Source organism: Callospermophilus lateralis, chromosome 15 (genome assembly GCF_048772815.1).
Source record: "Callospermophilus lateralis isolate mCalLat2 chromosome 15, mCalLat2.hap1, whole genome shotgun sequence".
Taxonomy (NCBI): domain Eukaryota; kingdom Metazoa; phylum Chordata; class Mammalia; order Rodentia; family Sciuridae; genus Callospermophilus; species Callospermophilus lateralis.
Window position 1 is genome coordinate 76794603 of NC_135319.1, and position 72089 is coordinate 76866691.

The window sequence follows — 72089 nt, forward strand, 5'->3', positions numbered from 1 at the left end:
ACGTAACTGTGCTGTCACCTTTATCTTTCATGACTGAAATGAAAAGTTCCTTTCCGATGGGACATTGATGTGGTATAAAAGGGCATGGCATCTTTCCAACACAATCCAGCACTCAGAGCCATACATTAATTTTGATCCTAACAGAGCCCTCAGTTTCCCTATAATTTCCAGCTCTCCAGTGACTTACCTCCTATGTAATTGATCTATACTTTTTTCCCTTTCAAAAGGAAGAACAAAGAAAAAAATCTAATCCAAGGCTTTAAGAAAAGGGAGAAAGACATTCTTCCCTGCTTCCTAGGTGTGCCCTCCTGCTGGAAAAAATAACATCTTGTGCTCAGGCAAGATGCTTGGAGGATAAAAAAAAATTTTAGAAAGCAAATGTGAAAATAAGTGAAGCCCATTTATTTTTGATCATGCCAGATGGAAAGGAAGAGTTGAAAATAAAAATTTCTAAACTTTAGCTTTCTTAATTTCACTTTTATTTCCTTTAATGAGACCAACACCTCCCAGAAGACTCAGATTCATTGTTAATGATCTGTGGCTATGTGTGCTGTGTGTGTGTGTACACACACATATCTTAATTCCCATCTGCTGTGTATGAGAATTCCAGTTACTCCACATCTCTACAAATGTTGCTATTGTCTTTTTAATTTTAGAGAGTCTAAGATACTTTAACAATGTAATGTTCATTTCCTAAATACCTAACTATACTGAGATTGAGTGTATTTGTACATCTTTTTAATGTTCTAATATGAAACATCTGTTCAAAACTTTTGTATTTTCTTAATTAGTTTATTTGTTTTCTTCTTATTGAGGTCTGAGAATTATTTATATATTCCTGATATAACTTCTTTAAAAATGTGGGATTTTGGAACATTTTCTCCATGCCAACAGTAACTTTCAAAGAACAGAAATTCCTAATTTTGATAAAGTCCAAATTATGTTTTTCTTTTATAGACCACTCTGTTGGTGATATAGATCCTTGTCTAACCTAATATTACAAAGAATCTTTACTACATTTTCTTCAAGAATTTTCATAGTTTTAGGTTTTGACCTCTAGATTCTGACAGGGTGTTGTTGTTCACTGATTCATTTGCCAAGTATTTGTTAAGCAGCTGCAGGCACTGGGAGAAAAGTGTCAGGAGAGTATATTAGTGAACAAAGTAACAATATTCTTGAGTTTAGAAAAGTGCCTCATGCATGTAACTACTCGAAATAAGTGCTTCTTATATATTAACTACAATCCATATTAAGCAGCAACTCAAGCAAAGAAAGTTTCAGTAATTCAGTCAAGAAAACCATTATTTTAACTAGGAGGGAGCTAGAGCTGGGATTCAATTCAAGTAGCTTACCTCCAGAATCTTTGCCCTGAACCACAGTGTGGCATTGCCTTTACACACATCAACAGACCAGTGTGCTAGAGCACATACATCCGCTTCATCCAAGTTAGGCAGAGTGAGGAGATAATGCTAGACTGTGCTTTCTTACAGAGTGGCCCATGTGATGTGTGTCTTAGGAGGTAACATTTGAGGCAGAGAGCTGAACAAAACCAGGAAGAAAGATGTACAGCAAACTGGGAATAGGCATTTCAGCATTTCTGGGAAAGCCATTGAGATGCTTGCTCTCCTCAAGGAGTAGCAAGGAAGCCCATTGATGGAGCAGTATGGGAAGAAGGCTGATCGAGGGCAAGAATTATCATGACTTATGTAAAATGCCTACCACAATGCTTGGCACATAGTACATGCTCCCCAAAGGGTGGATAACACTATTATCATCATCATCATTGTTAGCATAGGAGAGTTCTGAGAGAAAAATGACTTGAGAGAAAGGAGGTACCTGCATTGCTTGGGTTGATCAGGAAAAAATGCTTGCAATCAGGACTTAAGCTGAGGTTTCAAGAACAAGACCTTGCACCCCCTTCCAGGTGACATATGAGACCTCTTTTGTTTAGGGATGGATGGGCCCTGTGACTTGGAGATGAACCAAAGTTGCCAGACACTTAAATGTCAGCAGGCTCATGAAGATAAACTAAAGATAAACTAAAGGTCTTCTTTGGCTGGATCTGAACCACTTCTTTTTGGCTCTTGGATCTCAGAATCCCTCAGACCCTCCCCTACACACACACACACACACACACACACACACACACACACACACTTTAGATCTTTAAAGGAACTATACAGTGAAGATGCTCATCAGGGCTCTAAGCTAAACGGAGCAAATTAAGTCAGACTCAGGAAAAACCTGAGTTGGCCTCTGCACAGAGAAGTTTTCATGTGCACTACTTTAACCCAACAGGGACAGCTTTTCTGGAAGTCCAAATGGCACTGAGTAGACAGAGAAGCCGAGAGTTATCTCCCATCAATCAGGGCTCTTTGCACTTCCATGTCATACATTGGCAGCTCATCACACAGAGACTAGCAGCCCATTGAAGTCCCTAGGTTGAAAGAATAGGGAGAAAGCGATGAGCAGAATTCTTTCGAAATGCCACACAGGCTTTCAGAAATAAACATCTAGACTGCTTTTCAGGCAATGCTCAACTCATAATTAACCCCGACTGTCCTTATTTGTGACATGGATGGCTTACCTTTCTTTCCAATCTGTAAGAAACAAGGGAAGGAGGCGAGCATCCAGCAAGTTGCCCACTCTACTGCCCAGGTCAAAACCTCCTGGGGAGTTTGTAAAAAATGTGACCTCAGCTCCACCCCAGACCCACTTAAACAGAATCTCTTAAGACTAGCTGCCCAAGGTCAAAGTCACCAGGTGATTTTTAGACAATGCAGTTGCAAATGAGTCCTCAGGTACCTGAGATCCTGTCTTGGGGCAGCTTCTGGAATGTTCATTGGGTGGAGAAGAACCAGTGGTTTTCAAGGGTCAGCTGGAGAGCTTCCTGGGCCCTACTCCTGAGGTTCCTCGACAACCTTCTATGGTAATTCGTGTCTTGTTTTTTCTTTCTTTTCCTTTCACTTTTCTTCTCTTCCAAGGTCATTCTACTATGCATCCAAGCTTGAGAACTACCAGGTCAGAGAGCAGGGACAGCAGTACCAACAGCCAGAGGGCCAGAGGCAATGAGTGAAGCCAACTGACCAGGATGGTGACATAGAGGGGACCTCTCCTCAGCTAGCAACTCCTGCCACGTGGAAACCAAAAGCCATTCTTGCTAACCACTCTGAGTTTGAATTTTCAAGGGAAGTCAGAAATAAGGCTTTTAAGATGACATCTTCTGGTTTCTAAAAGTCTAAAAGTGAAAGAAAATGTGTAAATCACCGTCTGCACAGGACAGAATGCACCTGTGGGAGGCTGTGGCACAGAGATTGCCAGTTTGTGACTTCTGCTTGCAATTTCCCAGCCTGCAGATAACACTAGGTGGTCCCTTCACAGTGACCTCTCCTTGGAGACTTGCTCCAGAAAGCTCATGGGCTTGTGCGTAGACCCACCTGCTGTTATAGAATTTATCTTCTTTGATGTGGGTTTGCCAGATTTCCTGACTGTTTGAGGCCAGAGAAACCAGTCTTGTAATAATATTTAAGAAAGCATATTTTGAACATTTTTCTCTCTGCAGTAGCCTTCCATCTTAAACAGGTGATATTTGTAAGAATACAGTGTTTATAAATGACATCTAGAGTGCTTTTGTTCCTATCAAATTCGCTATTACTAATACTCCTATCTCATCCAATCTACCTACCACAGTTAGAATAGTGCTTCTCCAACTTTAATATGCAGAAGAATTACCAGAGGCATGTGTTAAAATGCAATCTCAGGCTTACAGTTTTTTTGTTAACATCAGAACAATTTTGAGAATGAAAGTAACTACATTAGTGACTTTAAGATGGTTCATGCAGTCAGCTCACCCTTGACCTCCCTCGCATAAAATATGATTTGGTGGTCTGCTGCAGATGGGAACCCCTACTTTTAACAGTGTACCCCAAGTAACTCAGATGCAGATGGTTTGTGGACTGCACTTTAAATGCTGTCTTAGGAGTGCAAAGGGAACACCGTAGAAAACACCCACCCTGGGAATGCATGTCCTCTATGGAGAGGACTCACTGAGACCCAGCTCTTTTGTGCTGCTGGATGCATTATAAGTTGAGCAGCCAGCCAGCAAGGAAAGTTGGCGCAAATACTAATTGCTAATCTCACACTTTCCTTTTCCCAGATTCTTCACAAAATAATTTGTTAGCTCTATGTGATTACATAGTACTTGACTGTCTTCAAGTAAATGTCTAAAGGCAACTGGTAATTAATGAGGTGCATATAAGCATTGTGATGGGTGATAAACATAGGCTGCAGACATGCATTTTTATGGAGATATGTTAATGAATCTTAACACCCCAAAACCAAAAGCATCACTCTGGAGCGGTTTCCTTTTTATACATTTCTTTTAGCCAACAACCAAGTGATAAGAAATGAGTTCACTTGGGGCTAGATTTCCAGGCCATGGGCACTGGGGGTCCTCTGCAGCAGAATCCCAGTAAGTTCTATGAGATCATGTTTCCAGGAGCACAGAATTGGAAAACAGGATTTGCATTTTATTTCTGTTAGCCAGAATCATATATTTGTACAACGTGAACTGGCCAAGAAGAAGCTTCCTTCAAAATAAGCCAATCCCCAAAGAACCAAAGGGTGAATGTTTTCTCTGATATGTGGATATTATTCACAATAAGGTGGTGGGGAGAAAAGAGCTATTTTGTACTAGACAGTCGGGAGTAAACGGAGGGGAGGGAGCACGGGAGTAGAAATGACAGTAAAATGAATTAGACATTATTACTCTATATGCATGTATGATTATATGGCCTGTGTAACTCTACATTATGTACAATCAGACAAATGAGAAGTTATACTTCATTTATGCATGATAGATCAAAATGCATTCTATTGGCATGTATAACTAATCAGAACAAATAAAAAATATATTTAAAATAAAGAAATAGCTTCCTTATTTAATTTGATTTTAATTGGCCAACTCTCACCTGATAAATTCAAGTCAGAGAAGCCCAGGATGTATGGGTCTGCTTTCTGTCACTGTGACAAAACACCCGAGAAAAGCCAGCTTAAGGGAGGAAAGGTTTATTCTGGCCCCTAGTTTCAGAGATTTCAGTTGGAGGTCACTTAGTTCTGTTGTTTCTGGACCTGTGGTGAAGCAGAACATCAAGTGGAGAGGGTGGTAGAGCAAATCTGCTCATTTCATGGTGGCCAGGAGGTGAAAAGAGAAAGAGAAAGAGTGAGGAGAAGGGGGTAAGGACAAAAATATACCCTTCAAATATACCCAGTGACCTACTTCCTCTAACCAGAGCCCACCCCCTAAATTTCCAACTGCCTCTTAATAACCCATTAAACTATGAATCCATCAGTACATAAATCCATTGATGAGGTCAGAGCCCTCATGATCAATCATTTCTCAAAGGCCCCACCTGTGAACATTGCTACATTGTGGACCAAGCCTTGAACACGTGAGCTTTTGGGGAAATTTCATATCCAAACCATGATGCTGGGGGTGGGAGGTTCTTGGACTTCCAAGGGTAACGTGAGCATTCTATGCCTTTTCCAGGCAGGGTGGTAGAGTTCAGTGTTCAGAGCCTGGTCTGGAATCCTGCTGCCTGTGTTTGAATCCTGGCTCTGCTATTTTTCTCTGTGTTCTCGAGTTTAACTTGTCTGGGCTTTGGCTTCCCCATTTATCAAACGGGATAATAATAGTACCTATTTCAAAGGGTTTTATGAATAATAAAGTGAGCTAATACTTGTGAAGCACTCAGGAGGGTACTTCACTTGCAGCAGGAGCTATGAATGTGCACACTGTAGTTCAGAAGACTGCGCTCCCCTTGGAACAGAGTTCCCAGAGAGAAAGTTGGGGTAAGGAACTGTGGGGTTGGCCTTGACCTCTCTGACTTTATCTGTGAATCACTTGCTGTGTCCCCACTTTGCATCAAAACTGCATTTCAGTTTCCTCATTTCCTTATGACAATATAATTTTCAGCACAATCCATCCTATGGTTGGTTGGTTGGATACAGCTGTCAGGCAAAAAGAAGTTTCAGAGTGCAGCCATAGATCGTCCCAGGACCCTGGAGCCTTCCTGTTCCCTCTAGGACATGCTAGGCAGCTGGGTATGTGCCCAGTGATGGTGCCCTGGCCTTCCTGGGGTCCATGAGCTGTCCTTCCAAAAGTGAAGTTTGACCTTTCCACCTCTTACCCCAGACACAGTCCACACACCCTTCCCCCAGTCCTTCACTGTTTTCAGGAGAGACTCAAAGTCTGTGCAAGCTTCTGTCCCCAACCCCGCTGCAGACATTCTGTGTTTAGAATCATAGGCACCTTTATTTTCAGCTTCAAGCAGCTGTTCCAGGCAGAAAATGCCTGCCAAGAGTTCCGGGTTGCATTCAGGCGGTTTGAGCACACACTTTGGGGAACAAAAGTCTGTGCTGACATTCTAAAAACAGTAACACTTTAGGGCAGCGGGGAGGCTCCCCTCCTCTGTGTGGAGAGGGTTTTCCTGGGAGAGGTTTGAAGCTGCAGAGGCATAATTACAGTGCCTTTTACTTGACATAACTTTACTAAGTTCTCACACATCCATGATTTCATTAGCATCTTTTAACAACACTGAGAAGTAGTCATGACAAGGATCAGACCATTATTTTATAGGTGACAAGGCTGGAGATAAGAGAGATGCAAGCCTTTCCTAAGTTCGTGCCAGAACTTAGTCTCTTGACTTTCAAACCTGCGTGCTTTCCACAAATGACAAGAGACATTTACACATTGCTTTGATATACAATTTACTGTTACAGGGCTGGGGCTTCCCAGGAAACTGAGGCAGTACAAAGCCCACCTCCCATTCAAACCCCGAATCTTGAGATCAAGTCAGAAAAATTTTAAATAAGTTGCTCAGAGTAACAGGATAGGAAAGACGAAAGGGGACATTTTTAAGGGAGAGAGAGGATCCTCTCAAGAGGAGAGGGACAGAGTGCCTCTCCTACATTCCAGTTTTATTAGGTATCCCAGAGAAGTTTCCAGAAAGTCTCACCCAGGTCTACCTCTTGACTTTTGACTGACAGAAGGATGACATCAGACTTGCAAGTCCCCACTGCCATGAGGACTCCATATCACGTTGGCCCATGCTGACCAGTTCTAACAAGATTTTATGGTTAGAAGGAATTATCCATATCTCCCTGAGTTTCAGGATCTGGTCTATGAAGAGAGTCACAAAATTCTCCCCCTTAAGGGTAATTTGAGTTCCTTCTTTTTTTTTTTCATTTTTTTATTTGTTCTTCTTATATATACATGACAGTAGAGTGTATTTTGACATATTATACATACATAGAGTATATCTTCTTCTAATTAGGATCCCGTTCTTTTGGTTTACATGATGTGGCATTTCACTGTGGTATATTTATATATGAACATAGGAAAGTTGTGTCATTTCACTGTCTTTCCTATTCCTATTCCTCTCCCTTCCCTTCATTCCCCTTTGTCTAAAAAGTTCAGTGGGTTCCTCTTATCAACATTATTTTGAGCCTGCATTTCTCCTGCAGATAACAGGTAGCTTGCTAAGAAATGCGACATATGCTGTCCACTTAAGTCAGGCAGGGCTGCAGGTAAATTGCTTCTTAAAAAGAAAGCATGTGGGGGTCAGCACAGTGGGTCCATTTTATAAAATTATTCCCTTAACCTATGTTCCCACCACTCAGTCCATCTGTCCCTTATCATTACCACAAACTAACATGATCACAGTATCATTTTTTTTTCTCACGAAAGTCCCATAAGTTAGGCAAAGAAATGTTTTCGTCAGCACTGAATAGGTTATGCTATGTGTTTCAGTTGGCTTTTTCACTGCTGTGACTAAAAGACCCGACCAGAAAAATTGTGGAGAAGGAAAAGTTTATTTGGAGGCTTACAGTTACAGAGGTCTCAGTCCATAGAAGGCTGGCTCTATTCCTTGGGATTCTAGGTGAGGCAGAACATCATAGTGGAAGAGTGTGGCATAGGGAAGCAGCTCCCATGATGATCGGGAAATAGAGAGAGCCTCCACTCGCAAATACAAAATATATACCCCAAAGCCATGCTCCCAGTATCCACCTCCTCCAGCCACACCCTACCACTTCAGTTACCACTCAGAAAGTCCCTATTGGAGGATTAATTCACTGATTGGTTTAAGACTCTTACAACCCAATCATTTCTTCTCTGAATCTTCTTGCATTGTCTAACACATGAGCTTTTGGGGGATGCTTCACATCCAAACAATAACACTACAGTAACAAATAAACCCTGATATCTCAGAAGCTTAGCCATAGGTTGGTTTCTTACTCATTTCATAATCTTGTGAAGGTCCAGGTAATTCCCTCTGATTTTCCTCCATATAATAACTCAGGTAGCCTGGTGTTCTGTACATTATCATTTTTAAATGGAATAATGGTATATTATAGTATTAACATATTCACTGGGAAATGGGAACAGAATGTCATCAATTTACCAAAAGATACTACGACTAGGTCTCAAAAGAGAGCATGCCACTTCCTCTCATATGTGATTGGTCTAAACCCAGAAATGACCTCAATATAGCTGCAAGGAAAAGGTGGTCTTCTTGTGTGCTCAGGAAGAATAAACAGAATGCATTTTGGCAAATACAAAGCATTCTTTCTGCCATTTTAAATTACACCAGCACTTATACTAGGCTGCCCACGGAGGGTTGGAGGATAAAACATCACAGTTATAATCTTTTGACACCATGCCAACTACATGTTATCAATAAAATACCTCAAGGGCAAATTGAACTGTTTCCAAGATAATGCTTCCTACAAGCCAGAACATGTCATTGCATGTCACAACAGGCTCCCAGGTCAGAGGGAAGGATAGCACAAGAGGATGCACAACACAGACTAAAGTCGAAATATTGCGATTTATTCGTTCACTTTTTTGTATACCCATCTGTATTTACAAATGATTTGAGTGAATGTCTAATTTTAAAGCATGCTCAAAAAGAATAGCAGTTAGAGCAGAGAATCATCTCTACTAAATACTTGGGACTGATTAATTATTACAACTGAGCTCTGTGCATGTTATGAGCTCTGTGCATGTTGGAAGCTAAAGTAGAAAGGAGAATAAGGAAATAACAATTTTTAATACCTTAATTTTCTCAGTTACTATTTGAACTGAGGTGATGTGGGGATCAAATAAGCTGATAGGTGCAAAATATTTTACATTAACTAATCATATGATAGTGATAGTTGCCATTAATATCGGATGTTTTGTGTAGACCAAGCCGATGGTTAAACACTTATATACATACCACCATGTCTTCCCAGGATGAGCCCACAAGACATTTGATAAAAAGGATAATCAAAAGAGAGAGTTGACCAACAAAGAGGAAAATGCAGCAAAGAAACAAAATTAAAATACTGAAAGTGAGATTCAAATCCAATCTTAAGGGTGTATAATAGCTGTCATGGGGAATGGCCACTCAGCTGCTATGTGAGAGACCAGACATACACAGGAACTTGGAGAAGGTATATTTTCATTATTTGTAAAGAAAGTGCTTGGTATGAAAAGGAGAGAAATATCCTAGGAAAAAACTGGCACCATCAAAAAACTTCACATTAAAGACCTCTTGAAACTATTTCACAGCATTTTAAGTACAAAGAACAAAATGTTGGAAGCCAAGTCAAACTTAGAAAGAAGCTTGAGTATCCACCCAGGTACAGAAAAGATGGCCACTCGTATTATAACTTATACAAACACAAGAAAGAAGTCACCAAACAGATCCTTACAACATTTGCATAAAAGAAATAAAGCCTTTTCATTCTCAATATTTTTATAACACTGTACTAAATAAATACTAGTTTAATTATTTATATTACATTTCCTATACATTTATAAGTGACAGTAAGAGAGCTTTAATTTTTTTTGATGGAAATTTGTAAAGGTCACAGAACAATTGTAAATTTTCTCATTGAGTATTAATATTATTTTTTGTGGTTTCAGTTTGTATGGTCATTTTGTCCCATAATACATGCAAACCAAAGACCTCCTGTATATGCAGGCTCTTCAGTGAGGATTTCTACTCACATACAGCATCATACGAAAATAATGACCCTTAACAGAGGCCCATGGCATGCACCAGAGAATGAAGAATGTTGACCTGACACTGTTCATTTGATTGACCTCTGGTGATGGTTCCAAAAACATGAACACAGTGCTATAAATGACGGGAAAGATGGATACTGCTTGTGAGTTTTTTTTTTTTTTTTTAGGAAAGAGCTTATGGATGGTTTACGTGATATATAACTGGTGGAATACCAGTTATCCAAAAGGAAGATTCATGTATCTAAATGGAATAGTCAAGCAGATATTTAGAGTTTCTCATCTGAGTCTCAAAAGGAATCTGGACCAAAGATACATGATTGAGATGTGCTTCCCTGTGCGTGGCAATACTGGGAGTCAATGTAGGAGATACTGAGGCAGGCATCACGCAACCCATCTCCATTTCTAGTTTGGGGAGTAAAAGCCAGATTTTGGTTTAGCTCCCCGCTACACATGGCTATGTGTCTGCGGCGGGCCTCTCCTTGGCTGTGAGGCATGAGTCATGATCAGCCTGATGTTGTGAAGGTCATTCCATGCCTTGTGCAAGGTTTAGGAAAAAGCTGGGCAGCTCTGGCCATTGAGAAGTGGAGAGCAGAGGCTTCCAGCAGAGTGTCTCTCACAGATGAAGAGTCAGGCACCAAAGTGTCCATCTCTGTTAGCCAGTTTATATGGTGTGGTCGTTTTTCACGAGACCTAAACTCTGGTTACTATCTAAGAGGATAAGCCTAAAGAACACGTAAAGAGAGAGCAGGACAAAAGAAAGAAAAACCTGAGTTGTTGAATGAACCAACCTGCAACTGACCCATGTGGCGAATTCCTGTCATGTGGGGCAAAAGTCCTTGTATTTGAAGCTCTCTCCCTTGCAGAAGAAATATCCTCATATTTCTAGTAAGAGCTTGAGAAATGACAGAGGCTAATGGAGCTGAGGAAGGAAACTAGAAGGAGGCAGGAGGAGGGAAGAAATTGTGAAGCCCCCAAAAAAGAGACCTGGGACAGAGACTCCTGGCTCCTAACGAACTCTCTGACCCAAAGACTTTAAAACTAACAAGCCTTGTGATCCCTCTTTCCAAACCTACATATACATCAGTGAAAAATCAAGATTCTAGTACATAGAGGGACAAAAATCCCAATCACCACCAGAGGGAATTTTTACATTTTTTTTCCCTTAAAAATCACGTTGCCTCTTTCAAGACTCTCAAGGCTTTCAATATGAAATGAAGATGAGCATCTTGGCAGGTGGTAGAAAGGGAACAAGCACAGGCAACCAGCAACAACAGAAATGAGATAACCTGCAGCTTTGGTGATGCTGAAATTATCCACATCCCAGGAGCAGATGATTAGTAAGAAAAAGTCACCAATAAAGGACCAAAGAGAGGGCTGAAAACTAGCCCAATCTTGTGTCTGCCTTTCAAATTAAGTAGGATGTGACATGTGTATTTGAGAAGAAATGTCTGTGGAGATTTTGTTATATGTGATTGGATTGGGATGTCAAGACAGCATCCTCTGCTAACAGACTGAACAATTAAATAAGGGGTCTTTGTGTAACAAATGCTTCATAATTCTGATGAGACAATGCTTGAAAGCCAGGGTAGCATGAATTACTGCTCTGGAGTTGGAACTGGAGTTGGGTCAAGAATGATATGTCCCTCTTCTCATCTCCTAACTACCAGAAATGGAAGAAATTAAATAGGAGTCCAGAACTCAGGCTGTGGAGTCAGACAAGCCTGGTGATACCAATCCCACCAATCAATGCAGTTTGCTCTCACACACAAGTCACAAAATCTCTGGGCTTCGGTTTCCTTGTGTGGTAATAGGAACAGTTATAATTTTAGGCTGTATAATTATTCAGTGAGACTTTATTGTCATCATTTAAATGACAGAAATACTAATATTCATTAAACATTTATTATATGACAGACACAGTAGGAGGCATGCCAAAGAGAGGGACGAGAAGGGAGCTCATCAGCAATGCCAAGGTAGTGGTGAGTGCACACTTGCATTGAAAAGGTAGGACTGTGGCTTTCCTCTGACTGGGGTGGGCTCATCATTTCAATATGCAAGAAAGCCAAATTCTTTGAAAGATAAGGTGTTACCAATATATTGAGTAATATGAGTGACCTTGATAAGTCCTGCCCCAGCACTTGCTCCTTATCTGTGTTTGAAACTCTGTGGTTAGTCCTTCTGTTAGACTTTGCTCTCTCCCAGCACTGTGCTGTAATGCACATTTGTTTTGTTGACCCATTTCTTCCTTCCTGAATTTTTAATAGCTTCTTGCTTCCTTTGAGCAATGCCACATTACCCAACTCCAGGTAGTTCTGATAAGGCTTCCGATCCTCCCTCCCCAGTATCTTAGCCATTAGAATGAGCAGGGAGATGGGATGGGTAGCGGATCACATGACACAGACTGATCATTAATATTGACTGCTCTGGTCCCAGTGTTTTTGTTTCCCCAAAATTCATGTTGAAACCAATCCTCACTGCAATCATATTAAGATGTGGGTCTTTAGGAGGTGATTAGGTAATGAGAGCACAGCTTTCAAGAATCAGATTAGTTCCCTTAGATAAGAGACCCAAAGAGCTTATTTGCCTCTTCTGCCATCTGAGGACACAGTGAGAAGGCACCATTTATAAACCAGAGGGTCCTCATGGAACACTGAAACTTCCAGTGTTCACACTTCTCAGTCTCCAGAATAAGCAATAAATTTCTGTTACCAGTCTAAAGTATTTTATTACAGCAACCAGGTGGGCTAAGGCATTCACTGCTCTGATCCAAGATGGGCAGGTGACTCTAGGATTTTATAATTGGATGCTCAGAGACAGATGCTCTCTATTCCGTGTGTGTGGATTTCAGGCTATAAGGATAGGACTCAAGCTATCGGCAGCCAGATTACAGCTACTGGGAGGAAAGATATCGGCAAGAAGAGAAAATGAAATTAACAAAGAGAAGCAGAAGAAAAAGTAGAGCCAAGGGACAGGAGCCCTGAGGACATTGCTTGGATCACAGATTCAGTCACACCTCTAATTAGCATCTATCTTCTCCATCCCTCCAAGCTATGGAAATAAACAAATTCCCTCCTTTGCTTATACTACTTTGGCTTAATCAAAAGAGTTCTGATTATTATATATCTAATCTAAAAGAGAAATACGCAACCCTATGCAAAGTTGTCGGATAGAAATGTTTATAAGTTGCTGGTTTAGAGCACAGATCTATCTCTACATATCTTCCAGTGACCCCCTGGAGATTTCATGTGTCTCTCTGTCCCCAAGAACTTAAAAGTCCCTGAAAAGAACTTTCTTCTTACTCCAGGTCAGTTGGTCCTTAAAATATTATTGAACTGGAATCCTATTGCCCAAAGTCCTCTTTAGATGCTCAGAGTACTTGCAACTAAAGTAAAGGGCTCTTGCTGCCAGATTGTAGGTAATGATTCAAGAAGATACAACAGGGAATTTGAGGGAAGGGCGCCTGCAGCCAAAGGAAACCCAAAGACACAATGGGTCATGCTCAAGAAAGGCAGGCCAGGGAATGGATGTAAGGTGCCATGGAGAGTCCTGAGTGTACTCACGCCAGGAGAGCTAGTCCCAGGACAAAATCTGCCTTCAGACTTTCTATATATTTATGGAACACAGTGTTTGATGGCTTTGGAGATTGAAAAATAAATGAACCCTTGCCTGAAGAGTCAGAAATTGGGCATATGTGTCGGATGAATTCCTCTGTCACCTAGGAGCACAATTATCTTAATAAACGTATTTGACCATGGAACACTTTGTTTCTTGAATACGAGTCATTGTTTTAGATAATAGTGTTAACATCCTATGGAACTATTAGGATTGGCTCATCTCGACTAATAATAGCTTTCTTTTTTATTGAGTGCCTGCTCTGTACCAGGCATCATACAAAGCCTGTGGCCAGCCATATCTCACTGCATCATCACAGCAGTCTTATGATAGTGGGAATCATGATCCCTGCTTTACAGAGGAGGAAACTAAACCTCTGATGGTTAAGTGATTTACTCTAGATCAATGCTACTCAAAGAGCTCAGTGAGCTCTTGTCTCAGAGAGGGAATCAGAAGCTTACCGCTAGTGTCTAAGAAAGGAGGGTAGTTTGTTTTAGTTCAGCTTGTTCACACCTCCATTATTTCACTTAAACATGTATTAAGTCTTATTCTGTGTCAGGCACTGTATTGAGTATGAAGAAAGAATAAAAACATGACCCATTGTGTCTTACTGCTTCCTTCATTGAGAAAGTCATATCATAGAAATAAAAGTCAGCAGAACAAAGAGCCTCCTTAGGGACATGGCTGATATACATTCTGCGGCAAGCTCCTCCTCTCCTTGTTGCCTAGAAACGCATAGTTTGTGGACTGGCAGCTGTCTTTGAACTACATCTTTTATTACCTTGCTCCAGATTACAGAACTGCACGAGAAGGGGAACTGGGATTCCAAACCCAAGCAAAGATAGCTTCAAAGTCTCCTCTCCTAAAACCACTGTGATCTATGGTCTCCTGGAATTGAATCCTATTGCTATCACTATATACAGTTTCCAACCATAAGAGTTAGATTTCTCAAGTCCCTGAGGAAAGGTACCACAAAAGGTTAATATTTCCTTTCAGAGGTGCATGAAACCATTAGTCTGAGCAGAACCTATGTGGTATGAAAGGCAAGAAGTTATGGCCGGTGGCCTGGAAGCGAAGCTGATGCTCCATGGAGCAGGCAGTGTCTGAGCCATGTGCTGACATAAGACTGCTCAGGCAGTGGGAGACCTTGCTGTGGAGTCCCTTTTGAGATTTGATCCACTGTAGCTTATAATTAGGACTGTCGCTTTGATAACCCAATGGGTTACAGTGAGGATGACATTAGGGAGGATGACAAAAGCTGAAATGGGTAAGTTTTACAAAAAATTAATAGCCTGGAAAAAATTAATCTGAAACAGTCAGGCTTCTGGGAAGCCGGTGTCAGAAGTTTCACAAGGCATGACTGTGATGACTTAAACAATAAAGTGCTGGGGCTGCTGCTTTTCTTCCCACCCCTGATTCCTGTCTGTACTGGAATCACCTTTGAAGTACATCCTTTCCCTCCTCTAATTCTTACATGGAAAACCGCTAGTGTCTAAGAAAGGAGGGTAGTTTGTTTTAGTTCAGCTTGTTCACGCCTCCATTATTTCACTTAAACATGTATTAAGTCTTATTCTGTGTCAGGCACTGTATTGAGTATGAAGAAAGAATAAAAACATGCTCAAACATCACAGCATTTGAGATAAAAACCACTCTGCTGTTATTGACCCAGTCCTGGAAACTGAGAAGTCAAGAAAGATCTTAGAATCACACCAGCTAAGGACGTATGTCTATAGTTATACTTTGAGGAAGGGTACAAGAAGTCTCCAAGGAGAAATATACTAACAGGAATCATTTGCAGACATATCAATTACTGGGTTAATATGTCATGCGTATTGCTGCATTTAATCCTCATGATTACTTCAAGAGGTAAGTCTTATTATTAGCTTCCTTTTACACAGGGGGAAACTGAGGATCAGAGAGCTAAGTAACTTGTCCAAATTTACATCGTCTATGTTAGATCTTGACCACAAACCAGTGTAATCTGGCTTCAGAGCCCTTGTTCTTAGCTTTAATCCTTTTCTAAATAGCTTGTTAGCATGTCCCTTTTACCAGCTGAAACCTATTTTCTCTTTCATTTAGTTCATCAGGAACAAACAACTGCCGAGTTCAAACCGCATACCTTTCTAGACTTGGGAATGGGGAAGACAACAAGGCCTCCGCCGCGGTCAGTTCTCTTGGCACTTAGATTCTTCCTGTCACACATGGCAACAAAACTTTTGACAGACAGTTGGCCTTTGATAGTACAAAACCGTCTCATGCTACGATGCCAAACTGCATGGTTCACTCCACGTGTTAGTCAACTTTCCATGAAAATACCTAGGATGATCAACTTTCAAGAAGGGAAGGTTTGTTTTGGCTCACAGTTTTGGAGTTTTCATTCTATGGTCGATTGGCTCCATTGTTTTGTGGTGCGGCAGTGCGTTGCAGAGGAAGCTGCTCATCCATCTCGTGGAGCCCTGGAAGCAAAAGGAGAAAGGAAGGAGCTGGGGTTCCAATTTCCCCTTCAAGGGAACACCCCCCAGAGTGAACTAACTTTCTTTCCATATGCCCCACCTCCTAGGGGGTTCCATTACCTTACAAAAGCATCCCAGAATGAGCGCCAAACTTTAAACACGCGAGGGAGATTTTATATTCAAATACAGTGCTCCATTTACAAAGAGACTAGAAAGAAATCTAGAGTGATGTTTCCTAAACTTGGTAGCACCTGGTGCGTTTTAAAAATAATCACATCTACCCAGTGATTTGAATTTAATTGGCCATAAGGATTTCGAATCAGTCTTAACATCTGCCCTAGTGATCTGAACGTGTAGCAAGGGTGTGTTGACTGATCTATGGTTCATTGTGCAGCACGTTAGGATGAAAAGCCAAAGGTATCACTTTAGGCTATGTATTTTATACACAGCTGCTGGCTTGCTTCCTACATTCACATAAACGTCCTTTTACATAACGCATTAACTTGTCAGTGAGGAGCTATTACCATGTCCATTTTACAGATGAGATAGCAAGAAAACAATCTTCCTGGGGCATAAGTCACGACTTCCACTCAGGACTGCCTGCCTCTGAAGACTATTCACTTAACCAAGAGGAAGAAGAACTCTTGGAGGAGATAAATCAGAGCTAGGTCCTAAACAACGGATAAAAGGCCAAGCAGAGAGGGTGCAGGTCATACCAGGGTGGGAGGCTGTTAATGGACAGTCATCAGAGCCTGGAAGCCTCTCAGCAATCAGGGTGACAGACCAGAGGGTTCTCAGAGTGAAACCTGGGCTTTACTGCATCAAGAGGACTGAAAAAGAAAAGTTTTTTTTTTTTTTTTTTCAGTCTTGAGTAGGTGTTCAGAGTCATCTGGAGAGCTTGTTAAAACAGATCCCTGGACCCCACACTCAGAGCTCCTGATTCACTAGGTCTGGATGACGGCTAAGTTTAAGTGCTGTGTCAGTAAGAGAGGCTTTTTAGTAAAGTTAATCAGAAGCAGGAAAGGCTTTAACCCCTAAAGCCTAATGTTTGATGAGCTTCTTAGATGTTAAGAAATCCTTTAATGAGGAGTTGAGCCAAAGTTTTGTTCTAGATGAATTTATAATTAGATTTAGAAATATGTATAAATATGTGCATATACATATATATGGAGCCTTAAAGACAGTTCATAAATATTTCTTCCTTTAGGGGTTTAACCAGAATAAAAATTGTATATACATACAAATATTAGCATAACTTGAGGTTAGTCGATAGAAGGAGTTTGTGGAGTTAATTGGTAAAAGAGATTGTGTGTGTGTGTGTGTGTGTGTGTGTGTGTGTGTGTGTGTGTCTTGCCTTTATTTTTACTGAATATGTAACTCCTTACTGATTTAATGTGAGAAAACACTAAATTTAAGTCAGCTGTAGTTTCCTTCACTGTGTCAAGGTCTTGATGGATAGTAGCATCCCCCTACATTTTTGTTCGGTGTATTTTGGAGGATGTAATACAAAGGCTGGGCCCATCCTTAAGGATAATTAGTGAAGGAAATCACAGTGGACAGGAGAGGCAATTTTGAAGCAGCCATTATATCACCTGCCAACAAGCCAAAAACAGGACTTGACTAGGGTTTGGGGAATCAGTAATATGGGCTGGGAAACCATGGGAGGGTTTGATGAGGATATCATTGCTGGTTATCATGGCCTCAGTATTATAGATGAAGTGCTATTCTGAGGTCTAGAGAACTTAGACACATTCATTCATTCATTCATTCAACAAATTTTTATTAATCTCTTCTATGGCTCAGGCACTATTCTAAGAAATTGGGATCATCTGGGAACTGAGGAGACAAAGGGTATGCATCTTAGAGAATTACATGTGCTTTTAAATGAGCAACTTCTTGATGGCAAAGCCCAGGTGAAAGATCTCTACCATTGGGATGATGGAAAAAAGGTCAAGAGACCTTTCTAATGCTCCCCCCATTGAAGCTTGCCATTATTCATGATTTTGGCCTCAGTTTTATCTTCTATAAGTTGGAGCTTATTCCTCCTTTACCCATCTAGTGGCAATAGAAGAAGCAAATAGATAAGAAAGAACACTGTATTTATCAACAGCATACTCTCCCTTTGCTTTAAACCTATTTTCCCTGAAAACTTTTATATAATTGCCAATAACACGTTGCTCAAGAGAGCGGGTGAGGACATGCTGTCTGTTATTCTTCATTTCAGCTCCCGGACTCCTGCTCTCCAGAGGGGCTGGCAGATGATTAACAAGTCATCTGATGAATATGCAACACGATTCAAGCTTAATAAGTCCCGCAGCTGTTGGGAACTTGACAAGGAAAACAAAGCCATAGAAATATGTGATATCGAAAAATCTCCTGCCAACTTCACAGATTCCCCAAAGTGGGGTCTCCCAGACACAAACGTCCTGGGCTATTCCTGAAACACTAAACATGCTGGTGGCGGGCCATACTGACCCAGTCAGTGGTGCTCCCTCGGAAGACATCCTCTTTCCCCTTGTAGTTTGACTTCTCATTCATCTATTTCTCCATTCTGAGCATTTGCACTCACACTTGTTTTGTTCTATCAAGTCAGAAGTAGGAAATGCTCACTGAGAGAGGCACAATGGGAAAAGCTAGGATCCCAGGATAGACCTGAGTTAAAACCCTGCTTGCCCTCTTGAGAGATATGCAGCCTCAGTGATTCACTTGACTTTTTAGAGTTCCAGTTTTATCTTTAGTAAAATAGGCATAAGAACATCTAACCTCTGGTGTTGTGATAAGGATTGTCAGTAGAGTGCTTAGAATATACCAGATGCTGAATAAGCAGTCATGATTATGCTAATTAATATTATCATCTCTTCATCATTTCACACAGGAAGAGATCAAAGTCTCCTTCTGAATTTTTGTAGACATTTATTGATTTTCTTGTCCTGCATTATTATTGTTCTCTTTTCTGGTATTAGAATCATAATTTTCCTCTTCCCCAATGCATTCGGTGCAGATAAAACAGACTCTACTTTCAGCCCAGAGATGGGCCACAAAAATTGGTTCTTGGGAAGTCCTGACACCCAGTCTAAGCCCAGACATGCTTTGGTTGGAATGCTTTAAATAAAGGAAATGTTAGGGATGTACCTCACGTGGTAGAGCACTTGCCAGCGTGTGCCAGACCCTGGGTTTAATCCCCAGCACTGCAAAAAGAAAAAGTGTCCTAATTTTGTCTGGACTTCAGCTTAGGAAAATATGAAATGGAATTAGTAGGGGTACAAGGAGAAAGGAGCAGAGCTGTTCTGAGGACATTTGTCTCAAGTCCCTGAATCCAGCAGTCTTGAAAGCCCTAGAACTTTTAGCCACACAAGGAAGAAACTTATGGTGTTTAAGGCACTTTGACTTAAAGTTTTGTCAGGTTTGGTCACACTCAAACTAAATGCCGCTGACTTCATGCATTTTACTATATGTAAATTATAACAATAAAAATATAATTTCATATCAACATTTTTTTCCCCGAGTTTCATGTAGATCAATATATCTTCTGAGGAACAATTCTCATTGCCACTTCCACAAGACATTTCTGTGTAACTCATTCTTGGCCCATAAATGTGGACCGAGTGCTAAAAGCAGCTTGTTCGCACCACCTCCTACACAGTAGCTGTGACTTGACACAGTCTTGCATATTCAGTGATGCTAGTGGATGCATTTCCCGCTAACCAAGCTGGGTGGTTTTTAAATGTCTAAAAGACACACAGATTACAGCATTTGTAGGCACTGATGTTTGGATTCTCTTTTCAAGATTATTATTTTAAAATGTGGGGATTTTCCAGGAAACACTATGGTTTCGTTTAAGCACAAACTACAGTTTAATTCTGCAAATCAAATGGGACTCTTTGAGGGGAACGCACAGGACACCAACCTCAGTCAGCTTCTTCCAGTGAAGCTTGCTGACATATGGCCACATCTACATCCTTGTTATTCTTTCAGTAGAGTGTCATTTGTGCTCTGCATTTCTCATTAACAATCTGATTGATTTCCAGATCCTTCAAGCCTGGGCAAAGCCAATGGAAAGAGTAAATTTTCTAAAAAATATCTCCATACAGGAGATGTGACAGATCAGTGTAGACAGAGAAGAACCAGGAAGGCTGTGAACTAGCACAGGGGTCCTTGCCCACTCCCACAGCCCAGTTCCAGGAGGAGCAACTGCTGGGAGCCTCCTTTTCCCTACGTTCTCAGTTTGGGGTTCCAATGACAGCCCACATTATTCTGGGTGCATAGTAATGAATCTCCATTATAGCTATTTAAAGTCTTTACCTCGTCCTATTCTCTATAGGAGCTTCCTTACATTTTGACTTCTTCACAAGGAGGAAGGATGTTACAATTTTGACATGCATACACTTTTGAGTTGGACAGGCCTCAATTCTAATCCTGGCCAGGTCACCTTCAATCTGAGCCTTAATTTTCTCATCTTTAAAATGAGGTCAGGGCTATCATGGGGATTCAGTGACCTAACGCTGGCCTGGGCTCTGGTGCCTAGGAGGTACTCTACAGATGTTCACCTCCCGGCTTACCTGCTCCTGGTAACATCCTCAAGGGCTGTACCCATGCAGATCTCCCCTTTGTATCCCTCCATCTGTTAAGAGAATAGCATATCCTAAATATGTTTGGAATGAACACATGAATAAAGGTAAGTTTCTTTAATAAAATGATTTGACTAATATTTGTCGGTTCCACTAGACTGAACAAAAATTAACTCATACTGCTTTCTAATAGCATAGTCCTGGCACATAGTGCATATTAAATAAGCATTTGTTGAGTGAAAGAATGAATGAATGAATGGCCAAAAGACATCATTTTTAAAAACAACACTAAGGGGCTGGGGATGTGGCTCAAGCAGTAGTGCGCTTGCCTGGCATGCGCACAGCCCGGGTTCGATCCTCAGCACCACATACAAACAAAGATGTTGTGTCCGCCAAAAAAAAAAACTAAAAAAAAATAAACATTAAAAATCTCTCTCTCTCTCTCTCTCTCTCTCTCTCTCTCACACACACACACACACACACACACACACACACACACACTCTTAAAAAAAAACAACACGAAGAAGCAGAGTTTCATGAGTAGGAATGGAGTGTAGTAATGGGAGTGTCTATTTACACTTAATAATAAGACAAGACCATTGTATTAGTATTTGCATACAGTTCCATTCCACTGTGTTAGTATTCTTGGAGCCGTGGGGGAAAGGGGACACTGAATGAAAAGACAGTGGAGAAAAAAGAAAATTGGGGAAAAGTTGGAGAATAGATGAAAGAAGAGCATCAAAGCCTGGCTTGGAGTTCATTCCACAAAAGCCATCTTCAAAAGACCAAGGCAATTTGGTTCCCAAGCCCAAAACCTGATCATGTTAATAAAAGTATATATTGTTTTATAGATACCTCTCAACACTAATTTCAGTTGCAGGTGTCAAATCTATGGTTTCTTTTATTATGACCTGTTACCCAGGTGCATTTCCTCCATTGCCAGGACAGGTGCCTGGGCCAGTCTGGCTGCCATTTTGGTTCATTGACCACTTAGATTGCTCTTTTATTATCTACCAGCCCAGCCTGAGGAGGATCTAGAACTCAGGGGATCTGCCATCTTGCCAGCCCATCTTTCCCTGTGAGTTGCCCTTGGAACTTACCTGCCTCTGGATCCCGAGTCTGGCTCCAACTTCCCCTGTGTGACTATGAAATCCCTAGTTCTTTGTTTGCTCAGTTTACCTGAGCATTATTATTAACATAATGTAGTACTTATCGTTTCTCTTTTCTGATTATAAAATGTAAGGATTTGGGAGGAAAACAAACATAGAGAAGAAAATTAAGACCACCTATAATCTTTTTTTTCAACACCTTTATTTCACTTATTTATTCTTTTATGTGGTGCTGAGGATCAAACCCAGAGTCTCACATGTGCCAGGTGAGTACTCTGCCACTGAGCCACAACCCCAGCCCCCCACCTATAATCTTATACCCAAGAATTAATGACTATATAAGCATGCACACACATACACACACACACACACACACACACACACATACACACACACAAATACCCTTTTCCCCTCCACAAAATTGAAGTTTTATTCTTCATATATTTGTAATAGTTCTGATTTGGTTTTCTTTTTACTGAGAGTACACTGTGAGCATATTTACTCCAACATAAATATTCTCTGAGTTTTTATTTTAGAAGCTAAAAAATATTCCATGATATGGTGTATCATAATTGAGTTAATAAATCTCATATTGTTGAGCACAGGGCAGTTTCCCATATTTCACTATTATAAATCAGATTGTCTTCATAAGAAATTCTTAGAATGAAATTACTTGGTGAAAGGCTGTGTGTTTTTTAAGAGTTTTGACACATGGTAACAAATTGTCTTGCAAAAAAACAGCAGATTCATTTCCCAGTACAAATATACCAATACTGAGTACCATACATTTTTTAATGATTTTGTAATTTAAAAATATCCAATGCTATTTTCTGAAAGGATTTGCCACTCTTTATGTTTGGGAATATAAGAATTCCTTATATAGTAACTATAATTTATTAATGTGTTGTTGTCTGTGTGCCCTACAACTATTTTCCTATGTTTTTAATTTTAGATACATACATGAAATTCATTTTTTGATACCCAGAAGATATAGTAATCTCTTCCTGAACTACAGCAGTCATTTAAACACATTTCTCTGCTTAAACTTCTGTTATTACTTTTCTTTTTACATTTAACTTTAAAAACTTTATGATGTGGCTTGTTTTGTTTTGTGTTGGTTTTGGATTTTGGTTCTGTTTTTGTTGTTGTTTATTAGGTAAAACAGGAAATTGTTATATATACTTTTCCCAGTGGTTAACCGGCTGCTTGATCATTATTTACAGAGCAGTCCATTTGATAATTGATTTGCAATGCTATACATATTATGTACTAAATACTATTTTATCTTTGTATCTGTTCATTTATTGTTACTTGATAAGCCTTATTTAATATCTTGTAGAGCAACACATCCCCTGGCCAATTATGTTTATAGTTTCTTTCTTTAAACAAAATGTATTTGTTTATATTCTTTTTTAAATTTTTAAATTTTTTTTTCTAGAGGAATTTTGTCATCTTATTTTACATTTTAAAAAGTTCAATTGGAATTTTGATATTATAACTTTAAAGTTGTGTAGAATAGTATTCAAAATCTTGAAACTTCCCATCTCATAAAGGTTTTATTCGCTTAATCTTTTGAATTATGTTTCTATGTCTTTTAGAAGTTTTAAAAATGTTCCTTCATATGGTTTGTAAATATGTGTTTGGTAGGGTTATTTGTGGATATTTTTCTGTTTTTAGTGACCATTGGGCATGAAATCTTTAATTTTGTGTAATTCACATGAGTTTTGCAATTTTTAGTGTAAAGTGACTTCTGTATATTTAATTTATAACCAATTAACTTTCTGTACTCATATTAATTTCATTTTTACTTCAGTTTGATTCCTTTTGTGTTTTCTAGGAAGAATATTTCCATTTACAAATAAAGGTAATAATATCCACCTTATATGTTGATTTTTAAATTATTCTTATCACATTAATAGAATTTCTAGGATCATATTTTTTGTTTGTTTTTAAGTTCAGAGACTTCATTTTGAAGAGCATTTTTAGATTCCTAGAAAAATTGAATGGAAAATAAAGAGAACTCCCAAGAAACACACGCATATACACACGTGCGCGTGCGTGCATACACACACACACACACACACACACACAGTCAGCTCTTGAATCAATGTGGAACATTTTTTACAATCAATGAACCAACATTGGCTTAGCCATATCAATCAAAGTCTATAGTTTACAAAAAGGTTCACTGTGTTTAAATTCTATGGGTTTTTTTTAAATATATAACATCATGTAATATCCAGTACAGTATTTTATAGAATGGTTTCTCTGTCCCATAATTCTTCTGTGTTCTCTCTACTCATCCTTCCTTCTCCAGAACCCTAGGCAATCTCTGATATTTTTTTGCTATCTCCATAATTTTGCCTTTTCTGGAATTTCATTTATTTGGAATCTTTCAGCATGTACCTTTTCAGATTGGCTTCTTTCCCTTAGCAATTTACCTTCAAAGTCATTGCATGAATTTTTGTGACTTGTTAGCTCATTTCTTCTGAGTGCTAATAATATTCCCTTGAATATCACAGCTTATTTATCCATTCACCCATTGAAGGATATGATGGTTGATCCAGAGTTTGGGCAATTATGAATAAAGCTGCTATAATCATCAGTGTACAAGGTTTGCATGGAGATGACTCTTTAACTCATTTCAGTTTAAATATCAGGAGTACAAATTGCTGGAATATACACTAAGATTATGTCCAGTTTTGTAAGAAATGGCTAAAATGTCTTCCAAACTTCTCTTTCATCCTCAAAAATTGTCCCGGTTTGGGATATAAATTGTGTAATTTCTACATGAATGATCTGTTTGAAGCTGCTTGCATGGTGGCTATGTAAAGAGAGGGCTGATTTTCTCTGAAGGGGACATAGAGTAACAAACCTTTCCACATGGAGGTGGGAGTTCAGTGTGTCTGTGAGAGCACGTGCCAAGCACTGCCTTCAGGTGAGCCCACGGTCTTCCTTCCATTTGTTGAGAGCTCCTTTCTCAGAATCCACCCACCCCTTTGGAAGTCATATCCGAGTCCACACTTGGAAAGCAACTTTCGAATACATCAGACTTCATAATCAGAGGTCATTGCTCCGCTCTGCCTCACTCATCTCCTGTTCATTATTAATCTCTTCAGTCCTAGGAAGCCACATCAGACACACATCTTTAGGTGACAGAAGAGGCTGATGCGACCATAATAAGTTGTCAGCCTGCTCAACCCTGAGCAGTGGGAGGCTACAACAATAATTAGGTTCAGAATAAATGTGAACGCCGAAAGGTAATGAAGTATTCCACGTTCCGTTCCGTTTCTAGGCGGTCAGGGCGACTGAAGCACTCCTTCTGCAGCCCATTTTTAGCCAGGCTGACAAATGAGAGGTGGGAGGCATCTTGCTCACCAAATAAAGAGCAGGCATCCTTGGCAACAAAGTGGCTCAGTTACTCCCCAGATAGATCCCCTAGTTCCATCAAGTCCCCAAGCTCCAGCAGAGGCAGGCTAGAGCCTTAACATGAGACCCTCATTGGGTATTTGGAGGCCCCTCCTAGGAGCCATGTAGGCAATGGAAAGGAAGTTTAGGCTTTGTATGATGCTGAGGGCCAGGGATACTCACTGGGGCACAGGACGCTCTTGCTCCTACCTTTAAATTCATCAGTGGGAACCCTTGGCTTTATGCTACAGAGTTGAGTAAAGGGGGTGACTTCTGACTTCAGTGTTATGCTTCTCCATCTGATTCTGCCCTCACCTCTCCTTGTAAGGACAGTGTTCAAGAACAGGAGGCTCAAATCCAGATAGACTGGTTCACATCCTTGCTCTGCTCTTACTCACTGATGCTCTTAGAGAAGGTGCTCACTCTTTCTGTACCTCACATGTCTCAACTGCAAAAATGAGGATGATAGGACACTCCCCTTAGTGCCATCATGAGGCATTTGATAAAGGCCTTTGACAAAGTGCTTAGCTGGGACCTCACAAATTTTGAGGATTAATTCATGCATGATTAATACATGTTGAATGAGGGAATAAGTGAACAGATGAAAGGAGACTGCATTTGAGGATAGGAAAGTGAATGGTAATCAAGTGACTACTCTGAGTCAGGCAAGAGCTAGGTTTGGGGAAAAAAACAGGGAACAGAATTCAGATGTCATTCCTGCTGTCGTGAACCCTATGTGGTGCTGGAGCCAGATCTTGATTTTAAAAGGAAATACAGCACAGATAACTGTACATTGTAAAGTGGAGTTAAGCACTACTAAGGACTCAAGAAAGGAACCTGATTTCAGGAGGGCTTCTCTGAGGATGCACCATTTCTCGAGTCATGATCTCTGAAAGATGAGAGAGGATCTATCTATACCATTCAAGGAGAGCAGAGGAGCATTCAAGGAGAGCAGGGAGCATGCATGAAGCTCTGAGGTGGAAGGGAACATGGGTGTATGTAGTCAAGGAACTAGAAGAAGGGTAGAGTTGTGCCTTTGCCATATCTAAATGGGCAACTGGATTCATGGAATTAGAAGTCCATGTGAAAGCACCCATATCCTCAGGACACCACTGGGCTGCCCACAAAGGGCATGGGTACGCCAACCTAGGAAACTAAAAGTGGAGTGAGATGTAGGAGGCAAACCAGGAGAATTTGTTACATCAACTGTGTTCAGCTACTAGTGCAGCATAACAAATAGCCCCCCAAATGTAGCAGCTTAAAATAATCATTTACTTTGCTCATGACTTTGTGGGTTGTGAATTTGCCAAGCAAGGGCTTAGCTCAGCAGTCGTCACTTGAGGTTTCTCAGGCTGTTACAGTCAGATATTAGCTGGGGCTACAGTTATTTGAAGGCTGCACTGAGTTGGACACTCAAGATGGCTCACTCCCAGGGCTGACAGGTACCATTGGTTGCAGCTGGGGGCTCAATTTGGGGCTATCGACTGGAATGTCTGTGTTGGGCCTCTCCACATGTTGCCAATTGGGTTTGACAGCCTAGAGCACTGCTCAAAAACTATGGTTGAAGTGAGAAGGAGCAGAGGGGATTGTAGCTACAGCAGGGATAGGGAGACAATTTTCTTCCTCTCTCCTTCTTTTTTTTTTTTTTTCTTTCCTAGTGGGGTAGCTTTATTTATCTATATTTTGTGTGTGTGTGTGTGTGTGTGTGTGTGTGTACTGGGCATTGAACTCAGGGGCACTTTATCATTAAGCCACATTCCCAGCCCCATTTTGTATTTTATTTAGAGACAGGGTCTCACTGAGTTGCTTAGTGCCTCAATATTGCTGAGGCTGGCTTTGAACTCGCAATCCTTCTGCCTAGCCTCCTGAGTCACTGGGATTATAGGTGTGTTCCACCACACCTGGCCTGGGGTAGCTTTTAAGTATGTTTTAAGTATTGACGGGAAAAATCCAAGGTGGAAGGAAGCAAATATCCAGGAGTGAGAAGACATAACTGACAGTCTGAGGTTCCTAAGAAGGCAGGAATAAGGGTATTCAAATCAAAGGTAGAACCATTAGTCTTACAAAGAAGGAAGGCTGTCTTCCAAAGCCCTTCCCTGACTCATTGTCTATACCGTAGTGCATCCTCAACTCCCCCGCCCTGAAGTTCTCCAGCAATCAAGCTGGCCTCACTCACCACACAAAAATACATCAGCAATAGATCAGCCCTCGTTCTTCATGTGGATATGTTTTATAGCCTTGGAAAACTGTAAGTACTTGCTCCCTGCTGTAGTTCTCACAGTGCCTAGTGCAACAAAACTGAGCTCAGGTGAAGTCTCAATCAAGGTGCTACAACAAGTTATCAGTGCATTTGGATCACAGACTCAGCAAACCTCAAGGGCAGAGGCACATCATCACCTATGTCTCCCAGTGAGACAGTTCAGAGGCAACATGGGGGCTCCACAGCTACTTAACAAACCAAACCAAAGACCAATATGCTCCAACTGAATGTTTGTTGAGATAATGGATCAACAAGACCACAACCATCTTATATGCTATCACGTGAGAACTTCTCAGATATATCCCCTGAGATTCTTCCAGAGATGAGGATCAAACCCAGTTTTGTCCATATTGATTGAGGATCTACTGGTACATGCCAGACACTTTGACTTGGGAAAAATTCATTCCTAAGACTCAACACTTTCCCAAGGCAGTAGATGTTGGCTTCTGTATTATGCATCCTAAATGCCAATTTTCCAGGTGCCTTGTAGCAGGCTGCTTTATTTAGACAGCAAACAAAACTTTTGGTTAGAGGTTTTGAAAATAATGCAATCTATTTTTCCTTCCTCCTAGCTATTTTCCATTCTTATGTAATGTGTGTTCCACAAGGTTTGAGCCAAGCAGGAAGCAGAAAGCAGCAGGCACTGTACCTCTAATGTGCTCAGAAGCAGGAGGCCAAGGCTCCATGCCAGGTGGCGCTGGACTTGCCAGTTGACCTTGGACATGCTGGATCCCTTGGTTCAACAAGTTCATGGAAAAACAAGAAGGGCAGGTCAGCTCAAACCCCACCAGAGGGATCGACAGAGTTTAGGGGAGGCCTGAGCCAGGAATAATGTTGGTTCTTTGAACAATGCATTTCATTGACTCTTCCTAGAAGAAGGGATATTTGGGTCAAGGAGACCTGCTTTCGATTGAGTTTTAGGTCCCCTCTTCCAGATCTCTCCTTTGGCATATCGTTTTCTTCTTGAAACAAGTATTGGCAGGTGATTTTCTAGATGAATAAAAAAATAGATATCCTCTGAAAAGTTCATTAACTATCTTAGGAAAATATTAGATCTTCAGAGGGCTTCTTCTCTGATAAGAAGTCACTTTCTTACTAGGAAATGGGGAGATCACAAGCCAGATCCACTTGACAGAACCACCTCCTGACGTTTTTGTCTCTCCCTGTACCTTCCTCACCCAACTCCACATGAAATACAGGAGGCCACAAAAGTCAGATTTATTGGACCCATTCTAATTGAAAGGACTTTTGCTTATACTCCTAACTTTTAGAGATAGATATATATTTCTGTTTAATTGAATAATACATTTTAATAATTGTTCTTTTTAGAGTCTTGAAACACACAGTCCAATTGTCTTTAATTCAATATAAAGTGTCTCTTGATACTTCATGAGTCTGCCAATACAAAGAGATACTTTCATTAGCATAAATGGCTGGAGAATTCACAGTAAGCTTGGTCTTTTACACAACACCAATGTGAATATTAATCACTATAGCTAAGATGAGAAAGAATAAATGGCAGTGTTTAATACTGAAGTGTGATTAGAAACAAAATTATTTTCTTTCATTGATTTATTTGCAAAGAATTAGAAAACCTTGCCTAAAATTGTCCTCTATGAAGAAAAAAAAAAGGCAAGTGAATATTGTCCAGCCTGTGTCTTCTAGAAGCACAGAAACTTTTTTTTTTTTAGTTCTTTTTGGTTATATATGACAGTAGAGTCCATTTTGATATAACTATACATGAATGGAATATATCTTATTCTCTTTAGGGCCCCAGTCTCTATGTACACATAGTAGGATTAACAGTGGTGTATTTATATATGTATGTAGAAAAGTAAAATCTGATTCTTTCCACTGTCTTTCCTATTCCTGTCCCCACTTCCCTTCATTCCCCTTTGTCTAATTCTCTGAACTTCTATTCTTCCTCTCTCTCCCCCTTATTGTGGGTTTGCTTCAAAACTTTAAGGGGTGCCTCCTGTAACCTGAGAGTGAAAGGAGAAGGGAAGGAACCCCTTTAATCTCCATCTGCATAGTGGGTATCAGGTAAGCAGTGGAGAAGGGAATGAGTAGAACATTTGCTTTAACAATAGCCAAGGCTGTTACGACACCTCAACCCTGCTGTTCTGTGTGCCTCTCCATTAAAGTCAGACGTCTTCAGACCCACAGGCTTTCAATCATTAGTTGAGTCACGTGTTTCCTAAAAGGATCAATCACACATCTCTCAATGCCCATTAGAATAGACGATATCATGAAATGGGCGGCAATACCTTATTGTAGCCCTTGACCCTCTTATTTCTCCATCAGCCATCTGTACCAAGTAACATTGGTGTTACTTTATCAGCCGTCCTCTGCCTTCCTTCAAGTTCATCTCTATCTTCACCAGCCATTCAAACTCTCAGTACTTCCCTCTGCATGGCCCCTTTATGCCCTGAATACTCTTATTCCAACCACATATCAGTGTTGAATTCACTACTTTGAACATGATAGCTTGGGCTAAAAGGAAAGATGAGTTTGAAAATCAGACAGATTTGAATGGAAGACTCTTTTCTTTCTAGCTGTGTGAACTCAAGACAAGTCACCCCACTTCTCAGAGCCCCTTTCTACTTACCTGAAACACAATAATAGCAACACTTACTTTATGGAATTGGTGTAAGAATTTAACAGAAAAATGTATGTGAATCCCCAGTCAAATACTATTGCAACTAGTGGTTCATGCATGCCCATGTAGTCTGGAATAATGTTCTAGTCTTACTTCAAGTTTTATCTTTTAAATATTTTAAAGTCTAAAAACAAACAAAAATGTGGTCTTAGGAGTCGTTTCTCCTCTTTGTTCAACTCATCACTAGTTCTGTACTAGAGCTGGAACTTCAGTCTCCCTTTCGGAGGCCATTCTAAGTGGACACTCCCTCACAAACACTGAAGAGCAACAACCTTCTCAGAACATTTCTTAATTTTTTTTTCTTCCTGTGGGTACTCTGTCTCTTTAGTTCCCCTTCTTCCCTCATTTCCAATCATCAGTTCCTCAGTTAGTCAAGGGCTTGGTGTCCCTTAAAACACTGGAGTTGAGATGTGTCTCTGTACTAGTTTCTCATTGCTGCAACAAATCAACATAGGCTAGTAGCTCAAAAGAACTCACACTATCATTCAGTTTGGTAGGTAAGAATTTAAACATGGTTCCCACTGGGCTAAAACCAAGGTGTTGACAGGGCTTCATTCCTTTCTAGAACCTCTTGGGGTGATATACTCGATGCCCCTTTATAACTCCTAACTCCTAGAGGCCAACCACACAATCCATGACTCCTTTACTCCAACTTCTATATCAGCAATGTGTCTCTCAGACTGTTCTTCCTACCACATCTGCCTCTGATCCTCCTCTTTAGCCTCCCTCTTCCACTTTTAAGGACCCTAGTGATTTCACTGGACCCACCTGGATAATCTCCTTATTTTCAAGTGAGCTCATTAGCAAACTTAACATCCTCTGCCACCACAGTTTCTCTTTCCCTTATAAACTAATGTTCCACAGTCACATAGATTAGGACAGGGACATCTTTCGGAGGCTTTTATTTGGCATTCTTCTACTTTGAATGGCATTCCCAAATAGCCTCTTTCATTAATCTTAATTCAATCAATTCCACATCCCATTAAAAGAGATTAATCTTTGACTTCCTAGGAAAAGGGGTAGAGACAAAAACATCCTTTTATGTATCTAAAGAATTTACTAGTTTGCCTTATACAATGACTAATAAATGGTAGTCTCCTCCCCTTTTATTGGAAAAGCAGCATCCTAGACACTACTAGATGGGGGCTAAATTTCCTGGTCCAACATTCTTGGTGATCTATAGTCTGGTTAAATCTGTCCATACATGCTATCATTCCCTGGCATATTCATTGTCTCCAAATGACACCAGAGCAAATGAAATCCTTTGAGAACCCAACCTTTACACCAGACATGGTCCACATGCAGATTAAGTATATTTAGCCCAACCTTTTCAAAGGTCTTATATTTAAGAGTTTGAGTGGAGTAGATTTGCCATCATTTTCTGCCTAGCACTCTGCAATGCTGCTATTGGCTCCTGGCATCTTCTCAAGCCATTTTCTTCTCCCAGCATATTGGTCAGTTTCAACTCTTTTGTGAAATCTTCTGTCAAAAAGCTATTCTTTCCCAGCTTAAAGGGAAATCAACCTTCTGAGAATTAAATGCATAAATTAAGACATATTCATCATTTGGTGAAGTTTTTAAATAGCCTTGGGATATCTCCTGGGTCCATGCATGATTATCTCATTTTCCCGAAATAAAATGCAGGTCCCTCAAGGGCAGAAACTGTCTTCCATATTTTTCTATTGCACAAGTCAAAGAGTGGGTGTGGAGTTGAGGAGTGGGGTATTGAATCTTTATTTGCAATAAGGAGAAATTACAGAATTGCTTTGGAAAAAAACATGCAAAAATTTGGGGTCTTTCATGCTGGTCACAAATATGTCTACTTTGCCTAAGAATATGAGGATTTGTACTTCCCAGTACCCTTGAAGTTAGGTGTAGTAAATATGACTCATTTTGCCCAATGGAAATGGTTGCAAAAGTAACCCTCATTTTTTTAGGAAGTTTTTAAGTATATATTGTGTCTTGTCCCCTTTTCATGGTGACTAGCTAAAGTTGGGTGTGGAAGTTCCAAGAGCCCGTGTCCCTGAATGAAGCTTCAATTGAATTGAGATGGACCTGGAGCAGAAGTAAAAATTAGACCTGATGTGATGCATTTGTTACATTTAGTGAGCCCATGTTGACATACCATTATTAACTAAAGTCAATATTTTTCATAATCCCTTGGTTTTCACATTATGCCTCTTTTCTTTCTGTTCCACAATCTCATTCAGGATACCACATTACATTTAATTGCCCTGACCCTTCTGGGCTCCTCTTGGTTAAGACATTTTCTTTGTGTTTCCTTGCTTTTGATGACTTCAATAATGTTGGGTGACACTGGTCAGCAATATTGAAGGATGCCTCTCTACTGAATTTGTCTGATGTTTTCTCATGATTGGATTGGGGTTATATGTTTTGAGAGGGAAGAACACAGAGATAAAAGTGCTGTTTTATCATATCATATCATATCAAAGATATATATTATCAATATGACATGCTAATTGATGTTGACCTTGATCACTTAGCTAAAGTGCCATTTTTTTTTGTTTTCTCCATTGTGAAGTTGCTCTACATTCAGCCCTTTTTATATTCTGTACTCTTGGAAAGAAAGTTACTATGTACAGCTTTTATTTAAAGAGGGGAAACTTTGGCTCCCCCTCTTTAGGATGGAGTATGCATAAGTTATTGATTGTTTCCTGCATAGAGATTTGACTTCTTCCCATTTATCAATTTATTTGAAAGTTGATTTCTATCAAAATAGACTCATGGATATTCATTATATTTTTGGTGTTATAGTCCAATACTACTTATTTTATTTTATTACTTACATTTTTCTAGCTTTGTGAATTGGGTGATCTTTCAATTGGTTACTGTAATCCTTTGATATACATTGATTTTTTTAAAAAAGCACTTCCTTCCTTTCTGAAACTATAAGATGTTCCAGAATCACCTTGCCTATTTCCTGCCCCATAATTAGAATTAGTTATTTCTCCAAGAATCCCTGGTTCTCTTTATTAAAGTATAAACCAAGATCTGGGTGATAGTTATGTTCATTGCTACTGGGGTATCATTTCTTATAGGCCCTTTCATCTGATACTACAATAAATATGCATGTATATATATCAATCCATACACATACATATATCTAAAAGTATTTCTACATGCGACTCTCTATATCTGTATCAAGCTAAGTAAGAGTCCTCACTGATATGTCCAACTGTCACCATTACCATGTGGATCATTCTAGCCCCCTCACCCTTACTTATCTGTAAATTACCACACCAACAGTGAAATGCTTGACTCTCATGACACACCATCTATTTACTTAATTCTTCAAGTATACAAGTAGAGCAGTACCAGAATTCATAATCCATATTCCCATGAGAAACAGCTTTATCAAGCCAAGTACAGTACCTGTGCACATCTCCTTTTACTTTTAATGTTACAGACACTGCTCATTTCCAAAGCTACTTGGGACAGCAGCATTCCCACCCAGCCATTCAGTGAATTTGTTTTATACATTTATGTTTACTGAGATTCTCTTGTCAGAGTTGTTGGGAGTTGTTTTTAGTCATACTGTTACTATATTCTAGTCTCTCTTTTGATGTGCCAAGTCATGAAAGGGTTTACTATATATGTCCATTTAAAAAAATAGAGTTGAGAACTTCCTTAGAAGGCATGACTTTTTCTACCTCATTCATCACTCTGAGGTCAAAGTAAAATCCAAGTTAACACAAAGAATGTTCTCTCTATTCTATTCTCAATCCACTTCCTTCAAAGTGTGGAAGATATCTTGGACCTCAAGAGTTAGTGCTCATTATAACTAGATAATTGTGCTTTTAGGGCCCCACAGTAGATGAAACCTACCCTCACCATTTCCCCTCTTGCCCACAAACCACTTTTTGGAGACTAGAGAGGATCCTGGTCTTGACCATACCCTTGAGATTTGAGGATAGACAAATTCGAACTCATTAAGGTACCAGAGAGTGCAACGTGAGCCAAAGACAGCCATATTGCTAGTCTTGTGCTGTGCCTATATCCTAACCCAGACTGCCCCTTAGCTGCCAAGCCGACCTCATAATCATGCCCTTAGAAACTCTAAAATTCATTTTCAATCTCACTTTTCCTATAGAATAGGATCTTAATAGCATTCTGACTGTGACCTTTGAGAGTCCAAGAAAACACAAAAGAACTATAGAAAACTGACTCCTCAAACAGGTAATAGGGTTCAATTATTAAATACAGAGCTTGAGCAAACACCAGATTGAATGACTCTGGGTTGTTTCAGAAGCATAACTTCAGGAACATAATGTTGTAACTTAGCCTTAGTTCCTCAGTGTTGAACTTGGCTTTATATTGAATGCCACAGTCAGGTATAGTGGTCCTACCTGCTTGAACTAATCTCTATGGTGCACACTTGGAAGCCTCCAGTCTGCTTGTTCAGTGGTGGTACAGAATTATGTTTCTAAGTAGCAGCAAATCCCTTGTCAAAGAGGATTGTTTTTAAACCTCAGAGACTTGTTAGCACTGTGTAACTAATAATAAGAAAATGCTTGCAGATTAAGAGGACTATACCAATGCTCAGATCGACAGACATAAAACTGGCAGGAATGTGTCTCTGTGTGTGTGCGCCACCCCCTTCCTCCCACACACAAGGACTTGCACACCATAAAGATATAAGGAGGGCTTTCTCTCAAGGCAACCTGTCTTATTTTGCCTGCCCATTTAGAAGTATTCCTAAATATTAGAAGCATTTAAATACCATACTTTAGTGCTCATAAAAATTCATGTTTAGGAAGTTTCAAAAAACACAAACTGTTGTTAAAATGTCCAACTTGCACTGTTTGTTTATTTCTCAAACTATGTTTGCTCAAAAACCCATCACCTGCATGCACCCTCTGCTTAAGACAACTATCACCCAGAGTTCTAACCAATAAGTGTGTGCTTCCAACAGCCAAGCATTGAGAGCTTTCTAGTCTGAGACCGAGAAAGCCAGATGCCTCTGTCAAAGCACTGATCTACATCCCAAGCTAGAGACAATAAGTCAAATACAATTTTGTAAATGTAATGTGTCAATTTAAAACTGCTGTTCACAGAGGGATAGAAAACCAATTTTCAGAGGAGCAGGTCAGAAGTGGTAAACAAATTCCCACGGCTAAGCAGTTGCTGATGCAAATTGTCTGAAATGAAAGATGTTTATTCATGACCACAGTGGGTTCAAAAAATTAATTCAGAGAAGTTTTTTTTTCACCTTCCCTGGAGTATGCAATTCTTAAATAAATGATCAATAGCTGACTTGAGCCAAATAGAAGGACTTGTCCAGGATCAGGCAGGTAATTACTTACAGTGATGAGCCTAGGAAGTAAGACAGCCAGGGACACAGTAGCATTAATCACGGCTTTAAACTATCTCTCCCCTTCTAGCTGCATCATCTGAAAAATCACCGAACAACTTAGTCCACTAGGAAATTCATAGATCAGAGTGTGTATTTCAGATACCTCCATCTTCAGAACAACTCCCAGAGCAGGCAGAAAGGATTATTAATGGGAGGCAATATCATTTTGTACCTTTTAAGAGACATTGGAGCTCCTGGTTAGCTGAGGGAGCCCCAGTAAATGGGGGTTGGGGGAGGTGAATAAGACATGAGCAATTTGGGTCTGTAAATATCTGTTTAGTTCCCTGGTGGGAATCGAGAAGAGAACATTTGCTTCATTTAGTCCTCAGAACAAAATACCCACAGCTGGAACCCAAACTTTCTGCCTCTATAAGCTGGGCCAAGATGAAAAAGCTAATGTGGAATCAGTCTGGCATTTCAGTCCTTTATTTGTCCCCAAGAGTGACTCACTGACAGGTCTATGGAAGAAAATGGCAGTGCAGTGCGTCAAAGCAGGAGGAAAGGAACCCTGGATGTGCAGATATAGTGACCCCACAAATGCCACTTCTATGAATCCAGGAATAGTTACTCAAGTATGTACGCATAGCTGAAGTTAGAACAGTAAACAAAAACTAATGTCTATCTCTAGGGAGAAGGCTAAAAAGTGAATATTTTATAACTACAAAAACAAAGTAGGGGGCTGGGTATTTGGCTCAGAGGTAGAGCGCTCGCCTAGCATGCTTGAGGCACTGGGTTCAATCCCCAGCACCACATAAAAATAAAATAAAGATAATGCGTCCACCTAAAACTAAAATATAAATATTTACAAACAAGGTAGATGTGTATGTGTGTTGATATACGTATATGTGTGTATATGTGTGTATGTATATATATAAACATATACATATATATAAACACATACATATATGTATATATATACATATATATACATACATACACATACATCTATATACACACACGTATATATTTTTTATAGAATTATTTTCAATATGAATTATTAAATGAAAAAAGCAAGAAACAGAACAAGATGTATAGCTTGTTTGCACTCATAGAAAAATATGTATGTATCAATATTTTATATTGTTATCATTACACATCCATAGACAATTTCTGCCAAACATCCAAAAACTATTGACTTTGAAAACTTGGGAATGAATGAAAGTCTTAAAAAATTAGGAGAGGGATTTATGTTTTCCTCCATATTTAATATTTTTCTTACTGCAAATGTAAATTAATTATAAAATTAAAACACACTTAACAAAAAGCTTCCCTTTCCTAAGAGGAACATGAATCAAGTAGTCTGTAGCCCTCAGTGACTTATTCTTTAGTCACTTACAACCAATGAGAAATTACTGAAATCCAAGGTGTTTCAGGTGGACTGAAACTCTAGTTCTGTGATCTTGGATAAGTGCCTTACAGATTTTTTTCAGTAAATTAATAGGCCAGACTAGATTTGGGATATTCACAGAAGAGGACACATCTGCTGCTTTGGGTGTGGAAGACTAGGGAGAAGTGGCAGGATTCCAGATTCTGTTTTCCATATCTCTGCTTCAAGAGTGGATTTAACCTCATCTAATTTACTTACATGATGCTTCCGGGTAGGTTATAGTTAAAGTAATGGTCTTAAGGCTAAAATACACTGAAAAATAAAAACTCCTGAGAATGCAAGAAATGCATTTCTAACATTGGTTAGCACTTATTGAGTGCCGGTGATATGTTGAGCACCAAACCAACAACTTTATATGCAGCATTTCTATTAATCCTTACCATAATTCTATGAAGTAGGTATTATTGTCATTTCCATTTGAGAGTTAAAGAAGCAACAATGACCTCTCTTGCCCTAGCCAATATCCCACAAAAGGAAAGAATTGAAGACAAGAGAACAAACTCAGGAACTCCCAAGTCCACTTACTCAATGACTATGAGATACCTTGTCAGGCATCAGAACAGGGAAAGTGTGTTCCCATCTTACCTAGCCCACCAGGAGGCCAACAGGATGATAAGATGGTAAGGTAGGTGCTTGGTCAGTGCTGCTCACAGAAATTTGCATTTATATAGACTGGGGACTGAGCAGCATCACCTGGGAGCTTTCAAGAAAGACAAAATCATAGGCTCCACCCAGGATGATAGAGTCAGTGACTCTAGGGGTAAAGGCCTGCCATCTAAATTTTAATAAGGTCCCCAGGGAATTCATAGATTCCTTCAGGTCTGAGAAGTGGTCTGAACACCACTACTGAGTTTTCAGTTCAAGTACAGTGGCCATCACCTCTCTGAATATTAGAATCACCTGGAAAGTTCTTTAAGACTATTGATGCTCAAGCCCCAATTAATTAAATCTTAGGGGACACATGGAAGTGTTTATTTTTTGTAGCTGCCTGGATTATTCCAATGTGCAGCCAAAGTTAAAAAAAAAAAAGACATTATTCTAAACCTAAAACTTCAAAGACCAGTGAGTCTCTTTGCCTGCATAAAATCGCTTGGGGAGCATTAAAAATACTGATGTCTGAACTCCTAGGGATTTTGTTTCTGTTGTTCTGGAGAGTGGCCTGAACTTGGGACTTATTAACGTTCCCTAAACAATCTGAATGTACAACCAGTCAAGAACCACCTTAGGAGGAGGGAGGGCCCAGAGCAAACCTGGCTTCTATTCCACATGGTTCATCCACTCATATAGACGCAACAGAAGCCTAAGGCTAATGACAAAGAGATTCCAGTGGATTTCCACCAGGACTTGGGCACCCTGAGCAAATTCCTAGACCAGGAACTCTAAGACACTTATTTGTCAACATTGCCACAATGTAAAAGTTCTGCTGTGTTTTCACTTCCTCTTGACTCCTCCAAACCCTCAGACCAGTAAAAATGAGTACAGATACTGCAGTTTGTGAGCTTGACACTTATTTAGCTGTAAGCTCAGAAATCTGAATCATCGTTCCCAGGAAACATCTAAAATTGCAGCCTGTTGAGAAGGAGATGCTCAAAGGAAATAAACTCAGACCCAGCCTACTCCTGAGAAAATTATGCCTTTCAGGGAAGAACAAAGCATCATACCTTTTAATGAACAGGATATATTTGCTTGGGTCTCATGTTAATTTAGAACTCAGGCTAATCCCAGTGGAGGAGTCAAAATTTGCATTTATATAGAGGCTAAATATTCTATCAAAAGATATCTGTCCTGAAATTTTATTTTTCCACAGGAAACAGTGAGGTCAAAATGATAGCATCATTGGGTAAGGGTATTGGACAAAGCATAAGCATTTAACACAGAGAGATTCAAGTTCAAGTCTGGCCTCTCCTTTTTACACTTAGAAAAGTTATTCCATCTCTCTAAGGTACTATTTCCTCATCTATAAAATAGGGGTAATATCCTTTCATGAGTAGATTGATAATAATCAAATGGAATGCTAAGCATAAGGCTTCTGACACAATTGGTATAGGCACCAAATTAATATTTGCCTCCATCTCATTTCTTGCCTGTATTTTCTCAACAAACAGGAGATGAAATACATTTATTTCCATTAATTGAAACCCATTCTGGTTCCATATAGGGCAGCTATCAGGCATCATTCACACTGATCAAAGCCAACATCCCACTTTTGGGGAAGCTTACGGAATTCTCTGGGCTCTCCATCCAGCAAAGAGACTACCATGATTTATACTGGAGCAACGGAAATTAAAGAGCAACAAGAGATTGAAAGGCACTGAAGGAGGAAATAAGACTAAGAAATCAGAAACTAAAAAAGTGGAATAAATGTGGTCCATTTACCTACAAATTTAACCAATCCAGGCTTTCAGAAAAATATGCAGACTAATGTTTATTTCTCTGCCCCAGGCTCCCAGTCTTCACGTGTCCTGCTCTCTGCCTAAGCAATATGCTTTCAGAAATAACTGAAGACTCACTTTAAACAGAGTAGTAAGTTTGTGTAGGTAAAGATGAAAAATAAATCAGTCCTTTGAGGAAGACTTCTGTTGATCCAGAGCCAGGAATTCACATTTGCCACCCTCTTGCTGGACTCTGCCTAGGGTAGCAGTCTCCCCACCTAGAAACTGTTTGCTGCCTTCTGCTCTAAAGAACTCCTTCCTTGACTGTGCTGAGGTCACTCATATGGGGACTTCCTCAGGCTTTCTCAGTCTTTGTCTCATGTTCTTCTCCCTCTGGCCATCCTTTGTGTGCTGTGTTCTCCCAGAAAGAAAAGAACTCAGCCCAAGTCATCAATCTAGCACCTCATCCTCACCCATGATTTCAAGGACAACATTTGTAGGATTACCCACAAGGCCATTCTTCCTTCTCTGCTCCTCTCCTGTGCAACAAACTTTAATACCCAACTGCCACCCAAACCTGAATCCAACATGTCTAAAACCTAACTAGTATTTTCTCCCAAATTTGTTCTGTTTTCTATCATTTGCACCTCATGAAAGAAGCCCCCGGTAACACAGTTACAAGTCAATCTGTCCTTGATCTTCATTCTCTAATGTATCTAATCATCAGTACATCTGACAATTTGATTCTTGTTTCATGAATCCACTGGACAGCTTCAGAATCTGCCTACTTACTCTTTGGAAGGCCAGATACCTACATATGAAAAACTATAGTATTGGTATGATGCAGTCTCAATCGCCTGTCCAATAAATGTTGGCTAAAATTTTATTTCTTTGTAGACAAAGGTTCTTGGAGAGAGAGGAAAATGAGAATCTCTTTCCTTGAGAAGCTCATAGACTAATATAGGAATGAGGAAAGAACTTATATATCAATACCTAAATCCAAAGTTGGCAATGATGACTATGATAAAGTGTCTCAACTTTGAACATTTTAAGGAGGATTCTTCAGTAGACAGAATTTGGGCAGAAAACACAAAGATAAGAAGATACTACTGCTGTTACCACTGCCTTCATGGACTAATGTTTATTGACTACTTTACAAACATACAAGGCTCTGTGTGCATTTTTCTATGTACATGTCTCATTCAATCTTCACAAAGCCCAGCATGATAGAAATTGCATAAAAATATTTCTATCTTGCTAATGCAGAAATTGAAGTTTCCAGAGATTGATTATTGTCTAAGGTCACACAACTAGTAAAGATGCAGATCCATTCTTTAAATCACCACGTCACATAAAGAACACCATGTCTAGCAGAATGTAAGATAAATTCCATGGGAATGCCACAGAAGGTCAGAATCAAGCTGTTTTCTCCAGTATGATGGCCCCTAAGCACATGAAGCTTCTGAACACTTTGTGAATCATCCAAATTGAAAAATGTACTGAAAATATCTAGTCCATATTTTGAAGATTTCATATAAACAAATAATGCAAAATATCTTAATAATAACTTTTCAATGATTATATATGGAAATAATATTTTATATATATATATTGGGTTAAGCAAAATATATTATTAGAATCTATGCCACATGTTTTTCTTTTTTAGAGCATTCTGTTTATATATAGAAGTTTTGTTCATTTTGACAAAATTGCACATGCTTGGAATTTGATTTACTACATTTCAGACCTCATTCCCCCTGACTTTTCTTCCTCTCTTCTCTCCCCTATTCTTCTTCCTCTAATCTACTGACCTTCCTTTCACTTATTTATTTATTTATTTATTTATTTATTTTTGATTGGTGCTTTCAAAATACACATAAAGGTGAAATTCCCTGTGGTATGTCTATATAGGCATATAACATAATGTTGTTAAATTGATTTCACACCCCCACCCCTTCCCATCCCTCTTTGCTCCCTCTTGATCTCCTTCTTCTATTTATTCCACAATCTTCCCTAAACATTTATGATATCCTATCTTCATTCCTTGTTATCTTCTTTTCCTTATTTTGTTCTAGTTTCCACATATCAGAGAAAACATTTGACCTTTGATTTTCTGAGTCTGGTCTATTTCACTTAACATGATATTCTCCATTTTCATCCAATTTATCAGCAAATGCCATAATTTCATTCTTCTTTATGGCTAAGGAAAACTCATACTGTGTATACGTAACACATTTTCTTGATCCAGTCATCTATTGATGGGCATGTAGGCCGATTCCATAATTTTGGCTATTATGAATTGTGTTGCTATAAACATTGAAGTGGCTGTATCATCATAGTATACTGATTTTAGTTCTTTTGGATAAATATCAAGAAGCAGCACAGCTGAGTCATATGGTTGTCCTACTCCTAGTTTTTTGAGGTGTCTCCATACTTCTTTCCAGAAAGGCTAAACTAATTTACAGTCCCACCAACAATATGTCAGTCTTCCTTTCCTCCCACATTCTTGCTGGCATTTATTATTGTTTGTATTTGTATTTTTTGTTGTTGTTGTTGTTTTTGGTATCCAGGGTTACTTTAACCCTTACCTACATCCCCAGCTCTTTTTATTTATTTATTTTTTGAGACAGTTTATGGCTCAATTATTTAGGACCTTGTTAAGTTGCTGAGGCCGGGCTTGATTGCAATCCTCCTGCCTCAGCCTCCTGAGTCACTGCAATTACAGGTGTGTGCCATCAGACCCACCTAGTATTTGTATTCTTGATAATTGCCATTCTGTCCAAAGTGACATGAAATCGCAATGTAGTTTTCATTTTGCATTACTCTGTAGAGAAGTTGAACATTGTTTTCATATGTTAGATGGTCATTTATGTTTCTTCTTTTGATAAGTGGCTGGTTAGTTCTTTTGCCCATTTATTGATTGGTGGGGGTTTTTTTGGTGTTTATTCAGTTCTTTGTATATTTGGGATATTAATCCCCTATCAAAGGAGCAACCACCAAAGATTTTCTCCTATTCTGTAGGGAGAATCTCTCTTCAGTTATAATCATTTCCTTTGCTGTGCAGAAGCTTTATGATTTGATGCTTTTATGCTTATTGATTCATTCTTGGTTTTATTTCTTGAGTTTTAGGGGTCTTGATAAGAAAGCCAGTGCCCACACCGATATGTTGAAATATTTTCTTCTAGAAGTTGCAAGGTTTCTCACCTAATTCCCAAGTCTTTTATCCATTTTGATTTGACTTTTGTTCAGGGTGAGAGGGATCTAGTTTCATTCTTCTACATATAGATGTCCAGTTTTCCCAGTCCTAGCCCTATTTGTTTAAAAGGCTATCTTTTCTACAACATATATTTTTGGCATATCTGTCAAGTATCAGATGGCTGTTACATATGTGGATTTGTCTCTGTGTCTTATATTTAGTCCACTGGTCTTGATGTCAGTTTTGATGCCAATACCATACTGTTTTGGTACAACAGCTTTGTAGTATTATTTCAGATCAGGTATGGTGATGTCTCCTGCATCTTGCATCTTGCATCTTGCTCAGGATTGCTTTGGCTATTTTGGGTCTCTTATTTTTCCAAATGTATTTTAGGACATTTTCTTTTCTCATTCTGTGAAGAATGCCATTAGTAAACATGTTATATTTATGATGGGGATTGCATTGAATCTGTATATTGCTTTTGCAGTATGGACATTTTAACAATATTAATTCTGCCTATGCAAGAACATGGGAGGTCTTTACATCTTCTAAGGTCTTCAATTTCTTTCTTCAGTGTTCTATATTTTTTGTTATAGATCTGCTTCACCTCCTTGGTTAGCATTAATTAATTAATACTAATTACCAAGTATATTATAATGTTATTGTGAATGGAATGGATTTTCTTCTTTCTCAGTAGAATCAGTGCTGAAATACAGAAAAGCTAGTGATTTATGAGTGTTGATCTTGTGTCCTGCTACTTTGGTAAATTCATTATTAAGCTTTAAAGGTCTTTTGGTGAAGTTTTTTGGGCCTTCTAGATATAGGATCATGTCATCAACAGAGATAGTTTGACCTTTTTTCCCCTATTTGTATCCCTATAATTTCCTTCTCTTGCTTGAATGCTCTGGCTACAGTTTTGAGACCTTTATTGAATAGAAATGGTTAGTGTGAACATCCATTCCTTGCTCCTGACTTGAGAGGAAATGCTTTCAGTTTTTTTCTATTTGGTATGATGTTGGCTTAGGGTTGTATGGTCTTTTTTTGTGTGTTGAGATAAGTTCTTTCTGTCCCTAGTTTCTCCAGCATTTAATATGAATGTCACTGGTTTCTTTTTACCTTTCTGTGTGACTACTACAAAATGCTAAGTTACATTCGTGGTACACATTTGTAGCACACATTTGTGGCTTATGTTATATTTCTGTTGGACAGTAATGAGCTGGGGTGTTGAAAGGGATATAAGATGACTATAAGTGGATCAAGAACATAGGTATTAGACCAGAAACCTGCACAAACTAGAAGAAAAAGTAGGACCAACACTGCAACATATCAGCTCAGTAACTGATTTCCTCATAAGACTCCTAAAGTACAAGAAGTAAAATCAATTATCAATAAATGGGATGGCATCAAACTGAAAATCTTCTTCACAGCAAAGGAAATAATCAAGAGTGTAAAGAGAGAGCCTGCAGCATAGGAGAAATTTTAGCCACCTGAACCTCAGATAGAGCATTAATTTCCAAGATATATAAAAAAATCAAAAACTTAACACCCCAAATCAAATAACTCAATAAATGAATGGGCAAAGAACCTGAACAGGCATTTCACAGAAGAAATACAAATGGTCAACAAATATATGAAAAAATATTAAACATCTCTAGCAATTAGAAAAATGCAAATTAAAGCTACACTGAGATTCCATCTCACTCCAGTCAGAATGGCAATTATCAAGAATACAAGTAACAATAAATGTTGGTGAGGATGTGGAGAAAAAGGTACCTTCATACATTGCTGGTGGGACTGAAAATTGGTTCAACCACTCTGGAAAGCAGTATGGAGATTCCTCAGAAAACTTGAAATGGGACCACCATTTGACCTAGTTTTCCCACTCCTCAATATATAATCAAAGAATTTAAATCAAAATACTACAGTGATGCAGCTACATCAATGTTTATAGCAGCTCAATTAATAATAGGTAAACTGTGGAACCAACCCAGGTGCCCTTCAATAGATGAATAGATAAAGAAAATGTGATACACACACACACACACACACACACACACACACACACATACACATACAATTACTCAGCCATAAAGAAGAATGACTTTATGGTATTTGCAGGTAAATGGTTGGATCTGGAGACGATCATGCTAAGTCATATAAGACAGCATGCAAAAGCCATAGGTTGAATGTTTTCTTTGGTATGTGGAAGCTAACCCACAAGAATAGGGGAGGTGAGGGGAAGAATAGAAGTTCAGTTAGACAATGGGAAATGGAGTGAAGAGAGAGGAGATAGGAAAAGGAAAGGCAGTGGAATGAATCTGACATAATTTTCCCACAAACATATATGAAAACAACACAGTGAATCTTATTATCATGTACATCCACAAGAATTGGATCCTAACTAGAATAATATGTATTCCATGCTTGTATAGTCATTATATAAAACTGAATTCAACTGTCATAGATAATTAGAACCAATAAATAATAAAAAGGGGGGAGGGGCAGAGACGCCAAACAGTTGAACCATGTTAGAAGGTATCACAGAACTCAAGACCTGCGTTAAGGGCTCTGAAAGACCACTCAGCTTTGAATGGGTAGTGAGATCTGGGGTAGATTTTTTAAGTGGAACAACTAATGAGAAATGACAGTCTGTTATCTTTTGGGGAATAGAAGAGAGGGCAGCCAAACCTGAACCATAGAGTTTGTTCCAGGTACCTCTACATAAATTGAAACTCTCATTTAGACTGAGGTCTGTGAACAGGAAATAGCTTTTATCAAATTCTTCACTAGGGACCTATTGTAATTCTATTGCAAAAGGAAGTAAACTGTAAGTTTAAATAACTGTGCCATTTGGAGAACTATTATTCTGTGAAAATATTAGGTAAGGCAGGTCCTCAGAAATTTGAGACTGTAAATTGTTCATCCTTGAAATTTTCAAGTACATTATCTCTGAATTAAAGGTGGCACTCTAATAAATTAAAGCTATTTTACCTTAGATGAAAGATTATACTTCTGACTGTAAATTCTGGTCCTAAATACTGGGCCTAAATTTGTGTTAAAATTCCCTTTTTGAAAATATTCATCCAATGTTGTCTGCAGTGGAGATATCACATTTGTGTATAAATATGAAGTCAAGGTGACACTTTATGGGAAAGTTCACAGTTTGGGTGTCAAATAGATCTGAGTTGCCATTCTGGTTCTCCCAATTAATGGTTGGTGGCTTAGTTGCTCTGTACCTAAATAATCTCATCTGTAAAATGGGGCCAAAGATACCTTCTGACTCCCTACACACAGAGAGGCTATAAGGGTTAAGTGAATAGAGGCAGACAGTACCTTTGGTACAGCACTGGAATGTTTTGAAAGCTCAGAGAATGGTAGACCCACAAATGTGTGAACCCGGTGTGAGAACTGCAGAACTGGTTTTTAATATCCTGACTGGGAAAGCATATGCAAAGCTGTCCCTGAGACTTCCTAGAGCCTAAAACAACTCTGCTCTTGGCTGTCTTAAGCAGTCTTTGGAATGTTCTATTAGTGACAAATGAACTGAGAATATACCATTTGTATAATAAGCAGAGATTTCCTTTTCAAACTTCCTTAAACAAGATGGGGAGACTGTCTTTTAGACCAAAAGGAATATCTCAAGAGACTGAGCATATGTTGATTTGATCTCAAGCCTAGACTTGGAGAGCAATGCAAAACAGTAAGAAATAGAATCTGGTCATCCTATCACCCATAATGAATCATTTGCTTTCAGCTCTTTACACAAATACAAACAAAGCTAATTTTGGTTAATCACATAGCCATCTATGAAAGAGTAGACTGGATACTCCTTTTATTTTACAGTACTGATTCTCAAGATACACATGAGGGCTTTAAATTCTGTTTGAGCCTTGGGAGTGAGGACCATCTTATCCATACCCGAATCCCCCCAAATTATTAGCTCAAATGCCAAAAAAAAAATACTTAACTGAATGAATGAATGAATCAATCAATCAATGAATAATCTGGTGAGAAAATTAATACATTTTTACATGCTTTAATGGGGAACGATGCCACTTTAGCACAGAGGAGAAGTGTCATACTGTCAAAGTTTCCTTGGGACAGTGGTACTCAAACCCGGTTATGAGCCAGGCATGGTGGTACATTCCTGTCATCCCAGCTACTCCAGAGGCTGAGGCAAGGAGAATCACAAGTTCAAGGCCATCCTGGACAACTAAGCCATTACCTTGTCTCAAAATAAAAATAAAAAGGGCTGGGGATGTAGCTCAGTGGTAAAGCATCTCTGGGTTCAGTCCCTTAAAGAGAGAGACCTCGTGACCAACTGACCTGGTTATGATTGAAAAACCTAGAGAAGGCATTTTTAAATTATACATCCTCTTGCCCCTAATTCTAACATTGTATTTCTAATATGGGGAGCAAAACTATTCCTCTCAGGCATTTCAGAAAATCAAACAGACTTGGGAGAACACAAAGCCTGAAGCCAGTGAGCTTCACTGAAGCCCCATCAGAATTCTGTAAATCTTCTGTCGGGGTCAAGACAGCTGTGGGCACTTCAAGAAAGAAACCGGATTTCAAATATTTGGAAGTCGTGATCACAATGAGTCCCCACCCCAGGAGAATGGATATGAGTTCTTTCAATTTGTTAGTGATGTCAGGTTTATTAGATGAATGCTCTTAAAACAAAAAGGCAATGATGAATGACGTCAGCTGAGTCATAGGTGGGGCAGGCTTTTCTCTGGTGACTTTTGTTGCCAAGTTAATAAATGGAAAGTGAGACTCATTCTGGTAATTAGAAGTCAAATTGACAACCAAGATGATTCTTTCCCAAATTTGCTTAACCAGGAAGAAAGGGAAAGTGCCAATATGGCAGGACACCAGGGAAGTCAGGGCCTCCAGATATCATGTGTTTACTGTGCAGCAGGGTGACTTGTGAAAGGGTAGAATTATGAGTACATCTATGTGGGTGTGTTATTCCATAAAGCAGGAGGCAAGGTGGGCGGTCAGCCTTCACGTGTACATCCCAGAGACTAGTGGGGTAGATGTACGGGTGCACCTTCTTCCCATACATGAGATCCATGGTGGATTCTAGCTACCCTCCCTCACCTCAGGCTGCTGGTGTTGTGCTTATCAGAAACCCAGCCAGTCCCAGTTACTATGAAAGAACCCAAATGAAGGAGGAAAGAGATTCAACATCCACCCGAGAAGGGCTTACTCAAAACTGATGTGGCTTAGTTTGGCGGTCTTACTTCTAAAGGTCTTTTAGGTGACGACAGCTTGAAAATGGCCAGGGAGAGTTGTCTGGTTTTTAACAATGATGCCTTTATGTTTCTAAGGTTGGGAGCAATGGAAATATCCAATGCATATCCAATGCACACAGAATGGGAAGATGACAGTCTGCATAGGGAGAGTAGCCAGGGTGGTCAGCTGTAGTCAGACGAACCAGGATTTAGGATTTTAACTCCTGCTCTTCCCTTTGTTGGTGGTATGAACTTGGACAAGTTAGTTAACCTTTGAGCCTGTTCCCTACCTTACCTAACTCATAAGATTGTCATGAAGGTTAAATGAGGTGGTTATGGTAAATCTCATAGCTGAGTGACTCAGGCCTCTCTGCTCAGATCAAGGATGTCCACCATCTGAAAACATGCCTTAATTGCAAGGTATGTTTTGGATAGGCAAATGAACCACACTTTCTCCAAAGATTGAGTTGCCACCTAAGATAGGGTAATGGAGCTTCTTCAAAGGATGAGATGAAGACCATGACTTCATTGAAACTAGCTGATCCCTTTTTTGACCCAAGTTTGGTCACTCATTCTCAAGGGTGTGCACTATGTAGAAGCCAGTCATCTGTGGCACCATAAATCAATATCTAATTTGCGTCAAATATGTCAACAAGTTAACAAAAAGGCAGCAAGACTGGTACTCTAAGTTCTTGTAGTCTCTCTGGCAGCTAATTTAAAAGCTAAATTAAATCATCAGCACCCAATTAAATTCCTCCTGCATCATGGCCCAAAATACTCATTTTTATTTTCTTGATGAAGGAGGGGAAATAGGGAAGAATGTGAGAGCCATATCGTTCTCATCCATATATTTCTTTGAACTAGAGTATATTTCACTCTTGAATTCCTCTGGTTTCCCAAGTCTAGTGAAGTAAAGAAATGTTATAATTATATTTCCTTGTTGCCTACATATCTATCTCCTTTGCTATAATCTTGGTTACTCATTAAACTCCCACTGACTCTATCAAGGTTAAAAAATTTATCTGCACAGATCTCAATATCCGCTGCAGTCCCCAAGCACCCATGAGCTAGCAGCTTTTGTATGGAATCTCATCCAGAGAAGGGGTTCATCATTTCTGAATGGAACCTGCCAATGAAATATTAAAGTCCTTATTGTCTCAACCACCACCACTAGAAACCAACTGTTCTGTCTAGCTGGGACAAAAGGGACAGTTATTCCCCCTGGAAGGAAGGGTGCCAAGAAAGAAGCCATACCACCCAGCTGCACTTTCCAAACTCCTACTGCCAGCACTACTGGTTGCCTTTCTCATCCCAGGTTGATAGCTCCATATACCAGTCAGGCAATAAAGACAAGTTGAAATTACCTCCACCTGCACCAGATCCAATCTCATTTCTGTCTAGAGTCTGATTCATGTCCACATCTCCTGTGTACAGCCCCAACCTTGCTGCTTTAGATGTGAAGTTTAGATGAGTAGGCTCCAAATGCAAGTAAACCCCTTTCTTGAGTAAAGTTCCAAATTGCTCCTCCAGCTTCCCCAGTTTGGTCTACCTTAGGGAAGGTTTCAGGTTGAATTCCTTCAAATCAGATCCTGATTCAAGGATTTGGGTACAAGATCATGTCAGAAAGCACTTTGAGGGAAGGGAAGAAATCCAATGAGAAAGAGTATGTTAATAAATAGGTTTCCTTGAACTCAATCCTACTAGGCATTGTCCAAGAGATGGTGAGGACAACTCAGAGTTGTCATATGGATGAGTGAAGAAGGTGGGGGACTTTATCCACAAACTTCCGACACTTCTTACTGGTTGAGGGTTGCTGGCTATCTGGCTTGCCCTATAGGCAGGGTATATTCCACACCCAAAGAAATCTATAGGCAAAAAACCTCAGGAGCCATGGAGTATCTGTGCTGTTTACACAGAATGCTGAAGGGATGCAGCCAGGTACCAACAGTCTGCAAGGAAGACATTATCCCAACTCAAGACGAGCAAACCTGATGGGTCACCTGCCAAAAGATCAAATTCCAATCAAAAACAGTGTTGTGGTGCTTTGCATTCCCTTCCAAGAATATCTTACATAAAAGTAGTATAGATGAACACACTGAACCAAATGCCTGGGCCACCAAGTCTCAGTTGTGGGTTGGAGTTTGTCTATCATGCAGATAGAAACTGATGATGGCACAGCTCCTATTAAATGCTGGCAGGGCACAGAAATTTCCAAAGGCTTAGTTCTCATAATTATATGGTATAGACATTTCTATTCTCAGGTTTTTTGTGAGACTGCTGAAATTTGGAGAAACTAACTAATTCACCAAAAGTTCACAGTAAGTCATGAAACTGCAGCTCTCCGTAGCTCTCCTCCTTTTGCTGGTCCACAGGCTTCTTGGACCTCCTAATGCAGGACAGGCCTGCTGGAGGGGCAGACCAGGTCATCTGCTGTCTGCAGGGGCTTGGGGGATTTGGGAAGAACAGCTTCCCCCTCCCCTCACACCCTACTCCAGACATGCTAAATGTCTCCATTCCTGTACCATAACTGACATCTAACATTCTACAGTCCCACAGTCATCAATCCATTCTCTAGGGCTAGCAGAAAAAGACCATAAAATAGAGCAAATAAATCCATTAAACTCTGAGCTCATCTGGGGCAAGGACCTTGTGAATCATCACTTTATCTCCAGTACCTAGAGCTTGGTGTATTAAAAGGCTCTTAGTATTCAGCTGCTGAATAAATGAATAAATATTAGTGTGAATAAATTTAGCAAATATATGAAGGATAGAATGGCTAAATATAAGAAAAGAATAAATAATGCAGGCAAAGAGAACTTAGGACTTTTCCTATTTCCTATTAATCCTATTAACCTGGAGAGAAACTTGCCTTTTGTTTCCTTAATCATTATAATATCTAGAGTCCCCTGATTCTTTTCCAAAATTTTCTTGCAATGTTTACCTTTTCAGGCCCTAAAGGTGCTCTGGATTCCCCTCTATACTCAATACTCAAAGGGAATTGACTTTTTCCATTTTAAATTCCACCATGTACTTCATACCTACTTACAATTTTTTATTTAAATTTTTTATTGATTGGTTCCTTCTGTTATATATGGCAGCAGAATCCATTTTGACATAATTATAAAAGCATAGACTATATCTCGTTCTAACTTAGTCCCCAGTACCTCTCCTTCCCCTCCCCTATTCTTACTCTTTGTCCTAACATGAAATGAGATACACAAGATCTTCAAAATTGGGTAGCTGATCTTTGCTCCCAAGAAAGTCTGAGATGATCAGAAAAAGGTCAGAGTTGGTGTTTACTACAGAGAGAGTAAAGAATGTTATGACACTCAAGAAAAACAGACATCAATTCTATTCTCTCTCTCTACATCAAAGGAAACAGGTTCTATATCTCCCAACCCTAAGTGAAAATATTCTCCTTCACTATGAACTTGAGGGCTGTATGGCTCTTTCCCATGGAGGATTCAGATGACACTATGGGGATATTAAAATGCTCCAAGTTCCTACTTACTGGATTTGTCTCTGTGTCTTCTAGACTTACCCCAAACCTCAGCAGCCCAACGCTGCCAGGGGGTGAATTGCAAACTATGACAAATGTATCAGTTTATTTCATTCAAATCAGCAAGACCCTGTGAGTCCTTTCTGAGTCATAGCCTCATGAGCAGTAAAATAAAATAATTTTTTATTTGAACCAACAAATGGCCAAGTAGGGATTTTTTTAAAAAAAATTTAGTTGTAGATAGACACAATGTCTTTATTTATTTATTGTTATGTGGTGCTGAGGATCAAATCCAATTCCTCACACGTGCAAGGCAGGCACTCTACTACTGAGCTACAGCCCTAGCCCAGCAAAGTAGAGATTTTAACCTGGTCATTGGGACTCTGAATTAAGTGCTTTTCTACTGCACCAAAATGATAGGGTATGAGAGTGCTCAAAGGTAACTATGTTCTAAATCAAGTAAAGTCATGACTTGCATACAGATATAAAAGAACACATACCAAAGAATTTATTTTCAGTCCAGTTGATGAGAGAACAAATAAGGTGTTATAACTGACCCAAAGGAGAAGCTAAAGAACAGACATAGATGACATTCAGGATCATTGAAGTAAATTGTTTTAAAAACATACAAGACTGACCTAATCCATAGGAAGGAAATCAAATGCATCTTTACTGAATAAAATCCACCTGCATTGCTATGATCAAGAATCATTTGTATCACCATAAGGTTTCTATAGATTTACTTCTTTCTTTATGGAATAGAGAATAATGAGTATTTATGAAATAGACAATAAAAGGCTCTGGACCCTCTACAATCAGTTAACCCTGGAAGGACCATCAAGACAACACCTTCATTTCATCAAAAGGATGCCAAGTAAACTTTTGCTCATTTCAACATCTTTTTTTTTCTTTTATTTGTTTATTTTTTTTTTTTTTATGCAGTGCTGAGGATCGAACCCAATGCCTCACATTGTGCTAGGCAAGCACTCCACCACTGAGCTAAGGTCCCAGCCCCCATTTCAATGTCTTTCATAACTTTTCCTGGAGGTAGCATGGCACAGGAAGAGACCCTTGTGAAGCATTCAGTTGAAAAAAAAAATCAATCTAAAAGCACTTCCACCACTTTCCTAGCCTCTTATTTCCTACCTTAAAATGGAAGTGGGGAGCCCATCCCAGGGCCCAGGTTAGGGAATTACACTTAAGTGGGAGTGAGAAGATGCTCCAGAAGCCAAGGGAAACCCAAGCTGCAGCATTTTTTAACAGAGTAAAATCGCAGTGCTTAGTTTCTTCACCCTTGAAGAGCTATTGCCAAGGGCTAATGGCACAGATAGATAGGGGACCAACCACCTTGCTGGCAACCTAGCTTGCTGATGACCTTCCCACAGAAGTAGCTCTAGAAAACAATGAAAATTAATTGAGAATACTTTCTAAATATCAGTCAAGAATTCTGTACTCTCTCCTGTTCCTTTATGAAATACTCAAGGTACTTCTGGGTGGACAGGGCACTGGAATAAATTCAGGAGGAGGAGAGCAAGTGGTTTTAGGATCTGGCTACCCACATGAGAACATATTGTTCATCTGAAGATGAAGTAGTATAAGCACATAGTAGTGGATACTTAAAGGAAGACAAGAGAAAGGAAACCTAGACTTTCATGATGCTACTTAATCTTAATGATACCTGTGCAGACACTCAAGCTGGATATTAAGGGACAGCTAAGAGGTATCTAGGTCAAGGAAGTTGGGGGAAATACCACTCCTCAGCTAGGAAACATTCCCACAGCTGCAAATAACTTTGAGTTACAGTGTAGCAATTCCAATTATTCTCCCTGAGCTCTGGTGTCTTGAACCTGAATCTCCTCTCTCTTCAGGTCCTCCTGTAGGTGAACAACTGCATCTTGTCCACTGCAGAGTCTGCCTAGCAGGAGGATTCATGGTGTCTTGGCAGCATGAACATAGTTGTATGATGGACAGAGAGGATTCTGGAAAAAGAATCCATCCTAAATCTGAAAGTCAGAGAGGTTTCCTGGCCAACATAGAGGCAGAGAGCCAGGCCACGGTGAATGTTCAACCAGACAACATATAAAATCTTTGATCCAGGATTTGGCCCATACCAAACCTCTCATGATTGCTAGCTATGAGCCTCTCTGCCTTGCTGGTTCTCTGAGAGCTTTTAGCAGCATGACACTTGTGAATGGATCATATAAGAGGACAATCTGTTAAATCCTTCCAGTCTCTTTCCTGCTTTCAAAATCAGTCAGGAGCCCATCCCAGGGTTAGTGCAGAATGCCTAAGTGGGAGAGAGAGATGATGTGGAAACCTCCAGAAACCCAGGGAAACATGTTGCAGTGATTTTTAACAGAAAAAAAAATGCTTTTAGTAAAAAAAAAAATCCTGGAAGCCTATCTGATTTTATTCAGTATCTACTGGAGCAATCCCAACATTTGATATCAATCAATTATTTAGGAGACCTTACCATCTGCATTGCACAATCAGAAAGAAAGCAGCAGCTCTGGTTAGTAAGATTAAGTTTTCCATTCCACAACTTATTTTCATCCATCCAGAAGGTCACCAGTTAATGGTGTTCATTTTTATAGTGGGAAACCATTGTAGATGGCTCTACTAATGAGATGCTTTTAAAACAGCAGGTCAGTGAGTCTCATGGTATCACATAAAGGACTTTTATGAGGCTATTGGCTTTCAGCAAATAATCACTTTAATGCTATATCCTAAATGTAATTGTAAACACTCAGTTGGGCTATTTAACCTTAATGATACTTAAGCAGGAGAAAGCAGAAAATATGGTGGCCTCCCCCAAGAAGAGATGAAAGTTGTAATGGGGGAAGCATTTCCTGATAATTAAACAGTATGATGAAATGGTCCATTTGGAGGTAAAGGTGGTTGAAGATATAGGTTTGGGCATCTGTGCTAACCCTTTGACCTCAAATTCAGATCTTAACCTCTCTAAGGCTATTTCCTTTTCTACGACATGAGCATCACGTTAAGCATCTCTTGAGGTTAATGTGAGAATTCACTTAATAATTGTGACAATTGTCATCAAGATCACATGCCAGACTCAAGATGCTTTGTCATGTCTCCTACAGCAGCAAGAGTCACAGAGCTTCCTTTTCTTGGATATTAGTGCAGCAAGGAGTCTCAGTGAAAGCTGTGCTCTCTGCCAGATAATAGAGTCCTCGCTCTAAGAGAAAACTAGAAAAGAAGAAAGAACTTTCTCCAGATTTATATATAGTTGTTTTGTTTTAGGTCTGGTCAAATGAGGATCTTGTAAATAATATCTGTGGTTAAGGAGCTCAGGCATGAGTGAAAGAGCAGAGAGTTCCCTCCAAAAATGTTCCCCTTTCACTTATTTTTCTGCCCTCTATCTGAAATAGAGTTTGGAAATTTCCGTTATGCCACCTGGAATCTCTTTTGCCATGGGGAAAAAGAAAAGCGTAGCATATTTGAGATGATGGTGTATAGTTCATGTTTTTAATCAGACAGCCTCCAGAGATGAGCAGCAAAAAAAAAAGAAAAAGAAAAAAGAAAGAAAGAAATTGTCAATTACCAAGTTCAGACAGAGTCTTTCAAGATAGGTACCCATGCCTACAGATCTACACCACCCCCTGCAGAATATAGCATCAGTTTCTAACATTACACCCAGGATGAGAGTTATAAGGGGTGTGTGTGTGTGTGTGTGTGTGTGTGTGCGCGCGCGTGCGTGTGTGTGTGTGTGTGTGAGAGAGAGAGAGAGAGAGAGAGAGAGAGAGAGAGAGAGAGAAAGAGAAAGAGAAAGAGATGATGATGATGATGCAGAGGAGCTAATGAAAGGGTGTTTACAAAAAAAAATCTTTTTTAAATGAGGCGATTCTCACCCCATCTATATTTCAAAGAAAATTCCCCGGCAAAATGAGACATCTCTTCAAAGATATTTTCCATCAAAGGGCATTCTGAGATTCCACGAAAGGTTTCACTGTAGAATCTCAAATAGATCAATTAATTACCTTACTAGAACTTGGTAGTCAGCTCTTATTCAGTAATTGGGTATTCATGTCTCTGCGAACCAATCATGAAAATCAACTTTAAAATCCTATGCATTCTCAAACCAGTAACCCCCTGAGAATTCAACTGTGTAATCCCTTCATTTTTACATATGAGGGACCAAAGTCTTTTCAGTCAGAATATTAGTGACAGAAACCCCAGCTCAGGCTGGCTTTAATCAAAAAGAAAATCTCTATTAAAGTAAGTGAAAAGTTTAGGGGTGATACCTCCCAACATGGCTATATCAAAGTGGTCATGCAGTTTCCAAGCACATACGTTTCAAGACCTCATTCTATGTGACTCTGTCTGTGTCACCTTAGTTTCAGACAGATTCTCTTGCTGAAGACACAAAGATGGCTGGCATCTCTAGCTTATATACAGAAAACCTTGAACTCCAACGGAAAGATCTTCTGCCTCCCAGAACCACCCCCAACACACACACACACACACACACACACACACACACACCAGGCTTACCCTATTTAGTCAACCGAAGTCATATAGCCATGTGCTCACATGCATGGTCTGACACATACCAGTGGTCAGCCTGAACCACATCCTAACCCAAAATCATGAGCTGGAGGAGAGGAGGAAGTTATGAAAGGTAAACAAGGATACACTTACCCTGGAAGAGAGATGAGGAGATATTGAGACAAAATAAATAGATGTTTACCTGCAGACACTGAGAGGTGTAATCCACCAAAAATTACACAGAGTTAATGGAAGACAGATCTCCTGCACTATTCTATATTGACTTTTGACTCACTAGGGTCAAAGGAACTATTATTCAGAGGAATCAGGAAATTACTTGTTTTTGATTCAGCAGATTTATATCAGGTTACCCAAATAGTGTACAAGTACACACTGTCAACTGAGAAAATACAGAATGAGAAAAGTTCTATGAATTCAGCAACAATTTTTAAATCCTTATTAATCACAATGGCATCTACATATTCTTGAAAAATAGACTTTCCCAAACATTCCAGACATTCCACTTATTCAGGCTAGAGAAAATTCTTGGTGCCCACATGAATTTTGCAGCATGTTGTGTGGTTCATTGCCCAAAGAATTATTAAGAATTATTATTTTAATCCAACCCTTAGACACATCAGAAAATAAAGCCATGTCTTTGGTAAAACTCAAGCAACAAGCAATCTCAGAACTTGAGATGAATGTTGCAGGAAGGGGATAATTGCAATGTGGAGAAGGGGGAGGCTACGACCATTGGGTAGACACAGCAGGAGCAGAGGACCATGAGAGACCAGCCTGGTGGAGAGGAGATGTGGGCTTAGTGAAGCATGGTGGACTAGATTCTGGAGGACCAGGAAACCAGCTTCTGGCTCCTGTTTCCACATAACTACTGAATGTGTGCACTCAATGTGAAGTGAGTGAAGGTCTTTCAGTTGGCAGATAACAGGATGAACACAGTGCTAAGTGATAAAGAAATGAAACCTTTGGCTCTCTTAGGAAACCAGTTCTCCTGAATCTGTAGTGTTTATGGAATTACAACAAATTCATTTCAGGGTATCAGTCTTAGCGTGATGATAAGCCATTGTAGGCTCCACTGAATCATTTGGGTGATGAGCAGAGAACTGGTCCTCCTTGTTAGCATTTTACACAAAAAGGGAAACAAGAGTGGGAAATACTGCTCAGAGCAGCAAAAGCTCATAGTCCACTCACTTGCTAGGGTGATTTTCCTGACACTGTAATCAAATCAGTAAGAATTGGTTATTTAATAAGGAAGGTTATCAGATTGTAAAAATGATTCCTGACCTCAAGGGCCCTATGAGACCCAGGTATCATGCCTCTATAAGCTATGTGACCAAAATCAGCTCCAATGCTCTGCTACTCTTTATCTTGGCTATGGGAAAGGGTACCACTGGACCTGCACTAGACTGATGGTCCTGCACTGTTTATTATCAAGAAGGATGGGTAGGGGAAAGAAATTGAAATCAGCTCAGGACTAATGAAGGCAGAGATCATGTTAGATGCATCTCATTCATTTTCTCATTTAACTCTCCCAAACACCCTGCATGCTAAGGTATTACTGCCTTCATCTGAACAGACAGACTTGCAGGGATTAAGTGACTTATTTAAGGACATGTAGCTTGTAGTGGCTGAGTTGAGTCAAACTGAGGTCAGAGCCAAAGTTCATGAATTTCCCAATAAACATATACAACATTGGGTGGCAAGAGTGGCAAAATGGTTTTATCTGTCCTTACTCTGTGGCTATTAAAGTGAAAAATACCAGGGACCTTGAATAATTAGAGAAACTTTTGTGCCCACCTCTCATTCCTTTAACTGTAAATTGTTGCTCATCAACCTCTTTCCATCCAATTTTATTTTGCCCTCCCCCACTCAGCTCCTGTAATATGGAAAACACTAATATATTTAATCTCATCTAGTTCTCACAGAAACTCCATGAAGTAGGTACCAGTTTTCCTTATTTAACATATGGAAAATCTAAGAGCAAAATAAAAGAAATAACTTCCCCCGAATCATGCAAAAAATGATCGTGGGATTCCAATCCAATTCTGACTCTAAGCCAAAGCTGTCCCCTGAGTGGCAGCACCTATCTATGCCTGGCGCTTGATGTCATGCTCACCACCAGTCATTCTTCTCAAAAAAAGATAATAATAACACCTGCCACAGAGAGCATCAATCAGGATAAAGAGGGCCACTGCCAGCTGAGCATTCAGAAGCCTCCTTACTCAATTATCAACTTCCCCAAAGAATGGAGACTCTAGCAGGGCTCCTCCCTGGTCCAGGCACCAGCTGCCAAGCAACCGTTGAGTGTACCCTGCAAAGCTGAGTGGTACTGGAGTTGCCAGGTGTCATTAAACTGTCAGATCCCTTCCTGGAGCCCCCAGCAGCCTGACAAGCTAATTGTCAGGTGTTGAAATCAACAAGTTTCAAAAGGTTTCACAATTAACCTCCCTCTGCCTCTAGAAGCATTATTGTTCTTCCCGCAGAAGCTACACAGCTCTGTTTCCATTGCTCAGTCCTTGTGTGCCCTTGGCATTGAAGTTCAGGGAGCCACAGTCATATTAGCATGGCCGGTGCTAAACATAACCAAGGAAGGAAAACAGCTGCAAGAAACACATGTGTTGTACATTTCCAAAACAAAGGCACGTTGAACTATCCACTGGTTTATCTGCCATGGAACTATGCACCTCTGTTATTGCTAAAACACAGAGCAGAGAATGAAAGATTAGACCCTGACACATAGTCCCAGTTATCTCAATTCCTTTCCTTGAGGCTGAGTTAGAAATGATCTTCCTCAGTTAGTTACAAAAAAACAAAAACATACAAACAAAGAAAAAAAACCCTTATATTCACAGATAAATGTATAGCCTTAAAAAACTACATTTATTTGAATTATCACTGTTGTAAATAAACTTTGAAAGAATAGAGGTGGGGTGGTTTTTAGCTCAAGGTAACATAACAAGTGGTGATCAAAATGCAAAACAGACAGTGTTTTTCTTGACTCCTCTTGTGGCACTCTTTCCTTTCTTGTTGAGAGCCACAGCCGAAGGGGCTCCAGCAAACTTTCAGACTGCCGGCTGATGATTGGCTCACAGCGGCCCCAGCAACACCTAGCTGATTGGCTCCTCTGTGGAGATGCTCATTGAGCTGTTTCCCTGCCCTTTCAGACTACCAGCTGATGATTGGCTCACAGCGGCCCCAGCAACAACTAGCTGATTGGCTCCTCTGCGGTGATGCTCATTGGGCTGTTTCCCTGCCCTTTCAGACCACGGAGCTACTCATTGGGGGACTTTTTTGGCTCCGCCCATGCAACCCAGCCAATCGGCCTCAAGAGCAGGAGGATTGTGGGAAGAAGAGGTTGTTGGGTGTGTGGCTTGTGGGAAGCCGGTGGTGGCAGTTGGGCTCTGAGGGTTTTTTCCTGAGGAGCTGTTTTGTTTATCTTGTGTGGTTCTAAAAATAAAGTTAGTTTCTTTTGACAAGTGGCTCCTGAATTGTGCCCAGCCAGACTGCGGCACTTTCTTTGGACCATACTGCCCTTCAGGTATTCTCCCAAAAGTGTGGCTGGTGGCCAGTTAAAGCTCAGAGAACTGGGGCTCAGGGACAAAAGGAAAAAAGAAATACACTTGCAAACTGAATTCTGACTCCTTAAAGATGGCCTCCAGCCTCACTGGTCACTCTTGCAATGTTAACAGACATATGCAGATTATCTGTCATATGTTCCGACACCCCAGTTACTAGAAGCATGGAATTCAGCACAATACCACTTGGGAACCCACAAACCAGTTGTCCATCAAGGATCTGAAGAGAGATTTGCTAGTAGAGAAGGATGGGCAATTGCCACAGGAACTTAAAGGAGGGATGGGGGAAGACAGAGAAGAACAGGGCCCTAGAGAAAGGAAGTATGTGTACAAAGAGCATGAACATTTTAGGACCTGAGCCTTATGTGATGTGGCTGGAATGAAGGATGATAAAATAAAGATTAAAAATGTATGTAGAGACAAGATGCTAAAGGATCTTGAACACCATGAAGGATTTGAACATTTTTCTGAGGCAACAAATCAATTTCAACCATTGAAGAACTTTGACATCATTTAAATCGCATTTTAGAAAAGTTCCTCTATCCCATTCCTCAGTATTTACCCAAAAGAACTAAAACAACATGCCACTAAAGTGCAACATAGCCATGACAGTGTTTATAGCAGCGCAATTCATAGTTCACAATAGCCAAATTATGGAATCAATCCAGATGCTCATTAATAGATGAATGGATCGAGAAAACGTGAGGCACGTGCATGCACACATCTTAAATAATAATAATAACAACAATAACAACAACAACAACAACAACAACCCAATCATTAAATGGGCAAAAGAACTAAACAGCATTTCTCAAAAGAAGAAATACAAATGGTCAACAAATACATGAAAAAAATACTTAACATCTTCAGCAATTAGAAAAATCAAATCAAAACTACATTTCATCTCATATCAGTCAGAATGGCAATTATCAAAAATACAAATAATAATAAATACTGATAAGAAAGTGGAAGGGAAATGAACAGTCACACATTGCTGGTGGGTTTACAAATTAGTGTAACTACTTTGGAAAGCAGTGTGGAGATTCCTCAAAAAACTAGGACTAGAACTACCATATGACCCAGTTATCCCATTCCTTGTTATATATCCAAAAGAACTAAAATCAGCATATTGTAAGGATGAAGGCACAACAATGTTTATACCAGCACAATTCACAATAGTCATTTGTGGAGCCCACCCAGGGTGCATCAACAGATAAATGGATAAAGAATATGCAGTATGTATACACAATGAAGGATATTACTCAGCCATAAAGAAGAATGAAATTGTGGTATTTGCCAGTAAATGGATGGAACTGGAGATCATCACGCTTACTGAAATAAGCCAGACCAGAAAGTCAAAGTGTTAATGTTTTTTCTCATATGTAGAAGCTAGTTCAAAGTAAGGTAAAAAGAAAAGGAAGGGAAGCAGTGGATTCCATTAAAATAGAACAAAGAACAGTGAAGAAGAGGAAGGAGATTGAGGGGGAGGGAGGAGGGATAAGACCCTTAAGGAAGGAACAATGGAATGCATCCGAACTAACTTTCCCATGTACGTATGTGAATACACCAATATGAGTCTCACCATTATGTATATCCACAAGGCACTAATGGAAAAAAACCTAAGTAAATAGCAGGAAGATCAGTGGAGTAGAGGGTAGGGAACAGCTGGGAGGCAGGAGGGAAGGGAAAGGGGTAGGACTGGGGTCTGAATTAGGGTAAATTATATTCCATGCTTTTATAACTATGTCAGATCTAATCCTAATGTTACATATAACTAAAAAAGAACTAATAAAAAGAAAAAAAAAGTTCCTCTAATGATAGTAGGCATAATGGATTAGACAATAATAGAAATAGAAAAAGCCTCTAATATGGTTATCAAAAACCATTCCAGTTTAAAAAAAAAAATGGTGCAAAACTAAAATGTCCATGACAGGAAATGACAGGAGTGAGTTGAGAGATGCTGAGAAGATAGAATGATAGGAATTCATAAATGTGGGGATTGGAAAGACCAAAGGCCAATGAATGACTCCCAAATTTTTTATTTTAGTGCTTGGAAAGGGTCCTGTATTCACTAGGGAAAAGCAGACTTGAGAGGAAGTGGAAGAGTAGAAATTTAGATATGTCAACTATGGGAATCATTAGAGGAAGATGGTTAGAAGACCTGTGGATGGGCAGGCCTGGACCTCTAGAGGAAGCTCAGGGAGGGAGCAAAGGAAGGCAAAGTTCTCCATGTGCAGCCAGCCGTTGAAACCAGAGGCCAAGACGGCACTGTTCACTAAAGGAGCGCAGGAAAAAGCGGACGAAGCCCTGGGACCCAGCCACACCTGAATCAGCAGGGTCCTAGAAATCAAGGACAGGAAGGGTGAGGAGGCATGATCAACAATGAGCTGCATGTGATCATTTCATCTAGCACCAGCCACTGCTAACTTTTTAAACAAATTCCTCTGCAACTGGGTTTATTTACATGTGAGGGGAAATAAATAAAAATGACATTTTTTTTCTTAGAAGGAGGTTATTTCATTTATATATAGGTTAAGGCCTTCAACTATTTGTGTGTGTGTGTGTATATAAGTGTGTATAAGTCTAGGGAAGCAGGACTTCTTGGTCCCTTTCTTGTATCTCCAAAGCTTCCAAACCCCCTAAATCTTCATTTGTTTCTCTGAGCTTTAACTATTCCCCATAATTAACTCTCTTCTAGATTCCCAACTAGGAAGTCCACTTTAAAAAATAGTGCTCAGATACAAACTAATGCCCCAGGTAGTCTTGTCTAAAGATGGTGTTGTACTCAAAGAAACAATCTAATGTGCATAACGTTTGAAGAGTTTTTTCCAACATGAAAGGGGATTGAATTCATAATACACCCCCAGTTTCCTCGGTGCTTTTCCACCTCTCTTCCTTTCTTGCACCCCAGCTGCTCCTTTGGAACCTCATATTTAACTCTACAATTTTCTCCTTGCACCTCCAAAGCTTCCAAAACCCCACAATTTGTGTTGCCTTCCTTTGTCCTTTTAGCCTGTGAACTAGCCTCAGAGTCTGAGCTCCACATCTCAAGAGAAAGGGAAAGAAAAAGGAACTGAATAAATAGAGTTTGGATGCTCTCAAAGCCAGTAGTGCTGAGTTCAGGAAAAGGTTGTGAATGTGCATTTTAATAAACGTTTTCTCCAACTACACATATAGAACTTTAAACTTTTGAAAACATGTTTATATCTGTACCCTTACGTGATCCTCACGCCATGCCCTCTGAAATCAGTGGAACTCTAAGAGAAAGCACATTGAGCAGTAGGGTTTGAATGTGTTTCCTGAAGGTTCCTGAGCTGGAGGTTCGGTCCTTAGTGTGGGAGCCTAGAGGTGGTGAAGTTGTTGGGGCCCAGAGGAAGGTAGTTAAGTCACAGTGGGCATTACCCTCAGAAGAGACTAGTGTAGTTCTCAGGGGAGTCCAGTCAATTCCCTTGGGAGAAAACTTTTAGAAAAAGAGAAAGCCTGGCCCCTGAATCTCTCTGACGTCTTGTCTTGCCATGTGATCTGTTCTGAACATGCTCCTGCCATTTTGCTGCCATCTATCATAAGGATCTCATCAGAAGTTGGAGAGATGGAACTTCCCAATATTGGGCTTTCAGCCTCCTAACCTGTGGGTTAAATGAACCTCTTCTGGTTATAAAGCACCCAGCCTCAGATATTTTACTATAGCAGCAGAAAATGAACCAAGACACTGAAATACCAAATCCCCTGTCCGAATTTACCCATTTTGTCACACCAGAGCCAAACTGCACCCCTTTCCTAGAAGTCTCACCCCAGTTATCTCTCCTGTCCTCCCCAATCCCCTAGGCTCAGCCACAGCCAATGCTTGCTGAGTAGGCTCTGGTTGGCGAGAATAGAGTCAGAGTATGGGTCACTCATAAATTTTGGCATCTTAAGTATGTTTTGTGCATAAACAAGAGTGCTTAAGCCAACGAAGAATACGGGAGGAAATGAACCCCATTTTATCAACTATTTACTGCAGCTATAGCCTAGGTACCTCCTGTAAACTCAGGCTGTGAGTTTAAATATCAAATCATTTCTTGTATGCTTGAATTTTGCATGACTACAATTTTCAATGAAATAACACCATTTCATGCCTCCTGCCTGAATAGACAGCCCCCCTCAAACTCAGCATCTGCCAGATGCACAAATTTGGAAGGAAATTCTAGAACCCTAGCCCCTTTCTCTTGGAAGATAATTAAGTATGAATTATTCAGAAATCCTATATTACTGAGCAGTATTGTAGAGGCAATTTTGCCCAGTTTCCATCTTTCCCTGTGATAGGACACAAAATTCAGTCTTCTATAGCATATCTTATTTCATATTTCCCTAAGTTTAAAACTACTGAAATTGAGAGGCAAGTCAAAAAAAAGAACTAATTTTTATAGAAGAAAATCATATATCTAACATCAGATAGTTTCTGGTATTGTGCTCAGATGAGAGGAGAGAATAGACAGCAATTTTAGTAACAGCAGTTCTTCATTTGGTAGTTGGGTAGCAACCTGTTTTTTTTTTTCTGCCAGCAAAGTCAGGGACTTGAGTTGAAAATAAGTGTTGAAACCTTGTTTACTCTGCACATCTTGGGGAAATATCACTGCAAAATTAAAAACACTATTGGCACCAGGTGCATGCGAAGAATGTAAGTAGCACTGTTAATTTACTCTAATGAATTAATTACCGTAATGCCCTGGTCTACAGGGAATTTACCTAGAAAGAGGAATGGAATGGTTGGGGAGATCCAGGGCTGCTTCAGCGCTCACACTGGAGTAAGCTCGCCTATACCAGATGAGCTGCTCTGGGAAACCTAGGGCAAGGGGAGAGGTTGAAAGAAACCCCAGGAGGCTTCAGCATTCCTGTGGTTCTCAGATGCGTCAGAACACTTGGAGGGTTACCCAACCCACACTGCTGGGCCCTACCTCAGGTTCAAGTTGAAATCCAAGAGGCCCCAGGTGATCATTGCTTCTGTTGCTGGTTCCAGGCACCATGCTTTAAAAACTATGGTCCTAGAACTTTGACCTATAGAGAAGGAGGCAGAATGAACTCTGAAATCTGCCAACCTGAGCTTAACTTCCCGCTTAGCTTAGGGGGAGACCCTGAGGAGGTGCCCCAATACTCTAAGGGATACATTGTCCATCTATAAATGGGGATGACCACAAGCAATCAGGTGCTGTTGTGAAGAAGAGGGCCACACTGTCTGACACACCTGTGATCCTTAGCAAGCTTCAGATAGATTAGGACTATAGGTTGATAGCAGCCACAGCATCTACCACGAAGTCCCATCTTTCCTATGAGCTCAGGCAAGGCTTCATTCATGCAAACCGTGGAGGGGACATAAGTTGTCCCTGGCAGTGTCCTTTCTGTGCCCTTTTGGGTTCATTTGTTTTCAAACGCCCTGTTTAGAAATAAATACCAGCATTTCATGCAGGATAAAATACAATACTGAATAATAATAATAACAACAACAGCTGTTTATGGCACTTCCAAGGCTCCAGGCGCCATGCCAAGAAAGTTACCATGCTTACATTTAAACCTCATGACCCCTGTATGAGGTAGGAATCATTATCAACCCATAAACAGGTCACCTGAGGGAAAACTGAGTCTCAAATGGGTCAGTAACTCACTCAGGGTCACCCCACCAGCCAGCAATGGAAGCCAGATTCAAACCCAATTGGCCCAACTCCAGAGCTCACAGGCCGGCCCTTCTGCTATGGGTTTACCTAGGAGGGTGACCACGATGCTATTTTGCATTTGCTCAGGACTTTCCGTTCAACAGCACTTCACCAATGCCACTGGGTTTGATTTCCTACTTTTGCTACATACTTGCTGGGTGCCCGTACATAAATCATCAAACATTTGTGAGCAAACTTGTGAAAGCCTCAGAAGGTTTATGATTATTTGCAGGAATAAGAAGGGATGTAAGAGGACAAGAAATATCCGAAAAAATAATGAGATTAAACTCGATTAAATGCTACCCTGCACAACAGTTGAAGGATTTATTCAAAGGCGTCATGACACAGGGTGGTATTTTCAAAGCCTGCAGCCCAGGGAGAGATTAAAAAGTGATACGATTCAGAAATAGTAATAGTTATTAAGAGAAGGAATATAAATTACATCTATGGGAATTTATTTTGTACTGAGCACCCTAATATTAGGCTCTGAATAAATTTGCATATGTTCTGGTTTTACCTCTGAGCTTAGAGAAGTTACCCAGCTAGACATAAATGTAGAGCTATCTGCTCCCAACACCCTCTTTTTCTGTGATAAACTCCATGAAGATTTGGGGATAACAAAGTCTGGCATTCCTATTCCTTCCTGCCAGTGATGTGTGACAGGGCTTCCCTGCCCATTCTACATGCCTTCCAAATTCCACGCCCATCACATCACCCTGACATCTTGAAACAGCCATGGTGGAAGTATTACACTATGAAAATCAGCAGGTGCTGCAAAGCAAGGCTCTCTCTCTCCTCCCCACCCTTCCTCCCTCGCCAGGTTCCCAGAACACTGTTGACCTATCCTCTCTCTTATATATTTTTACTGTCAAGATTTGGTACCTATCAGGAGGCAATAGAAACATTATAAAGGGCTAAAGCACTATTTAATATTACCGGGAGGAAATCAAAGTTGTTTTGATCAAAAACTGTGTTGACTTCCAACAGAGACAGTTCCTCTCCCTTCTTTATTCTATGGATGGAATTCATTATCCCCAGGGTCCAGGCAAAGCATGAGCATTCCAGGTGCATGGTCCCAGGTGTGCTATTAGGCCTCTTCACAGCTCTCACTGACAGTTGACCACCAGCCTCAGAATAGAAGGGCATCAGCAGGATTCTCTTCTCCATTCCAGTCTTTGGACCAAACAAAGTCCATGAAGATGTTGAGAAGCAAGGACAGAAAGAGGAAGCTTCCCCTACATCCCCCGGATGCTCCTTTCCAGGGGCTGTAAGAAGCCATCTTCAATGGGCTTATGAAAACACAGGGGTCTTTGCAATTTCACACTGAAGGATTTCATGCCTCACTCTGGCTGGAAGCAGAAAGATTCCTCAGAAGTGCATCCCTCCTTCTCTTTAGGACTTCACTTCCCTCTTGGCAGGAGGAGTAAACTAATCAAAAGGAGGCCTTTCCTTCCCCTTGCCTTCCAATCGTCCTTCACACCCCTCACCCGCCTGGCGCTCATTAGGAGCTTCATGTCTGACACTTCTTTCTCAGACCTTCACAGGTATTAGGATACAAGAAATTCTGCTAACAGCCTCTTTTGCAATTCCACAAGAGCAAAAAAAAAAAAAATCTTCCTTTTATGTTTCTTCATTTGACAAACATAATTAAAAATAAAAGTTGAAAAACAGCGACAAACAGCCTCTTTTCTATCGCTTCTTCAGATAAAAGGCACCTTATCTCAGTTGATAACCCACATCCTTCTGCTCTTGGTGTTCTTCTCAGGGAACACTTTTTTCCCTGCTCACTAATAAGCTCTATACTCATTTTACAGTTTTGAAGTATTATTCTCCTGCTGAGGAGTCAACTGTCCACAGCTCAAGCTCAGAGTGAACCAGAGTGGGCTGCGTTCTTGAGAAGCAGAGAAGATACTTGAGCACAAGACCAAGCTTGAGGAATGGAGGGCACCCAGCACCTCCAAAACCCCTGGGGATGGACCACAGCTCATCAGAATCGTATCATCAACCCTATCCTGGAGTTGAAGTACTTCCTTTTTATTAACAGAGAAACAGCAGAGATTCACTTAGAAAACAGAACCTGATTCTAATTCACCAGTCTCAACTTTCAATGGAAGGATGCTATTCATGAAAAAAATAATTCTCATTAACAGAGCATAGTCCTGGAGGATGTAGAAGGTAAACAGTTAAAAAGTAGAAGGAAATTCTCTAAAACACACAAACACAAATCACCAGGACGGAACCCAGGTATCTTGCATTTTCTTTTTTGACTCATCAAATATATCAGTCAGGGTTTTCCAGAGAAATAAGGGTGCTCTATTGAGAGTGGAAACAGCTCCCCTGTTTTTTCTATTATATGTATATATTATATATACATATAAATGTATGTACATATAAATTTATATATTATATATAATAGATATATATTTACAATTTATAATATATAAATTATATATAAATATATATTGAGAAAGAGAGAGAGAGAATTATTTTAAGGCATTGGTTTATGCAGCTGTGGTTGCTGGCTGGCAAGTCTAAAACCTGACAGGCTGGAAATTCAGGTGAGAGTTAATGTTACAGTCTTGGGTCCAAAACCTGTAGAACAGATCAGTATGCAGGAAACTCAGGTAGGATTTCTGTTACCGTTTGGAGGCAGAATTCTTTCTTTTCCAAAAATCATTAGTCTTTGCTCTTAAGGCCTTTATCTGTTTGGATGAGGCCACTATGGAAGGTAATCTGCTTTTCTTAAACCTGACTGAAGTTAAATTTTAATGACCTCTATAAAATATGTTCAGAGCAACAACTAAACTAGTTTTTGACCAACCAGCTGAGCACCATAGATGAGCCAAGTAGAGCCACATAGCTAGTTATCACACTAAAGGAGTCTATTGTGCAGAACCATTGCCTTAGAAATAAATTATTTTGGAAGTAACTATTAGGCTATTTTTAAATATTCCCATAAATCCCTAAGTTCTTAAGAAATTGGATAACTTGGATCATTAGTCAAAATACAAATTTGTTTCCCTCTTCTCCTTCAATTAAAATGCACTTCCTATGCTTTATAATCAGCCCTGATGGGAGCATCTTGTGGATTATTCAAGTGAGTTCAGAGTCAGTCAGGGCAAGGATAAAAGGTTGTAACTTGTACCCAAATCTCTTCAGGCTATTCAGTTATCATTGCCCTTCTTGCCTCCCAGGATCTCCACAGTGATTGTTTCTGAGCATTGCCACTCTCTGGATCCCCCACCATGTCCTTGCTTCCTTCACTGACATCAGATAAGCTTTCCTTCTGTCTCTTGGAGAAGATGGCGGCCAACAAAGTGAGCCATCCCTAAACTCCCTATTTTCAGTGTCTGCCAACACAGGTCACCTATTGGATGCTATAGATTAAAATTAGTTATCCATACATAGAGAAGGAATGACCAGAGATGCTATTTTTGTTGCTATAATTTCAGTGTATCCAACCAGTTCTCCCAGTCCATTCAGACATCCATCCCTTCTCAGGGATGGACGTGTTGCCATGGAGGGGTACATACTGTCTCCACTTGATTTAGAAGTATGTGAATCATAGTTTCCCAAATGAGTTATTCCAGAGTTTTTTTTTCACTAATCCAAATTTATAGTTCTTAGTGGATAAAGAACTATCACTCACACTAATGGTCCCTGAACTTAAGTCATTCATTTCAATCTAGGAAGCTGCTGCTGAATCTCCAGTTGGGAGCAGGCAGGAAATTTCTGGGATTGTCTGTCATCCTAAATATGACAACAGAAACAATGGGAGAAGAATCAAAGCTTTGAAGAACTACACATAAAACATCTGCTTAAGAGAATACTACTTAAAACTCCACACCTATAAGTAGACAAAATGGATGAATTAATTAAAAAAAAATTACCACAACTTACTCAACATGAAACACATAATTATTATCCCTGTAACTATTAAATAAATTTTAATACATAATCTTAAAAATCCCCAAAGAAAAATCTACAAAACCACATGGTTTTTCCATAGCATTTATTCAACATTAAAAGAATTAGCACTAAATCTATGCAATGTCCTCCAGAAAATAAAAGAGAATGTAATCCTTCCCAAATCATTTTGTAAAACAAGTATTATCCTGATAACAAAAACAGACAATAATAATATGGTAGTTTAAAAAGAGAAAACTACAGACACATATTTCTCATGAATACAATAACAACATACAAGCAAATGAAACTGCTAAAAGTATGAATAAAGAAATAAAAGATAACAATTAAACCAAGAAAGATGTACACTGGCCACTAGGGAGATGCAAACTAAGATCACAATTAAATACTATACACCTATCAGAAAGACTAAAATAAAAAAACAGTAGGCAAAACTAGATCTCTTACACATGTCCCATGGGGACACTTGGCAGTTTCTTATAACACTACGCTTACAACAACCATAAGGCCTCATAATTGAACTCTGAGGCTTTTATCCTAATGAGTTGAAGACTTACGTTCATGCAAAAATCTGTCAATGAATATTTGTTGCAGCTTCATTCACCCAGCTAAAAAATGAAAATAACCCAAATACCCTTCAACTGGTGAATGGTTAGACAATCCCATGTGATATATCCATACCATGGAATATTGCTCAGCAGTAAAAACCAGAAAATTATCAATACACACAACCTCATTTATTGCCCTGTATCAAAATATAATCCCTCCAGATGCAGTGGCATATGCCTATAATCCCAGTGGCTCTAGAGGCTGAGGCGGGAGGATTACATGTTCAAAGCCAGCTCAGCACTAAGCAATGCAGTGAGACCCTGTCTCTAAATAAAATTAAAAGAGGGGCTGAGGTGTGGCTCCACAGTTGAGTGCCCCCGAGTTCAAATGTCATTTACTGTATGATTCCTTTTATATAACATTTTAAAAACAAAATCACAGAAACAGAGAACAGATTAAAGGTTGCTAATGAGGAATGCAGGATGGAAGTATGATGTGAATAAAAATTGAGGGATCCTTGTATTTGGAAATTTTGGATATCCTAATTGTAACTATGTCAATATCCTGATTGTGATGTTGGACTATAATTTTACAATGTGCTGTCATTGGAGGGAACCCAAGAAAAAGTGCCAGGCATCTCTCGATATTAATTTTTACTGTTACGTGAAAATAGGAAGTTTAATTAAACATTTTAAAAGGAAACTTAAGCTTTTGGTAAATGTGGAGCATCAGAGATCAAACTTAGTCTCCTTGCTGAATAACTTTTAAAAGAAAACAGATAAAATACAGGAATATAAGAAATGGGGCTGGGGATACAGCTCAGTTGGTAGAGTGCTTTTCTCCCATGCAGGAGGCCCTGGGTTCAATCCCCAGCACCACATAAAAAAGAAAAGAAAAGAAACAACAAATTTCAAGAGATTGGACAAGAAACAATTAAGAAAAACGGTCCTTGAGGGACAATACTTGAATGATTGAGCTGTATGATTGCTCCACCTAAAGAGAGTTTCGAGGCCACAGAAGAGAGAGGGCTGTCAGAGAAAGCTTGTATCTTCCTGAGTTTAGGACATGGTCCTGGGAGTCCGAGGAGTGGAGTGTAAATTGGATTTATAGACTGCAGAGGAGAAAGTAGCACAGGAACAAGTTCTGAACATTTATAGAAAGTTCCCCCTTGAAAATTCAGCTGAGTGCTTATCAGCACATGAGAGGAACCATCATGGCTGTACTTTCCCACTCAAAATGATGGCAATGGTTCCTGCTTCCACCAAAATGGAAAACCTAATATTCGTGAGGCATCAGGCAGAGTACTCAAAAAGATTTTTCTTCATTATGGGGAGAAAATTCACTTAAAAACAAGATCTGAGAAGATCAAATTATTTCCAAGTAACTTTACCATGTCCCCAAAGAAACCTCAAAAAAAAAAAAAAATCATTTGGAACAAAAAAACATATATATCCAGCATGCCAGATTTTATCTGTTATCCCATCAAAATTTACCAGACTTGTACAGAGGCAGGAACATATGACCCATCATGAGGAGAAAAAATAATCTATTAAAATCTTATGAGAAGCTGGGCACAGTGGCACATGCCTGTAATCCCAGCGGCTCGGGAAGCTGAGGCAGGAGGATTGAGAGTTCAAAGCCAGCCTCAGCAAAAGTGGGGTACTAAGCAACTCAGCGAGACCCCATCTTTTAGTAAAATATGAAATATAGCTGGGGATGTGGCTCAGTGGTCAAGTGCCCCTGAATTCAATACAAGTATCTTCCCCCCCAAAAACAAATCTTATGAGAAGAAAAAATAAATGATCATTAGAAGCTGACCTAGATATGCAACTGATGATTGAATTCACAAGGAATACAAATGAAACAATTAGTATAGGTTTATTCCATATGTTCAAGAAGCCAGAGAAAACATTGAACACAGAAAGATGGAAGATTAAAAAAAAAGACCTAGATTGAACTTTGGGGGATCAAAACTACAATGTATGAGTAGTTTAGAATATATATGTATACTAAATAAAATTAAAGACAGGTTAGACATTATAGAAGAAAAAAATTATTGAGCTTGAAGACATAACAATGGATGTTATTTCAAAAATAACACAAAGAAAAGACAAAAGAGACTAAAGACAGAGCATCTGTGAACTACATCACATGGCTCCAGCAACCTAAGATATGCATAAATGGAATCTGCAAAAGAGAGAAGAGGAGAATCAGAAAAATATTTAAAGAAATAAGGGATCCAAGATTTTCCAAATTCAATGAGAATTAGGAGCACATAGATCCAAGAATCTCAGCAGATCCCAAATACACACCACACACACTCACACCAAATAAAAAACAACAAAAAAGAAGAAAACCACAAGGCATATCATAATAAAATTGTTTAAAGCCAGCAATAGAAAAATATCTTCAAAGTAGCCAGAGTAAAAAAAAAAGTAACATTATATATAAAGGAGTGATGGGTAGACAGCACTGTTGAGGAATCTTCCTGAGAAGATACAGGTCATGTCATGCAATTAGAGAGAGGAGTCTTTAGTACTGGAATAATTATTAATAACAATTAACATATTTATTTAAAATAATATTAGTGGTAAATTACTAAATGTGCAATCAATTATTTT